The sequence below is a fragment of the Taudactylus pleione genome, unplaced genomic scaffold, assembly GCF_031769625.1.
Source record: "Taudactylus pleione unplaced genomic scaffold, aTauple2 ptg000198l, whole genome shotgun sequence".
Lineage (NCBI taxonomy): Eukaryota > Metazoa > Chordata > Amphibia > Anura > Myobatrachidae > Taudactylus > Taudactylus pleione.
The window spans coordinates 1,601,072-1,673,160 of NW_028284600.1; the positions used below are offsets into that span (position 1 = coordinate 1,601,072).

Below are 72,089 nucleotides of genomic sequence, written 5' to 3' on the forward strand. Positions count from 1 at the left end.
AATTGGCGTCCCAAGAGCAGGATTTGACATCTAGAGGAAATGTCACAAGAACAACATTCAGCGGGAGACTCGAGTCGTCAGAACCCAGTCATGGCGCAACTAAACCCCAATGCCCTACCCTATTACTTCTGGGCCCCGTGGCTCCCCACTTATACTGGAGATGACCAAGGCGCGGATAGTAATTCATTAAGAGAGTTCAAACATAAGATGAAGAGTATGTTCAGATTATACCCGCTGACAGAATGCCAACAAGTGGAGATATTAATCGGACAGCTGAAGGGCTCAGCATTGCGGGAAGTAACTTCGTGGCCCCGTGAGGAAAGACAAAGCATTGACCAAATCATACAGAGACTAGCAGATACCTTTGATCTACAAACCGTATCAGAATTGAAAATGAAATTTTATGCCCGAAAGTAGCAGGCTGGCGAGTCCCTGCGGAATTTTGCATTAGGACTTCAGGAAGCTTTACGACGCATACAGTCCATGGATAGTAATGAAGTGAGGAGCCCGGATGAAACTTTAATTAACCAATTCATTGAGGGCGCCCGAGGAGAGAGTACCAGGACCCAGCTACGTCTTCTACGATTACAAATGCCTAGGGAATCCTTCCTGGACTTCAAAGAAGCATCCATCAAAGTCGTAGGTTATACACGAGATGAAGAAATTACCTTTCCAGAAATGCCAGATTTTCAAGAGTTGAGTCGAGAGGTCTCCATGGGAGTCCCAACCAAAGCCAAAGAAAAAGCGATACAAAGTGTTCAATCATCTGCACCTAACCACCTACAAAACCTTACCAGTCAGATAGAGAAGCTGGCTTCGGGAATGACAGAAATGTGTCAGGAAATAAAAAAACTGACTCGACAACATGTGGAACCCAAAGAAACTCAGTGGCGCCTGGAGAGGAGGAGGGCGACATCGGATTGGTGGACTCCGCCACGCACCAATGGGCCCCGACCAACGGATCAATTTGACTCTTTGGGGCGGCCAATTTGCCGTCGATGTAACCGAAGTGGACACATCGAGCGCAACTGTAGTCAAGCAAATCCTTTAAACTCCAGCACCCCGAGGATGGAAGACAATCCTCGGGGAACACAAGTAGACTAGACCCTTCCCCTGAGCAGTGGTGGCCCCAATTCGTGGGGAGGTGTCCCCATCACTTTAAGTGGAGTGGAAATGTTGGCTATGCTTGACACGGTATCCCAGGTGACCACGATGCAATTTACGACATATCAAAAATATTGGGAGCATCAACAACTTCTTCTTCCACCCCCGACCTGGCTACAACTGATTGCCAGCAATGGGTTGGGAATTTCCTGCCAGGGGTACTGGGAGGTGGATGTCAAGGTCGGAAAGGTGGTGTTACCCAAACAAGGGTGTATCATCACCAATGTAGAAGACACTAATGCCATACCTGTCATTACTGGAATGAACGTTCTCCAAAATTGCCCAGAAGAGCTTATATCGGCTTTGAAAAAGGAGCTCTACCGGAAAAACTCCTCTAAAAGACAAGTGTTGCAAAACACTATAAAAATTATTCAAGGAGATCAAAAATTTGCTACGCTAAATGGAGAAATTGGAAAGGCCCGAATAGCTGACTCGCGTCCAGTGATTCTGCAGCCCAACTCAGAAATGGTGATATGGGCTAAAGCCCGTTGTGGACCACAAGGAACCAACTATGAGGCCTTCATTGAACCAAATGTGAATGCAGGTATGGAAGACATTGTTGTCGCTAGATCGTTGGTGGAAGTGATGGGTGGTCGAGTACCCATACGGATATTGAATTCCCATAACCATCACATCCGGTTATTTCGTCATCACCCCATCGCCAAATTATCCCAGGTTACCTTCCAGGATATCATCAATCCAAGTTTTGTTATGGAACAAGGTAGTGTCATTGCTGAAAGTTCACCAGAAATGAAGGATGAAGTGTGGTGGAAAACTATACAAATTGGTAATGAAGATACGTCAGAGGAGAAAAAGAATGGCGTCCTTTGACTGGTGCAGGACATTCCTCTCACCTTTAATACTAATCCATCAGATTTTGGGAAAGTCGAGTGTGCAATGCATCAAATTCCGACTGGGACTACTGCACCAATTAAAGAAAGACATCGACCCCTGGCCCCAGCTCTGTACCAGCCGGTGCGAAAAATGTTGGACGACATGAAGGCATCTGGGGTCATCCGGGAGAGCCACAGTCCGTGGGCAGCTCCCGTGGTCTTGGTAAAGAAAAAAGATGGGCAGTTACGGTTTTGCGTCGACTACCGTAAATTAAATAACATAACTCATAAGGACGCATATCCACTTCCCCGAATTGAGGAATCTTTGGCAGCCCTCAAGATTGCTAAATAATTTTCCACCCTGGACCTAACGAGTGGTTATTGGCAGCTACAAGTAGCTCCGGAGGATAGGGAAAAAACTGCCTTTACCACACCTGTGGGGCTGTTTGAGTTCCTGAGAATGCCATTCAGGCTCTGCAATGCCCCGGGAACATTCCAGCGGTTGATGGAGCATTGTTTGGGCCACCAAAATTTTGAGATGGTCTTACTGTACTTAGACGATGTGATCATTTTCTCCCGTACCTATGAAGATCATCTTAAACATCTCCGAGAAGTCTTTGAACAACTCATCAAATATGGCCTAAAAATAAAGCCCTCCAAATGCCATCTCCTTAAACCAAAGGTGTCATACCTGGGACATGTAGTAAGTGCCGATGGAATTTCTCCAGACCCTGATAAAATTTGCGCGGTTCAAGAGTGGCCTGTTCCCCGCACCATCCGCGACGTGCGACAGTTTCTGGGTTTTGTAGGATATTACAGGCGCTTTATCGAACACTTTGCAAGCATTGCCGCTCCTATTCACAAATTATTAAGAGGAATCCCAAACTCAGGTCACACCCAAAATGTCACGGTCAGGTGGACCCAACAGTGTCAAGAAGCTTTCGATCAACTCAAGGTCATTCTGACGGAAGCGCCATTACTGGCTTACCCCGATTATGGCCATCCATTCCTGTTATACACCGATGCCAGTAATCAAGGGCTAGGGGCCGTCCTCTCACAGAAACAGGGAGGAAGGGAACGAGTAATTGCCTACACCAGTAGAAGCCTAAAACGGACTGAGAGAAATGACGCTAACTATAGCACCTTCAAATTAGAATTGTTGGCATTGGTCTGGGTGGTTACAGAAAAATTCAAGAACTACCTGGTGGCCACTCCCTTCATTGCCTATACCGATTGTAATCCCCTGGCTCACTTATCAACAGCTCAATTGGGAGCCCTCGAACAACGCTGGGTTTCCCGGTTAGCCAATTTCCAGATCAACATTCAGTATAGGAGTGGAAAATCAAACGTCAATGCAGATGCTTTATCCCGAATCCCTAATCAAACAGAGCAGCCGGAAACGGAGGACCTTCAGGAGTCAGTAGAGATGCCCTTATTTCCACCAAGACCAAGTCCAGCTCAACAGAATGTTATCCTACCAAAGGACCTAAATAGTCATGGAAGCGACACGGGAGTACCCTGGCTGGAATGGCAAGAAAATGACCCCAGTATTCGTCAACTGAAAGGGCTAATACAAAGTCGCAGTCAACTGACTGCAGAGGAGAGACAAGTGGCCCCAATGGAAGTTTTGAAGTTGTGGAGCAACGAGGAAGATTAGTCATGCGGAGTCACCTCTTGGTCCAATACAATATTGACCCTAAGACCCACTATAAACTCACGCAAATTGTAATACCCAGAAAGGCTGCTACTCATATCCTAAAGGCCTATCATGATGACTCTGGTCACTTTGGCTATAAAAAAACTGAGAATAACATCCGCAAGCGGTTTTACTGGATCAGTATGCGTAAAGATATTGAACTGTGGTGTGCTCAATGCATTCCGTGTACACTAAAGAAAGCCCCATCAGGCTCAGAGAAAGCTCCTTTGAATCCTATTCTAACGTGTCGTCCACTAGAAATCGTTACCCTGGACCATGTTAAATTGGAAAAGAGCCGGACCGGCTATCAATATGCCCTCACTATGGTAGATCACTATACCAAGTATGCTGTTATTTTACCAGTTCGGGACATCACTGCAAAGACTACTGCCGAAATATTCTGGAGAGCCTTCGCTCGTCCATAAGGCTATCCTGAGAAAATCCTGAGGACCAAGGGTTTGCTTTTGAGTCGCATCTGTTCCAAGAATTATGTAAATTATATGGTTGCAAAAAACTAAGAACCACTGCTTACCACCCCCAAGGGAATGGTGTCTGCGAAAGGATGAATCAGACTCTCATCAACCTCCTTAGAGCCATCCCTTTGCCACAAAGGTCTGACTGGCCTGTCTTACTAGCGGAACTGGTTTACATATACAATAATACCATTCACCAATCCACTGGATTTACTCCTTATTACCTCCTATTTGGTAGACAGGGTCAATTACCAGCTGATGTCCAGCTCGGCCTATCTTTGGAAGAAGGACTTGAATCTCGTACCCAGAATGAATGGATTACCGAGCATCAGCAGAGGTTGAAAGTAGCTCAGAAACTTGTCCAAAAGCAGTCCCAGATAACACGACAACAACAAGAGCAAGACTACAACCGTCAGGCCCATGCTGAACCCATCAATATTGGGAGCCGAGTCTGGAAAAGGAAAAATCAGCGTGTGAGCAAGCTGGATCACCAATGGGAAAGGACACCCTATGTCGTCATTGAGCGATTTGAAGAAAATCCGGCCTTGTACCGTATCCGACCAGAGAGTAGTGACACCCATCGTATAGTTCATCGGGATCAGCTAAAAAAATGCCATGTTCCTACTATTGCTTGTAGAGACCTACCTGAAAACTTACCTGATCCAAAGGTTGAGCCTTCCATAGCCTGGGAAGTAAAGAGACTTGACTATCCTATGAACTTGCTGATGAGCATGTATTGGCCCATTTGTTGGGGTAGTCCTGAGTCCCAGCTTGGGCCAGCTCGGGAAGCCCAAAATGATCCTGAGATTGTAACCTCCATTTCCTCCGAAGGGAATCAGACCCCCGTGTTCTTGGTTGACCCAATTCCTTATGAACCCAGACGGTCAACCCGCAGTACGAGAGGAAATTTGCCAGTACGTTACCTACAGTAATAGTCGAGTTAGTATCTAAACTAGTAAAAAACTTCTGTAATGTTCATTATGTACAACTGTTTGCAAATGTTTAATGTACCACGCGTGAGGACACGCATGTTTTAGTAGGGGGGGGTTGTGGTACCCCCAGTAGCCCGGATACCCCTGCTGGGTACCTATAATATAAAAGTGCTCTTTGTTTATATAAGAATATCTGTTATTATATACGTATGTAGGGTTGGTATGCTTAGGCTATACGTGATGCACTGCTTGTACTGTGAATGGGCATCCATATGCCTCATTCCCTATCAGTTTACACTGCCCAATTACCCCTTCTGGGACTATGGACTGTTCCCGACCTTAGTCTATTGGTAATGGAGAAGCGCGAGGCCCGGATTCCCCCATTGGACCTAAGAGGGGAGCCTGGTTGCTGATATTGTGCTGTCTCGGGGACTCCAATAATTACCCTGCTGCACGCGCGTCTGGCGGGAGCAAAGCCGGCGCGTGAAGAGGACCCGGATGAGAAAAATATAAGAAACTGCCGGGGGAACCGTTGGGAAGTCCTGAGGTGAGGGGCAGACAAGTCTGGACCTGCGCACGGACCTGTAAGCCCACCGGAGGTTGGGAGCGAGAGCCGCGGCCGGAAAGGGCCTGGACACTGGTCTGGAGACTCTCCTGTGTGACGGCAGGAAGTCCGGTGACTGCTGAGGAAGGAGGCGAGTCCGCAGGAGATGGAGGCGGGCAGTGGCAGGCGGCCAAGAGTCGGAGACTGGTCCGGAGGCGGGAGGAGGGTGCCGGAGGCGGTGACTCCCCAGGGGTGACATCCCATTGCAAGCCCAGCTGTTGGAGAGGTCTGTAGTAAAATACAAAGACACCACCCTGCATTATAGTACCATTGCCTCCTTGCCAGGACACAATTGAACAGTTAGCCTAAAGAGGGACAGTACTTGTGTCTGTTAACCCCAGCGCCGCAAACTCTAATAAGTACTTAACCCAGGCAGTTAGAGACTAAAGTAGAAAAGCAGGAGCTGTGACATTAACCCCTTACTTTCTGCTGACGGCTGAGGGAAGTGGTACTCAGTATCACCCCTGTTAAGACTATTTATCCCTCCCCGCAGTGCATAAAACAGGAGCCTTGAGGAGGATTATAAAGTGGACACTTCCTAATAGAAAGCCACTAATGTTTCTATGAGGGACTAACTACAAGTAGCAGGATTAAATTATCACTCTACACTGTAACCAGTCGACAGGCTCCGCATTCTTCCCCTTCTGCTAGCTAAAGCTAATCCCATGGTGGAGCATTAGGGACAGCAGGAAAGCACAGGACTGAGATTACCACAAGTCTTGCAAGCATTTAGACTTATGTTGCCCTAGGCTTACTATCATACCAGCACTAGTAATTCAAGTTGGCATCCGGAAAGGGCTTATCGTTCTGTTGGTAGCCATAAGTAGGGTGAAAACTAGGAGCTGCGTTACACCCACTAAATAAACTAGTTCTTGTCCCCAAAAGAACAGGACTGCAACTAATAAGGATCAGGAACAGGGCAGCAGGGAACTAACAATTCCCTATCACCTATTCAGTTTGTGTAATTCAGGACTGTCAGCAAAGCAACCCTTTAATAAGACATCTAAAGTGCACCACCGTACAGATATAAATGGCTAGCCCTTAATAGACTGAACCTAGGCATTAGGCCGGTAGTAGAAGCAGCTGCTTAGGAAAAGTTATCCGTTATAGAATATATAGAGTGGATTGCTGTATGTTTGTGCCATATCTTGCTTTAATCATTCCTTTACAGTGGAACAGTATTGAAGTCAGGCGGTTCCAGCATAATAAAATTCCCATTGGGAGGCGGGTGTTTTCTTGTGTGAACATTGTTACAAAATGTACTACATGTATTAACAAATCTAAATGTTTCCTTGTAACATTAACCTCTGAGTTACCGAGTGAATAAATATCAATTCCCTTTTACCCAAGTGGTTGAATGTGGTAAGAGTTTATCCAACAGTATTGTGAAGAAATACCTGGAAGGGTCGTAGAAGAATAAGTTCCCTCTATACTCAACAGTAATCAGTTACGTAACGTCCTCCCGATCCCGGGGTATCACACATTGTATTGCCCAGTTCACATTATACCACATTGAAGTGCCCCCAGTTCATCATTGTACTGCCCCCAGTTCATGTTATGCCACATTGCTCAGTACAGCCCCAGCTCACTCTACAAAGGCAGTAATCAAGGAGAAGCCTATAATCTAACAATGTTGAGCTCACTGATTAGCTCAGCTGTACCTGTGAGGGTAAAATGAGAGCATGAGAGATGGATCATATCAATGTGAAGCTTTACTGAGAGGGAGAGACAGCGATCACCACCTATATGAGCTCTGATGAGTTCCTATTATCAGGCTGGGAAATAGGTCAATTGCTTAGAGGGCAATCCCAGGAACTTGGTTAACAACTATATGACTTGTGTCAAGAGTCACCTAAGACTCTGGGCCTCATAACAATGGCACCCCTGTACTCACTATAGCTACACCCATGGGTGCCTATAAAGGAAGAGCTGGAGAGAAAATCTTTACCAATAGAAGAAAGAAAGAGAGTTAGGAATCATGTTATCCAACAATATTGCTCCTCTAAGTACAAATGATGTAGAAATGCTAGTGATAGATGCGCTATCTCTGCCACCCTGCCTGCCCAGTGAAGGTGGTTTTACTGAATGCCTTGGGGGTTCCTCTTACCATAACAAACCTGCTATTATGGACCACTCCTACTGGTGTTTAGTGGGCAGTTGACACTCACTGACACTCTCAGTAATGCAGCATATAATAGGCATTGTGCAGGATTTTCCGGAACTTTTATAACTTAATAGTAATACTCAAAAGAGTTATTCATTAGTGAAAAAATAACACACGCACACTTCCTCACATCTTTGTTCTCACTTGTTCCATAGAAGTATCTGGTGACCCCCAATCAGATTCCCATCCTGACCATAGAAATTGACAGGACTAATGGATACCCGCTCTTTTCCATCCTCTCCAGGGGCGGGATGTACTAACCTTGCGAAGTTCATCCCGCCATGCCTCGCATTCCTACTGATCGCATATGTACTAATATATGCGATCAGTAGCGCAAAGGACGGCTCTTCAGATAAGAGCTGTCCTTTGCGATCTGCTCTGTGCCGTGGACTTCCGGGTTTATGCCCCGGAAGTCCATCTGCGCATGTGCAGTGTGATGCGGCGGCCGCGGTAGAAGCCCATAGGCTCCTATAGGGTAACTCTCCGCATCGGAGACCCGGTGGCCAGCTGATAATACATATGAAAAATGCGGAAACCCCGGAAACTGGGTTTTTACCGCGCTTTCCGTTTAGTACATCCCGCCCCAGGAACATTAGAAACCAGCTTTTACTTAAGCTAAATGAAATATAAACACACTGTTGCCAAACTAACATGTTGTGAGTTTTAAACTATTAGGACTACAGGAGAAACAAGCACCGTCTGTTTCCTAATGTCTCCCTCAGCTATTTCCCCTTCAGTTTTGATAGCGGCAAGATCCTCATTGACCTCTCTTCTTACCTTTCCAACAGCCACTTCTCTGTTTCTACCCACGCACCTCTACCCCTCTACCTATTGGTGTCTCCAAAGGGTCCCTTCACAGCCCCCTTCTCCTCTGCCTGAACACTTCTTCCCTTGGTGACCTCATCAGCTCTTTTGGCTTCCAATCCCACTTTCACGCTGATGACATCTCTCTCCTCCCCTTCTCCAGTTGTCCTTCTGTAATCTTCTCTTGGATGTCACAGAGCTTTCTGTAACATACTATAGGGCCCGATTCCGAGTTGTAAGCTATGCCGGTGTTTACGCAGTTGGGCGATTATCGAGTTTCACTGCGCATGCATCAAGGTATATCACTGTAATTGCTCACAGCGAGTATCTATTCACAGTGTGATTGACAGTCAGGGAGTGTTTGGGGAGGTAACAGGAGGTGCTGGTTAAAAACGCAGGCATGTTGCGACTGTTTCGGGACCGTTTTTTCACCCTGCGCGGGGGTAAACATGGCTCCAGAGTCTCAGATCCTGCGGCCATTCTGCATGACCTTAGACTTACTCAAGACTGCTAATATGGAGTGGCCTGGGACCGACGTTGCGCTTTGTACCAGGCTTGCCTACCCTCCCGATTTGGCCGGGAGCCTCCCGAATTTCGGGTGCCGCTCCCGGCCCCCCGGAAAGGCAGGCAAGCCTCCCGGAAGCTTGCGAACCTCCCGACCTCCCCCCTGAAAAAAATGGAAACCCCCGCAGCGGGGGGCCCGGTGATGCGATTCACGCAGAATCGCGTCACCGTGGCCCCGCTCCCTGCTTCACAATGCTGAAAATAACAGCATTGTGAAGAGGGTGCGGAGTCACGATGACGCGGTCGTGCGGCCCCGCTCCCGTCCCCGCCCCCAGTGTGCCACCAAATGGCTGCCCCCGCCCCCGGCTCCACCCCCAATGGCCAGCCCGGCCCCCTGCTATTAGCCGACAATCAGCTCCCTCCCGGAAGGCTGGAGCTCATTGTCGGCAAGTATGCTTTGTACACAGATTCTTGGATTTGCAAAAACACTGTTAGGCGCCTCCATACTCAATACTGGTGGCTGCGGCATTTGCATATTGTTCACGCTGCAGCTGTACATGGAATTGCAGCTTCGGGGGGCATTCACATAAAACTCTTGCAGGCCTTCACTGGTAGCCTCAGCTCCCTTCTGTTTTCTGGTTATACCTTATAATACTTGTTAAAAAGTCCTGCTGATATTTCAGTACATATAGGTGTATCTTTCATTGATTTAACATATTTATTTAACTTATTAATAAGATTAAGGGTAATGTGTGTCCCTTTGAAGATTACAAGGCCGCCCATTGCAGCCTCTGAAGTGTATCGGTTGCCTACCGCTGCTATAGATGGTTTGTTAAATATCCCCATATGTCTGTAGCTGTTGTCCAGTCACTGCCAGTGGAAGTCAGAGGACAGTAACACTCAGGGGTCTATTTATCAAGCAGTGAAAAGTGTGGAGAAGTGAAGCAGTGAACAAGTTGCCCATAGCAACCAATCAGCTCCTACCTATTATTTTATAGACTGTACTTGATAAATGCTACTTGAAAGCTGATTTGTTGCTATGGGCAACTTCTCCACACTTTTCACTGCTTGATAAATAGACCCCTCAGACTTTTGTTGTATGAAACATAAAGGAGGTATCCCCGATCAGTCCTCAGCCCCAAAGATATGAAGGAAAAAAAGAAAGTTTTAAAATGTATATGCTAACACATTCTGATCTCTGGACCTCATTCAGAGCCGGACGCTATTTGCGCTCGCTCGTTCAGTAAAAAGGGGTGGCTATTCAAATGAACCGTTCGCTCTTTGCGGTCTATTCACGCCTCTAGGTCTGAACGAGCGAACAAAACTTGCGGTCGTTTTTTGGAAAACTACGCCCCCTGGCCGCTCGCATCCTACGTCATGTCCGCTATTTATTAGATTAATCGAGTACATCGACCAGCGTATGAACTGCTCGCTATTCTTGTGGTTGGTTTTTCCTACCGCAAACTTGCGAGCAGTTCTGACTATAAAATAACCCAGTGACGTGGTCAATGACGCTGCTGTTTTAATTATGCACACCCATAAAATGCCCGTTTTGACCTTTAAGCACGCCTGCGTTCTGATCTCCACTCCCCGTTTTCAAGCACCTTCCCCTGTTACCACCCACATACGCCTCCTCCTGTCACTCAAAATAGCAGGCATTCGCTATTTAGCGAACAAACGATTTTCGGCCGCACTGACTGGTTCGCGCATGCGTATTACAATCCGTACGCATGCGCCGTTGGGCAAACATCGCTCGGAAAGAACGAGCGGCCGCTTACGAGCGGCTCTGAATCAGGCCCTCTGTGTCCACCAGCGAAAGTAGTGTGAGTGACATAGTGGTTAGTATTGCTGCTGCACTCATGAGTTCTGTTCCAACCAGGACATCATGTGTGTAGAGTTTATATGTTCTCCACATGTCTGTGTGGGATTCCACCACTGGGAGCATGAAAAGAAAAAGAACATACAGGGGAAACATACAGACTACACACATACAGGGCACTGGTTGGGAACTAAACTCATAACCCCAGCACTGGGTGACAACAAATCTAACCACTGTGCAACCATGCTGCCCCTAGATAAATCTTTTGGAACTGGAACGGAAAAATTGATTATGCATTAGAAAAAGTTACAATGTTCCCCTCTCTCCCATAAGCTTGAATACTGCACTGCCCACTGGTCTTAATATTCAGTCATTTGTTAAATTGGGGCTTAAATGCTTCTGAACCAGGTAACGATGGTTTCCAGGGGGTGCAGAAGAGAGAACCAGTACTGTAACAGTCAGAAACTCATTATCCTTTCTATGAAGTGTCCTTGTACAGTAGGAATTTTCTCATCCAGAGTTGGGAAACCTGTTCCTTTTATTAGTTGCTAAGCTCTTTATACTTTTACCATATTGCAGAGGGTTAGAAGTAGAAGCTTTATTGTCTTATGTTATTGAAAACTCAGATTCCCTCTGCCTTTTCCCTCAGGTCAAGATTTGTCTAAGAATACATTCTTATTTCTCAATGTACAAAGTCTGTCTGGAGAGAGGTGAAGGGGAAAAAAAAAAGATTATGTCTGTAATATACTTAAATCCAATTTATTTGCCTGACTAGAAACTTCGACAGTTCTCAATTGCTTCCTGGAGTTTATATTTAATTCCTCAATGACAGTCGTAGTCATCATCATAAGTCAGATAATCTAAGCCACAGCAGCCCTAAGAATTGAACCAGATAAGTTTATTATGATAATTCAATAAGTTTACCAGTCAGAGGGGACAGAGACTTGGCGTGAAACTAAACAAGTTTATGGATGGTGACCTCAAATCGCTAACACTTGGCTGGTTTCACAAAGAAATGGACACAATATAAAAATATTACTTAAATTTAAAAAAAAAAGAGATGCTTTGCAGCCATCTTGCAATATAAAAGGAAGGCACTCCCAAAATTTACTGGGGGGACATTTACAAACACAAAAGAATACAGAAGCACAGTGCACATTTGTATGTGACATGGCACCTGTAAGCCACTTTTTCAGGTTTCCAGGATTGCGCCAATGCTTGTGGCATTTCTTGGGCTCGTGTCCTGTGACTGAAGTGTAGATGACTGCAAAAGTCTGTGGCACCAATAACAGTAACACTTCTGACACAAGGGATACATTTGTAGGTTGCTCAGGAAATCAGGTGTAAAATAAAAATATAGGCAATCATTTTATAGATTGTACTAAAGCAGAGGTTCCCGAACTCTGTCACTACAGTCCAAGTATTAAGGCTATCCATGCTTGATCCCAGGTGACAAGTGGTAGCTCCATCAATTTGATTCAACCATCTGGACTCAAGAATGGATATCCTTAAAAGTAAAACCTGGACTGTAATGGTGGAGTTTGGGAACCTCTGTACTAAAGGATAGCTAGGGGTATATTTACTAAAGTGCAGGTTTATAGAAGTGGAGATGATGCCCACAGCAACCAATCGGATTCTAGCTATTATCTTCTAGGTGCTAGATAAATAAGTAGAATCTGATTGGTTGCTATGGGCAACACCTCCACTTTTTAAAGATTTGATTAATTGCTCCTAAGTACCTAAGTAAAAACTTTTAGTATGGTGTCTTTCCTTCTACCCAGAGCCATATGGTCTGTTTCATGGAGCTCCACCTCTTATACCCGACCCAAAATGTGAGATGTTTATGAAAATGGGAGGACCAATCGCACCACGTCAACATCTTAAAGTGGCAAATAAAATAGAAGAGCCAATTCTGTATCAGCCGAAGCCTGGGTCTGCTGCATGCAGCCATTTTCCTGGGGCTCATGCAGGGATGTAGTCGGCATCCCGACAGTCAGGATGCTGGCGGTCAGAATCCCGGTGCCGGAATCCCAACAGTAGTTTGAAACCTTGTCTCTAGAATCCCGACCGCTGACATCCTGGCTGTATTATGGAGGGCTATGCACTAGGGCAGGGGTGGGGAACCTTTTTTCTGCTGAGGGTCATTTTGATATATATAACATTGTTCGCGGGCCCGGTGCAGGCCACGCTCCCTCCATGTGACATCACACGGGGGCGGGATCACAATCACTGGTGATTACAGCAATGCCTGAAGCATCCTGAGGATGTTCTGGGGAGCTGTAAGGGCAGCGGTGTGACTTTCTGAATTGTCCTAAGGATGCTTCTGGCGGCACTGCTGCATAGATTCTGGCTGCAGGGTACCATTCTAAGGCTAGCAGAGAAAAGCTCAGAGGGCCAGACCAAATGATTCCAAGGGCTTTATACAGCCCTCGGGCCGGAGGTTCCGCATCCCTCCACTAGGGGGAGGGTTAGGCTGGGGGGGGTGGATAGGGTTACTTACCAAATTCTGTCGGGATTCTGACTGTCGGCATCAAAACCCCTCCTGCACTGCGGGGAGTAAGGGGATTTTGAAAACTGTCTTATCTAAGTAGCAGAGGCGTAACTAGGTATTTAAAGGCCCCGAGCCCCTATGTACCACCCAATGGTGAACAATGTATAGAACACATGTAACTTTGACAAAAATGATGGGCCCCCCAGCAGTTGCACCCCTTGCACCTATGGCAGTTACACCCATGCTAAGTAGTAGTGCAGCATTAATTATAATACTGCAGGGCGCATAATATTATACTGTAAGGTAATAACCTTAAAAGGTTTATTTATAAACAAATAATTATTCTGTCATAACACTGGAATATTGTTTTTTTTTATTTTGGTTGTTAACCCACGAGGCAATTTCTTTGGCACAGAGTAAAAATCCAGTTGTTCGGTGGTTGAGTGAGCTGTCTGCATTACTGCGACCTGAAAATCTACAGCAAGCTCTCTATTTACAGTTATGTGCAGTCCAGTAAAATCCAGTAAGGACCCTTATCAAAGGACTGGCTCTTTCACATTTGTATTTTGTTGGGCACTGGAGATGGAGATCTATTTAGCATTAATGCAATTAATATGTGAGGTATAGGTCTTACCCTCCTGAGGATTCTATTCATAATTTAGCAGAACCATGCTCCTGTTCTTTGCCTAAACTTTGAACAATTTTCCTAGTAATTTGCAAAGTATTAGGGCTTATTACCCTGGAGTCATTATTTTAAGGTGTTTGAAGCTGGAGCGAATATGATATAAATTGTTGAAGTAAAGAATCTCAAACATCTGCTATTAGCTATGAAAGCGAAACCATAAAAGACAAAGTCACATTTGTGATCATTCTCAATAGTCTTTTTATGCAAGGTAATTACCAAAATAATCTACAGACACGGCTCTAATTATTAATGGAAAGCATAGCTTACAGACCTCTGTGCGCTTCGCTTGTACCAGCCAGATAGGGAGCAGTATAATGTAATGAACAGCCCAGGGCTTACAAAATGGTTGAATTCACAATTTCAAATCTGTTGTCACAGCTGATGCGCTGTAAAGGGAACTCGCCCCTTGTACAAATTTACTTAGTTTTAGGAACGTAAAGTCATTTGCAAATTCCTTTTTTTTTTTAATATTGAAAAGCACTCCAGAAAGGAGACTCTGCGGGACTAAATATTCATTTGTAGATTCGCTGGGAATTATAATTACAATTGTTGCTTTTATCGGAAGGGAAATGATTGCACCCTTGGATTTTATATTCTCTGTAAGAAACAGGATTCTTTGCCTTACACATAAGGGTTCGGTTATTTTTGTTTCTGACGCGCACTTTTTATTAGGATTAGTTTAACAACCCCATTCCACACTTTTGTCAGTTTAAGTGCTATTAAAGAGGAATTAAATAGATAAAACAAATATTCATGATGGCATGATAATACAGGGGGGGGGGGGGGGGGGCTCATGTCAAGTTGGACGTAAGCTGATTTTGCAGGGCTTTTTCCCAGCAAAATGCGCTATTTTGTACTGCGCATGCACAGTAGAATATAGTACATATCAGTCTGTACAGACTGGGACATACTGTATCTCCCCATTGAGGCTCTTGAATGCAGATTTGTATGCAGTTGAGCGATTATTGGTGGCCTGCGCCTGAGTCACACTGCGCATGCATCAATTTCCATTACCGTCGTCGCTTGCAGTGATTATATTTTCAAAGAGACTGTCAAAGCTGGATAATTGGCTGAGACAAGATCAGCTTAAAATTAGATCGAAACGACGCCATCTTGCGAATGGCCGCAAGACACCATCTTGAAAATGAGATCTGCGAGACGCCATTTTGCGAATGGCCGCTCAGTGCCATTTTAGCTAAACTCACACTTAAGTACATATGGCGATGCTGTTATTAGCATCCTGCGATCGCATATTTTACCATACCCCATACACACATTAATACACACAGTTGCGCTGTTAACATGTTGCACATTAGCGAATGCATAATATCCTGCATGCGAACGCTGTTTATTAGCTTCGTGCGCACGCATCTGCCCCAAGTTAACTAGCGTCTTTTCCCAAACCCCTAATACTTACACACTGAACATTCACGTAAAAGGTTCCATAGCTTCAAAGTATAAGATTCAAGTTTTATCCATTTATTACTAATACTGTGAAATAAAGGCTATTTGGTATCTAAGGTTTAACACATGATATGATAAGTAAACCGTGTTTGGTGTTGTATTGATCTGCACTTTCTCAACAGCTTTCCGGTATCATCGGTGTGAAGATCGCAACATGCATTCTCAACTTATGGACTGTAGAGAGTTAAAACACCAAAATGTACTTTGTAAAATTAACAGCTTAGGTTTGCATGAGGCGGGAAAACGGAGACAAAAGGCTGTCGGAGGCTGGTCTGTGTCTATTTGAATCGACCTGTTAAATATCCTGTAACAGAAGTACCGTGATGGAGAACCAATGGGATCGCAACAAACCTCTCTATTGTATAGTCTATTTCTGTAAGGGTATATATATATGTGTGTTCTGACCTCAGTCTTCCTGCTGATGCTGTTGATGGAGGTTTCTTGTTGATGCCGGAATCTGGTCCCAGAGCGCGTGCGTATGTATAACTGTACCTTGGGTCCGTATAATTTCTTTGTGCTAAATTGTATTTAGATCACAGAGTGTAACTATCTGTACTTTGCTTGAATAATGTACCTTGTGCGTTGGAAACACATTTTCTCAAAGGCTGAAGGCATTTATTTACTGTATGACTGCGTACGCAAATAGTGTCAGTTTTAGAAGGTATAGGCAGGTTTTAGAAGGTATAGGCAGGAGTGTGTATAGAGGTTTAAATTCAGTATCCTTAAGATTGACAAGCAGGGACCGTTTGTGGGCGGCAACTGGTGGGAGTGCACTCAAACGCAGGTGTGCCGCAACAGTTTTCCAGGCGTATCTCAGATTGCGATCCCATACGCAGTGAAAATGGTTTCAGCAGCTCTGTCCCGTAGGACATTATGCGCGACCCTAGGGCTAGTCCGATAATTGACTGATCTGTGACCGATGCTGCGTCTTTGTACCCAGCCGCTTGGATTCGCTAAGCCGCTGTGGGACTCTCAATACAGATCCCGGCAGCTGCGACATTTGCATATTATTGCACTAACCCTGATTCAGAGCTGTACAGTCATGAGCGAATTTGTAAGCAGCTGCGGGGTCGGCCCTTAGACAGACAGAACAGCCACCCCTAAATATGCTATCAGCACTAATGCTGCTCCTATCATTTATCCTAACCCTTTGGCTGTAGACAACACTAACAGTTATACCCCTTTTACACCAGAGCTAAAACCCAGGTTATTGCAGGGTTAACACCCGGGTAGCTCCTTGGTGTAGTAGGGGAGAGGGTTGGAACGCCGGGTCAAGTGACCCGGCCATCCAACCCAGGTAACTTGCAGGGTTTAACACGGGAGTAACCCGTGAAACCCTTGCAGTGTGAACGGCGCGCTCCGGGTCACGATGACCTGGAGCGCGCCGCATGCCGACCAATTGGCCCGGCTTCAGTGGCGCTTGGAGATGACGTAATCTCCAAGCGTCCACTTCAACGCCAGAAAAGCCGGGTCTATGCAGACCCGGCTCCGGTGTGAACAGCGCCGACTCGGGAATATCCTGGGTCGGCGCCGGCTAAATTCCAGGTCTGATCCGGTTTGGAACCCTGTTCCAACTCCAGGTCAGACCCGGAATTTAGGTTTAAAAGTAGTATTAGTAATCACACCAAAAATGCACTGTATACCGTACATGGAATAAGTGCCAAAAGAGGGAAGGAACCCCTATACAAGGAGGACATACAAACTCCATGCGGATATCAACCTGGGTCAGAATCCAACAAAGGCCCCAGCATTGTAGAACTTCACTGCGACCTTCTTGACTGAAGGAGGCAAATACAGAGGTTCGCAGGATCATGAAAGAGAAGGGAAAAAAGTAAATAAGAGAATAGCTTGTCTGTGTGAGGAAGCCCAAGTGTTCCTGCCAATGTAAGGATTTCCACTGCATTGTACATATCCGGAGGCATTAACCACTGCCTTTTGCCAGTATATGAACACTAGTCTGGGCCACAACCTATTAAACAACCTGCAGTTACAAGAGGACCGACTCACTAGCCTAAAGGTACCATCCTAGTACAAACAGTGAGGATGCCGGCAGGGCCGTAGCTAGGGTAGTGCGGCCGGTGCCATCGCACAGGTCACCACAAGTCAGGGGGCACTGTTGGGCCTGTCAAATTTCTGTTTATTATCATTCTTGCTTGTAGCTTCCTCTTATTTCATCCCCAGCATCTCCTGGCCTCCCCTATATCTTCCCTGGCCCTTCCCCATGAAGCCATGGCCCTTTTTTGGGTGCATTATGTCCCTTTGAAAAATGAGGGGGGCGCCAATGCTCTTTCTGGCACAGGGCACCAAAAAGTCTAGTTATGGCTCTGGATGACTGTCTACTAGTGTGGTAAGTGCTAGGCAGTACCTCTGTCCCATATAGACAGACGTGAGCAAATAGTTCCGGCAGTGGCGCAGTGCACGGTCAGGAAGGTTACTCACACATACAGTGGAAACAGACCAGTGTCTGGATACCAGAAGAATACACGAATTATAGACTGGAATGTCCTCCGGTGACCCTGTTCACTATATGGCTACATAAAAGGGAGCAACAGCAGTATCAGAAGCCGACGCCTGGAAAACCAGCAAATAAAACAGGACAGACAGCAGGGAAATGGAATACTACTGGATTTTCTGAGGGGTATTTGGACTTTCTATCGCTTTGCTGGAATCCTGCTTTGTGTTCCCTGAGATATGCTGCTCTCTGCTCCTGAAGAAGGCCTGGATTCCCTCTGACTCTTCTGCAGCTTGTACAGGATCCCTGGCACACAATTATTTGGTTATTGCAAACCACCACTCTTTGGTATTTGGCTTGCAGTCCGCACTTGCTGCATTGTTTAGCAGACAGGCTTCCTCACTAGTCTTGTAACTCTGGGCCTCAGTTATGAACAGGTTTCATCATTCACGAGTGATAAAACTCCTGGCGTATGATAATGGTGCTCCAGCCAATCATCTCTCAAATGTCATCTGTTTGAAAAATGACAGTTGAGAGCTGATTTGCTGGAGCCGCATTTATCATACACAAAGAGTTTTATCACCCGTTGTGAATGATAAAACTCGTTGATAAATAAGACCCCGGGTACACACTGACAGATATATCGGCCGATCAATTGACCGGCCAATATATATGATGCCCGTCAGCCAGTGTGTACCAGCGATATGTCTGAACGACATCGTTCACAGACATATCGCGTCGGCTGTGCTGTACAGCAGATGGGCAGATATGTCTGCAGACATAATTGTCCATCAGCAAGTGTGCCGACCGCCCGTACACATGCAGCGGGAATCGCATGGAGGGAGGTGCGGCCCCTGCCCTGCCACCTGCGGCTGCCTGGAAGATGACGGTCATTGGGTGTATATGAACGACCATCATCTACAAATATATCTGCTAGATGTGTACCCAGCATTAGTGTAGCAACTGGCAGTTTGCATTATGAGACTAAGGGCCTCATTTGTCAACAAGTTTGATCACGAGTGCTAACTCACTGCATATGCTAAATGGTGCTCCAGCCGAACAGCTCCAAACTGAGACTACGGACATGTAAGTATAAGACTATATGAGCGCAGGGTGTGCAGCCCCTTGGACCCGTGTGCACCCATACCCTGCACCCATTATAGATACGCCCCTGATGACCTACTGTATCACTGGACAATATAGGGCAATAAAACTGACAAACTAGGTTGGACATGGACTAGAATGAGTGTTGGGTACTCACTATTTCTTGACAGGCAAGTGAAGGGGAGTCATTTAAAGAGGAAGTTATATCAGCACTCAATGATCCTGTACTCATCAAAGGGCAAGCACAGAGACAGAGTTGCTGAAAGGAACAAGTAGCACTGGAAGCACGGATAGCACTGGGGACAAACATGAGGGACGAGGGCCTTGCTCGTGAGAGCTTACATGCTAAGCAGCTCTGCGCACTAGTAGATAGCCTCCCCCCAGTAGCCCTTCTGGCCACCTTATGACTACTTTTCCCTCTCTTGCTTTGAATTTGACTCCAAAACACAGATCTTTGGCAGGAATAGATGTCACTTCCTGTCCTCTCAGTGCTGGAAGTTGCTGAGAATTGTAGTTTTCAGCATTCATTGGCGTTTTACACTCCCAACACACTCACACAGAACTTTGACCACAGTGTCTATCAACATATTGGACCCACCTCTTCCTCACTGTAAGCACTGGGTCCTGGGGGTTACATATAGATCTGTGTTAGATCTATTTCTTCCATCAAACACCTTTATATGGATGCCACCAAGTAATCTACTACATTATTTCTCAAAAGAGAAGGAAATTACAGTGTTCAAACAACTTGTTAGGGTAACTCCATCGGGAGTGCTGCACTTCATTGCCCATTCTCAATAGCAGTTCCAGCAGATGTAACCAATTTCAAATTGGTCACCTTATTGGGGAATACCGATCTGCAACAGGAAAAATAATAAGAAGGTATGGTGTCTATGATCAGGAATGGTTTGCACCTAGGGGTTTTCAGAAATATTACCCCCCCATTGCTTTATGCCCCATACCTAAAATATACTAATTTACACCTTTCAGAAAGTTATTTAGCAACTCTCCTCATAGTGGGCCTTACTCTGGGTCAGACACAAACCCAAATGCTTATGAATATCTGCAAACTGCGCATGCAACGCAGAAAGCAATCGCAGTCTGCACGTGCCCTACCGTACATAGACACACAAAGATTGAAAATAATGATGAATTGATTGTTCCTCAAAGGACCTCTCTTTGGGTGAATGGCCGTTTCTATGCAGTTCCCGTGCAGACCCATGGAATGGAATAAATAAAAAATTATTTTTTATATATATATATATATATATATATATATATATATAACCAGCTGGGGTACCCAGCGTTGCCCGGGTTGGAGACTGGTCTCTGAAGTACACCTGCAGCTTTCGCTTTTTTACATAGTCCTCGTCTATTACTTGACCAACTATGCAAATTAGGAGTAAATGACAGTGCGGGCAGCGTATTCTCATACAGTTTGTAATGGGGGGGTATCAGGAGCAGACTGGCTTATAGAACAGAAATCAGTATAGCTTCCAAAATGAATTGCGTTTCAGAAATCTCTGCAGCACAGAGGGTGTGATTCAGCTGTGGACAGATATGCTATTGCAGCTGCAGTAGCTGTAATATAAGGCAGGAGGCATTACGCTTCCTGCATGCATTACTGATCCAAGCTGCATCAAAGGATGCAGCATCAGATTATCTGCAATCCCTTTGGCCTGGCTGAGTGACCATGCGGCTGCTGTAAGATGAGACAGTTAGTGAAATGCTACTAATGCTCACTTTTCAATGTCAAAGTTTATCATGCAAACACAGAGCTGACTGACTGACTCAGGGCTGACTGACTCCATATTGGAAGAGAAGAGAGTGTGACAGTGTGTGTAGGAAGCCAGCCCCTCTGCCCTAGAACCTGTGTAATTTAAGTGTCCCGGTTTTATGGGATTGTGTGACAGTGTGCAGCCCTGACAAAGTTCAAACCTAGGCAAAAACCGAATACTGGTCAAACTACACCACCATGCCAAATTTGGTGGAGCTAGGTCCAAAACTCTGGCCATGCATAAAAGGATACAGACACACACTCTCTTGTTTATTATATAGATTATGCTGCCACCTCAGAGTATTGCGATCCCAAACAAGCAAAAACCAGGCTGATTTGGCATTTGGAGAATGCAGACAGACAAAGGATGTCTTTTTCAGACGGATCTTTGGCATCCAGCATGGGTGCAAGTCCTGTTACTAATGATGACAGCTGCAGACGGAAAAATAGTTGGCGGTGATCATTTCGCAATGTAATAAAACAATTATGCACGTTTTTATGCAACTATAGCGCAAGACTACATTTGCACACTAACCACAGCTCAGTTCAGGTTGTCATGTGGTCAACGTGTTGGGAAGGTCACAGGACACACGTGGTCATTCTAACTGAATCAATCCCTGTCAATATTTCTCAATTGCCGGGAAACCACCTTCCTCGTCTCTGTACTACCTCTCGGCTCTGTATGGCACGTGAATGCAGGTGCCAGACTGCTTATAAATCTCTATGCAGGGGTATGGGCTTTCGAGCAGCAATTCATTTTAATTATGTTTGACATAAAAAAAAAAAAAAAAAGACCACCTACAGATGAGACAATACAGTTGTAAGATTCACAGGGTTTCTGCTGGGAATACTTCATAACTGAAGTATGTTCTCCCAAAGGAGTTTTACTACCATTTGATTTAATTTTTAATTTTTACATTTTAATCAAAAATAGATCAAACGGAAGACGCGTCTCTGGGGAGACATACATTCTGATTTAAAGCAGTGTATATTTCTTTTAAATGCAAGGAGCTGCATACTATGCATAACTCAGGAATGACACCGTGCGTTGGAAACACGTATCATGTTGGTGTTACTCATAGTTTTCCCCTAATAACGTAATGAGCAGTTGTCAAACAGACTACAGCATCCTTCCACAAATTATGTTCATTACCTTTAAACTCACTTCTTCCAATACGGAAGCCAGATAAAAACGGTTTTTGTTTTCTTCGTATAAGTACATTACATCGCATCATCTGCATAACAAATTATATATATATATATATAAATATCTGTACTGATATGTACCACTTTGCATTACATTACAAGGTCATAGGTGGATAGTTCTCAGCCAGATATTTTTGCAGTATATTACGCTGGCCTATCAGGAGCAATGGAACGGATATAAACTAAGGCTTGGATAGAGGTAAAGTGGATGTAGATACCAACCTATCAGCACCTATCATTTTTCAAACACAGGGCCTAATTCACTACCGATTGCAACTGCGATTACGCACGCAAACAGCCGATTGTTGTGTTTTGCACATGTATCGCAGCGCGCAAACCGGCCACTGCAGTGACTACACAGACCCATCGCAGTAATTGACAGGCGGGTGGTGACGGTGGTCGGCAAAACGCAGACGTGCCAGTGCATTTGAACGCCGTTGCAGGGGCTTGCATAAATTATCCACTGCGATGCCGTACGCAGCCCGAGCACTGATAGCGTGCGATGAGGTTAGCAATTCCTGAGTAAGGTCAGAGCTTGTGCAAGTGTGCGTGAGGCTGCCATGGTACCAATGGTTTTGCAGTCTTGATTACAGATGTGAGTAAAGTGAGCGGTCATTATATTATGCTGCAACAGCATAGCGATTGCAATGGATTAACATACTATCTCAGTGAGACTACGTGCTTAATCGCTATTGCAAATCGGTAGTGAATCAGGCCCCCAGCAAGTAAAGTGACAGTTAAGTACTTTATCTCTGTCCACTTTCTCTCTCTGAGGGTTAGTACATAGGCCCTTATGTTCCACGTTATTGAAGGAGTCACCATACGTCCCCCTCATTTCCTCTGCCGCAGAGTGTGCAGTTAGTATCTTCTCATTTCAGATCCTGCCTCTGATCACCCAACATTACTGAAAATCTCTAGGCAGAGATGTAGCAAACTTTCTAAAGAGGACAAGAGGGGAGATTCCCATAGCAACCAATCAGCTTGCTATAATTTACAAAGTACATTCTATAAAAGGATAGTTAGAAGCGGATTGGTTGCTATGGTCACCTTCTCCACTTATCCTCTTCATAAGGTTTGATAAAATACCCTCCAGAAGAAACGTTCTCACCTCACAACTGGTGAGGATTTTACTGGTGAACATCGCAACTGGTGAGGATTTTACCGGTGAAGCCTTTGTGGGTCGACTTGGCATGTTCTTGGCAGGTGCCACAAAATCGTGAGAGAAGGTCAAAAGACCGGTTCAGGGTGCTTCATTAAATACTTTAAAGGGAGAAGCAGGGCAGCTGTGCCTCTCCAGATGTTGTGGAGCTAGAAGTTCTAAACTGCCTGGAAACCCGCTCCCTTCAATCTGGAGTGCCAGGTTCCTTGTGTGCATTAAAGGGTTTTATTTACAGTAAGGAACAAATGAGGCTATTGGGGGAAAAAAATTTGGAAATGGAAACAAACATGGAGTGTTGCTAGGGAAAAGGTAAAATATACAACCTGGATTAGAGCGGTGAGAGGGGAACGGCAACAGGACATGTTTCGAGGATTCATGTCTGTGGAAACAAGTTGGATAATTGCTGACCAAAATAAACTAACTCACCTGTGCATGATTAAAGAAATCCACAAAACATAACCTGTTGGTGGTACTTGAGGACTGGAGTTAACAACCACTAGTTTAGTCCATTTCTAAAATGCACTCTAAAAACTTAGCATTTTATCCCTTTGCCACGCAACGCTGTTACTCGAATGCTAATTCTGCACATGGGCAAACTTTGCACTTAGCCCTAAATCACACACCAAATGCCATTGGCAGACTTCCGCTTGGATTTGGTTGATCGTATGAGATTAATTCAATATTAAAAGGCATTAAGTCTTCCCTTGATAACAACTGAGATAAAGAAAAAGAAAAAAAAAGAAAACTGGTCTTTGGTACAGCAAGAAATGGGACACAACTGTCTATTTGTAGCTTAAGAGGAACGTAAAGCTGGGCCTTCGGTCTTCCATACTGCAGTCAATATTTGACATTCTGCCCAATATATGTGGTCTAACCATCCCCCCCCCCCCCACACACACACACACACACACACACAGAGAGTGAGCAGGAAGACCGTGATACCATTTAAATAGATTTGATCATTATCTGTGTGTGGTCAACTTCCAACCGCACTAAAGCTGGCCACACATCTAAAGATTATCTGTCCAACCAGCCAACTTGTTGATTGGTTGGAATGAAAATCTGGTAAGGTATGAAAGCAAATGACAATCAGCAATTTGCTCCCAAACGCTGGAAAATGGACCAAAACTGTTGTTTGAACAAATTGTTTAGATCACACATTTAATAAACTTGTCTGACTGACCATTTTCATCTGTTTTCTGGCATTTAAGAGCAAATTGCTGATCATCAGTTACTCCCATACATTACCAGATTTTCATTCCAACCAATCAACAAGTTGGCTGGTTGGATGTAAGTTGGTCTAGTGTGTGGCCAGTTTAACAGTCCACAGTAAATGAGGCTCAGCCCATACCAAGTTCTCATCCAATTTGGTCATCACCTTTCAAATTGTAACAAAGTGCAGTAAGACATTCAGGTAATGAATGTTCATTAATTTAGCCCATGCTAGACTGGGAAAGCAAATGTATGCTATAGGTTACATGTTAATAAAAGGGGTGGAAGGGAGCAAAACAAAAAGCGAGTAAGCAAAGAAATAAAGAACCCTGTTCCCCAAATTATTGGATTAAAAAAAAAAAAATAAGAAAAAAAAAAACAGTAAAAAAATAAGTTTTTTTAAGCATAGTTGTTTTAATATACTATTTGGACGACATTCATGTGTATGAGGAAATACAAATATTTTTAGGTACTAATTAAACATTTTATAAAACAATTCATATAAAAATAGCATGTCATATATATTTTATTTATTTTTTTCTTCCAACAGAACCTACCATGTTACATAGAAGTTTATGTAGCTGGTATTTCAGTATCTTAAGGGAGAAATTTAGTGGTGGTTTCATGTGCAGTTTGCAAACAGCCACACATCACATTTGGTTATATAAGAGCCAAACCGCTGGATTTACTAAACAGCTTATCAGAGGGTGCTAACTCAGAACACATGTAATTTTTGCAAATTGGTTAAAAAAAAATCAAAAAATTAAGGTTGATTTTTATTATTACATGGTTCTGACGGGCTAGACAGCATGCATGTTGATTTGTCTAGTCCAGTGATTCCCAACCTCGGTCCTCAAGGAACACTAACAGTCCTGGTTTTGGTGATATCCATGCTAAAGCACAGATGGTTTCATCAAAATAACTGAGGTACTAATTAAGTTGCCTGTGCTCAAGTATGGCTGTCCTTAAAAGCTGGACTGTTAGTGTGCCTTGAGGACCGTGGTTGGGAACCCCTGGTCTAGTCAGTCCAGAAGAGAGAGGAAAAAAAAATTTTTTTTATTGAGAATACAACATTGACGTAGTAATTATGGGGTGCAACAATTTATTAAGTAGCCAATATTAATTTATTATCTTAGTATGCTGTCAATATGTAATATTTTATCCTTATGGGGGCAATATAAATTTATTTTATAAATTGGCAATATAAAATGTATTATTTAATAATGGAGACAGGGCCAACGATTATTTCATGATAGGGGTCACCATTTATGGTATATGTTTAGGATGCCTGAGGTCGCAATACCAACCGTCGGTTTCCCGACTCCTCAATCCCGGCTAGGGTTAAATGACAGGCGTCTAAAATGTAGACGCCTGTCATTAGCCCTACGCCGAGAGACCGGCACCCCGATCGAAGGGATGCCGGGCGCCGTGAGCGGACAGCCGCGGGGGGGAGGGTTAGGTTTAGGGCTCCCGGGGGGACTTAGGGTTATGCACCCCAGGGGGGAGGTTAGGGTTAGGCACCCCCCCCCCAGGGGACTTAGGTTTAGGCAGCGGGGAAGGGGGGTTAGGGTTAGGCACCCCTAAGGGAGGGTTAGGGTGGTAGGTTAGTTAGTACTTACCTGGGGACGATCAGGATTTCCAGCGCTGTCGGGCTGCCGCTGCCGGGATCTCTTCCACTGTCGGCCTGACGCTGCCGGGATTCGAACTGCCGGCCATGCGGCCGGCGGTATTACATACCGATTCCCCATTTATAGTGTACACTTGTAGCTAATTTGCATGCTGGCATTTGTGATGCATGATTTGAACTCTTTAAAAAGAAGTGTTGGTTTGAAAGAAAGCAATGTGATGTGCGGTATTGCCTTTAGTAAAGCTCATGGATTACAAACCACACATAAAACATGCAGGTCTGCTAAATTGCACTTTAGTAAATTTCACCCTTAGATTTTTACAATTAGAGATTTTAGATATTTTTTTTTTTCTTAAAGTGTAAAAAGAGAATGTGTGAAAATAAAATTCTGACTATTGTACATTCAACTTTGTTTTTCCTACAAAAAGAGCAGCACTTCTATAAAATGTCGATATTTCCTAACAGTTGGTATTTACAAAAGTATTTTTAAAACTACAGTACAACACACCTGATCAGTGGTTCAAATAGTATGCATAGGCCTTCTAATGCTATACAAAGACTAGAATACATTAGTAGGGAAACGCCCAAAGTATACGTGGCCTGGGAATTATCCAGCCTTACTCTTCAGTGTCTAGCTACATATACCACACTGGTCGCAGCTTGAATGGATCAATAATAGACATTAGTGATGGTTATAGAAAGGGCACACTCTAAACCCACAGACCTTTATTTCAGGAGCTGGATGGATTTACGCCTGGCCAGCACATGAAACAAGTGGCATGGAGTTCAGACAGCGCGGTTCCCTGGGTCAATGATCTCTATTAACAAGTTCAAACTACAGGCAACATCATGGCCGGATTAAGGTTTGTGGGGGGCCCAGGGCAACTAACTTCTATGGCCCCCTAACAATAAAATTGTCAATATGATATGCTGGCAATGTTATTAAAAAGTGTAATGTGTAAATACTCCCAGCACCACAAATACGTTGCACACAAATCCAGCTGATTGATTGGATGGCGGCCGCCCTTATATTTCTCTGGGTTACATACCCCGCGCTTACTCTGACTGGCTACAGGCACATTCTGCACGTGGCTCCAGCTTTTAAGGAACTACACCCCACAGAATAGCAGGGCAAGCTGTGACTTGTAGTCCCTCAACAGCTGGAAAACCACAAGCAGGCTACATTTGCCTTTTAACACAAGATAAGGAAAACAAATACAATTAAAACCCAGAAATCTTGCAACTTGAAAATTGCCGGCAGATGACTAGGTCAGATTTTCTTCTACTATAATAAAGGACGGTTCCGATCCTCAGTATAACAGTGGAGTGTCCTGGGGTAATCACATTTAAAAAATCCATATAAAAAAGTCCTCTCTTCGTGTGCAGGTCTAGAGCCGCAGAATGTGGTTGATATGACCCTGAAATTACAGAATTACATTAGAATGGGAAGTATTTAGAGATTAGAGCATTTAATAAGACATACATTTGTGGTTATGATAGCTGTATAACAGGAAGGATCCAGATAGGGTATTAGGTAACATGACATTTATTCTTCTTCATTCAGGTGACAGCTTTCATTGTTGCATACACTTCCTGACTCTGGGCCTGATTCAGACCCGCTCGCGAGCACTGAGCGCTCGCAAGCGGGTCGATGGTGCCCTAGTGTGCATGCGGACGACGGAGGGAGCTCCGTCGTGAGCATGCGCGAGACCCGCATAGCGACAGCCAAGCTGTCGCTATGGGTCTCACACCAAAGGGGGCGTGCCGTCAATGGTGAGTGACAGCACGCCCCCTTTGGTGGGCGTGCCGGGGGCGTTGCTGCCCAGACGGAGGCGTTCCCATGGGAACGCCTACCGTCTGGGGCCGGCCCCACTGACATCACTAGTGACATCACTAGTGATGTCAGTGGGAGTGCTTTTGACTCTGATAGAGCCAAAAGCACTCCTGGGCTTGCGGCAGCGAGACCCTACCGCAGGGTCTCGTCGCAAGCCCGATGGTCTTGACCATCGCGACCATCTTTTTGGCCGCTTGCATAAGCTGTGGGTGATCACCCACAGCTATGCGAGCGGAGGCCGCTCCAATTTTAGGTAGGAGGGCCCTGATACAGAGCGAGCGCTCAGGTCAGAGCGTCCGGCTCTGAATCAGGCCCTCTGTCCATAGAGGAGTCACTTAGTAAATACTGCTCAGGTGCTTGTCCCCCATAAATGGTCAAAAGGAGATACCCTAAACAGTCTGCATGTTAAAAGCCAAAATAAACCACATGTTCATAAATATATTAAACACCAGCAACTTTCTAATACCAAAAGACATCTTGTAACTTCATAAATATATACCGGACACGGGGGCCCGATTCATTACGGCGTACGCAGATTGGTCGATGGTGCGTACTGCGCATGCACAGCAGGTCAGGATTGCGATAGCACTGCGATCACGTACGCAGACAGAGTGAGCGATGGGACAGCGTTTGGGGGCGGTGACGAGGGAGCGGTTGCAGAAAGGCAGGCGTGCCTGTCCATTTGGACAAAGTTTCCTGGGCGTGCATAATTTAGCCACTGCCATGGTATTCTCAGCTTGAGGACTCACTGCGTGAGACGACCATTGCAAATTCTGAGACAGGTCAGAGCTGCTGTAATTCTGCGTGAAGGTCCGATGTTACCGATGTATACGCAGGACTGCGAGGTCTTACGGATGCGAGGAAGCAGTAGTGGACATCTCTATGCAGCAGTTGCAAACATTAGCATATTTTCGCAGCAGAACTGCCTGTGTAATCGCAGCTACAATAGCGATCCGTAATGAATCAGGCCCACTGACGTCACATGAGATCTAGGATAGCCTATATGCTTAAGCGACAGGAAGTCTGATGCGTTCTAGGCAACTATATATTCTTCAGCGTCAAGCACTTCTTCAAATATTCCAGATACTTAATATAATCACATATATAAAATTATTGGTTTAGAGTTCTTTAAAGTTATTGCTGCAGTATGATGCCATTTGATAATAAGACAGGTTGGCATTTCAAATTAAAAAGGTCTATGGTTCAAAAGTGAGCTGCAACAGAAGAACCAATTGACTGTATAATCTCTGCACAGCTAAAGCAACACTGACACTAAAATTACTTTCTCATTTAGAAAACTACTTTTTTTTTGGGGGGGGGGGGGGGGGGGGGGAACGGCTTGTGCTGCCATCCTGACCTGAGGGACCACATGTATATTACAGGCGGCTGCGAAGGATCATTCGCTTATGTCTGCGTAATTTTTTTTAGGACACTTCTGTGGGCAAAATAGTCATCACCCGTTTCCTAGCCAGATGTGTTCTACAGAGCCTTTACTCACATTAAAGTCCAGTCAAACTGCACCAGTCGTTTGCAAAAATTGGCGAGCACATGTCCAGAATTTGTCAAAATGGGGTTTTTTTTTTGCTCTTTTTCACATATCCTATTTTTAGATATTATCTTGCTTTGTTCTAATGGGTTAGGATATTATTGTTCCAAATCCTGGTTCTGTGCTCATGGCAGGAGAGGAGACACCACAGTGGTCTCATCGCTTCCCCGAGTCAAGCGGTCAATCCACAATGTAAAGTTATGGTCACGGTAGCAGCAGGCGGCCAGTTATGAAAAGAAATGCTGCGTCGCCATCGTCTTTTATGAATTCACAGTATTTACCAGCCAGATGTCTCACTTGAAAATCAAACCTTTTATTCCGTGGCTCCCTGCTGGCACTCCAGCTCCTTCCTGATGGAGCATCACAAGCAACATGATGCGGACATGAGAGTGGCTTCCCGCGAGAGGAAGATATACATGGTGCAATATGCAACTAGGGTCACCTACCCTCCGCTATTTAATTGTTACATTATACTATTTTATATGGATCAAGAAAAAATAAAAACTTAAAAAAAAATTTAAAAAAATTTACACATGAGGCTCTGCAGCGGTCAGCAACAACAACTGAGAAATTTACGGTGACAAAGGGCTCAATCCAACTACTTGCAATGTACTCACGGATGAAAGTCATTGCGACAACAGGCGCGCTTGACGGCAGCCCGGATTCGCTTAAAAGTGCTCGCAGCCCCATAGGGCTCCAAGCTAAAGTATGCAAATTTGGGCTCAGAGCGGGGCGCAAGGCGCCGGTCCGTTGCAACGCGCACTCTTTGCATGTAATTGGATTGACCCCAAGGTGGGAAATTGAATTATAATCTCTCACCAGATCTATTTGCATTATTCTTTTGCTGGTACATAAACCTCTTTAAAAAACTGGCAAGTGCGCCGTTGTTTACCATAAAGTGTCATGTGAATGAGCCCTCAGTATTTTGTGTCCATGCGATATTACAAGAGAGCATATTCGGTCATCATTACTCTAAAAGAACACAGTGTCCTCCACCATAAGTAGACATACTCGCCAGCTTTTTGTCTGCCCCCTCTCGATTGCGTAATCATTGCCCCATACCTGCTATATAATGCTGCAATTACAGGCATGGCAAAGGGAGTTCACAGCTCAATTCAATTGGGCTATCAAGCTGCCTTGACCATGGAGTGGGCGGCTGCAGGAGCCCCCGGGCGACTTACTCGCTTTTCCGGGCATCTGGGATTCGGTGGAGTACAGAAGCATGTGACAAAGCGATAGTGAGTGTGCATGTATGTGTTAATAAACTTGTACTCTCACAGTGTGTGTGGTCTTTTTTTTTATATTTCCTTTGCAGTGGAACTACAGGTACCAGCGAGCCTGTAATGCCCTGCATGCTGGTATGTGTGGTTTATGCGGGGCAGGCTTGCTGGGACCGGTAGTTCTCCTGCAAAAGACAATCTTATTCAATCTTTCGTTGCACTACACTATACACCATCAACCCGGCACCACCGCTCCAGGGGTGCCGGGGATAGCCCTGGGCTATCACCCTAGGCCTGGGTTGCCCTGGAGAGGGGGATCCCTTTAATGGGGGGGTACCCACCTCCCCAGGGATCCCAGCCTGGGCTGACTAGCGGTCAGGGGTAATGCTCTGGCCGGGGGACTGCATGTGTGTATTCCAGTGAGCACACAATTCTATGAATTAGCAGCTCCACCATTTTGTGAATGACAGCAATCTCACGCTGTGAGAGCTGAATCTGTAGTTAACCACAGGGTGTGATGGCATACCATGGGGGAGATGTACTAAGTATCGCTATCACGATGTGGTACATCTACTCTGACTTTGCGTACATACCGCAGTTAATTACCGCGGTATGTACAAAGGATTTCGCAAAGGACAGCATGCGCAGAAGGCTGCGGGGGCTCATGGGAGGGATCCGATCGGATCCCTCCCAGCCAGGAGTGTCAAGCTAAGACGCCCATAGTTACCTAGCAACGCTTAGTACATACGGGGAATGCAGTAAAACCCCCGAAAACTGCATTTTTGGGGGTTTTACCGCATTTTCGCCGTTAGTACATTTCCCCCATATCTGTGTTGAGCAAGGAACAGGTCCATTAAGGAGTCAGCCTTAATGATCGGAATGTCATTGGTTTTTCAAGTTTGAGTGTCAGAAATTCAATAGGTTATGTGAAATTTCAGATCATGTCTAAGAAGCCTTTAATGGGACATGTGAAACCGTAAGGTTTTTTGTCCATGGAATAATTAATAAAAAAAAATAAATATATTTATTTATTCATATTTTTTAGGGTGCCGTTCTGGTTATAAAACCCCTAGATTTATCCATGCAGCACACCCAATTGGTGGTTATTCTAAAAAGAAAGTAGAATTACGGAAGTCTTTGAGCGACTGAAAATACTGGAAGAGATAGTTTCAGCCCAGTGACTCTCCATCGTGTGGACACACATCATACATGCCCAAATTAATTTCAACAAACAAGTGCTCCCAGAGTATGATAGAGCAGACGGCCTTGTCAGACAAGATCAGTTATCAGCTTTCTGTGAGGCTTTCCTAAGCGCTCATCATCGTGACGACTCGGGGCAATGAAAGTAATAGATGGAAGAGCATTATTGTTAGCTAAATAATGCATTTTCCAATCTTATTTATAAGATATGCAATCAATACTCATACAAAGATAAAACTCCACTTGGCCTGTCTCCCTGCACCGCGCTCATTATTTGTGTGTTCAATATTTATTTAGTCAAATCAACATAAAATGCTATTTTGTTATTTCAATGTACTCTGCTTCTTAAAATGCATTGAAAGCCGTTTCATTTGTAATTATATGTAAAGCCCGCCGCTCGCCCAAAGGAAAGTCTATCAATCTTCCTTTATTATTTACAGGCCTTATTTCTCAAGGACGTAATTGGCGTTTTTATTAACTACATTTTATAGATCTGATACTGGAGAAAAAGTAAAATTGCATATTTTTTTTATTTTTTTAAATAAAAAATAAATAATAAAACTTAAATAATAAACTTTACTCACCGACTCTCCCGCAATACATCTCTGGCAAAGTTGGGGAGATAAAGTATTTTGACGAGTTTGCTGGGGCTAAAAACAGAAGAATAAATAATGTAACATTGCGAGACTTCACCATTTCATCTCTTGTAAAAATCTATGTAAACAATATAAACATACACAATATATACATACACAATATATAAATATATGCATACACAATATATGCAGAATATAAAGTTACAACAGAACAAATTTCAACTGTATTTTTTCTTTACTTATATACCACTGTGATAATAAATATTTACAACGTAAACCCTCAGTGTACTTAAATGTCCTATTACCCATACAAATATAGGGGATGTAGTCGTTATCCCGGCGGTCAGAATACTGTTGTCGGAATCCCGGCTCCAGAATCCCGACCGCTGACATTACGATAGTAAGTATTAGGTTTAGGGTTAGGCTGTGGGAGGGGAGAGTTAGGATACTTCCCTAGTTCTGACTGTCGATGCCACTGTTGGAATTACGACCGCCGGCATCCCGACCACCAGGATTCCGTACCCAACCCAAATATAGATACATTCAAAAAATAAATAAATAAATAAATAAATACCCCCTAGTGATAAGCCAATCCTTTTGCATGTAAAAGGTTTTCCCCTTATGGAATAAGTATTAACTTTTTAACATTTACTAACCAAATTTTAATGTCCTTTTGAATGAACTTTAACAGATTGAAGTACTCCTTGAATATGAAGTACTTTCTTGGGTACACATGCAACAAACTGAGTACATAGGCTGCAAAGGATTAGGTAAAATAAAGTGAGCACTGGTACCATACAATCCTGCTGTACCCAGTCATTAGGCACAAAGCCATTCACAGGCGCTGCGGTGTCGGCTGATATCGCCATCTGCCAGCCCACCATATCACATTTATTCAGCTGCTCCAACAAGACGCCACCGCCATTTGTAAAACTTCCCAGTCCTGGGCACGTGCGCTTCTGTAAGAAATAAAAGCGAGAACAGTATGCAACTTTTTGTGCTAAATGGAACATCTATTTTATTAGGAAGCACATACAGTTTTTACATAGTGTAGTACTCAATATTCAGCAAATTGTCTGTTTTTTGGAGAGAAACTACCGGATTTGCTGGTGCCAACAACTGACCAATGCTCGAATCCAATGTTATTAAATTGCACCCCCACCCCATAGGAACCCTAGGTCCTCATATACGCTGCAGACAATGGTCAGAGTAGAGTACTGTTTATAACCCCATTCCTTTATGAAAAGGATATTTTCTTGTCTGGAGATAAATAGAGGGTTTTAAAGTGCTTTATCGACACTTTGCTTAATTAGGGTTAATCAACATAAAAAAAAAAAAAAAAGCGCAGGATTAAGTTCTCAAAACTCACAAAGACAGCAACGCACGAGGTAAGTTCCACATAACCTACCAAAATGTGCCAGGATCTACAGACCTGTAGTTATAACTACATTGCTTATTATCATCCAATGAAAGACCCACTAATACCCCTTGGTTGTTCTAAAAGACTGTAGTCATTATCATTACATTACAACCAACACCGCCGAAGTTACACTCCACTAACCAGGCTTAACTTTAACCAATTAAAAACAGAAAAAATGGTCTATGCTTCAAAAGAAGGGTTTTAAAGTGCAGGATTATTGGTGGAGCCGCATAGTAAGGGGAGGGCCCACATCAGTTAGATGAATTTTCCCCGTACAAACACCATTTGTGTCTTTTAAATCATCAGACAGAGACTTCTTTAGATGACTGTCAAAGTGAGAATCAAGGGGGGGGGGGGGAGGGGGTTGAGAGTGAAAGGGTTAATACTCTTTACAGACTTTCACTAGATAAGATTTTCTTTCCAAGTTACTAATATATAAACATTTGTGCAGCAAAAGTACAATATGAAAAGTATTTAAAAAAAAAAAAAAAAAAGGAAACTTTAGTTCATGCTAACAGCTGAACTTAAAAGCATGCCCACCACCTAAGTCAGGGATGGTGAACCTCAGGCCCAGGGGCTGTCTGTATAAGGCCCACGGAAACATTTGGTCTGGCCCTCAGAGCTTTTTTCTGCTAGCCTCATCTGGCTAGCAGGGTGCATAGAATGGCACCCTGCAGCGTCGTATGGAGTGTCTTTAGGACGCTTCAGATGGTCATACCACTGCCACTACAGCTCCCCGGAGCATTGCTGTAAATGCCGGCGATTGTGACCCCGCCCCGTGTGGCATCACACGGAGGGGGCGTGGCCTGCAGCGGGCCCGCAAATAATGTTACATATATATCTCAAAATGGCCTTCGGCAGAAAAAAACGTTCCCCACCCCTGACCTAAGTGAACGGACAAATATCAAAAACATATGCTAGAACTATTATGGGCAGCAATATTTATTCAGGAGTATTAATGAGTCTGGGAATGTATCAAACCTTGCAAAACGTGGACGAGTGGACAAATTAAGAAGTTACCCATAGCAATTAATTGGCTCCTACCTATCATTTTACAGAACGTACTTGATAAATGCTAGCTAGAAGCTGACTGATATGGACAAACTCTCCACACATCCGAAAGCTTGATACATTTCCCCCCTGTGCTTCTGAGAAACACCCTGTGACATCACACTAGACATGTTCCAGCTTACCAGGCCGTCTGGTCATTGGCCTGAATGAGAGCAGGAGAGAAGTGATGCAGGATATTCCACCCACACCCTACTGCTACATTAAATAATGCCTAAACCTTCTGTGGCGTAAGGGAAGACGCCCAGTTTTACGGATCATTTTATCAGCAATTGCATGTGTGCAGATAACTGTACATAGGCTGTTTCTATTGAGATTCATTTATTTATTAAACTGCATGACCAGTAAGCTATAAAGCTGGGTACACACTATACAACATATCGTTCCGACGCGGATTGGAATGCTAGATCGTACACATTGTATTGTGTTAGCGAAGGTAGCTCATCGCAGCATCCCACCTGCGGAGACGACACAACGAAGGACGCAGTGCAGTTACATGCAACCATTCATCTCGCAGTCGTACACCAGATTGGGCAGTGAGTCGTTGCATCGCACTGTCGGACATCGTATAGTGTGTGCCCAGCTTAAGGCTTCGGATAAATTACATATATGAAAATTTTACTCTTAACTTTTACCCTACAGTTGGCTGCAGTGCGACCCTAAACTCGCAGTCCTCGAAAGTAACTTACAAACGACATTACCAGCTCCTTTTGACAATGTTCTATACAGGCCGCCATAGGACATTGCATACTTGTAAACAAAATTATTCTGAAATGAATAGAAAAGTGGTACATTGAAAAATAGAGCCAGACACTTCGGGCTTCCAAAAATATTTAGCATTTGCTGGAGAAATTGCACTGGCTACATATTAGAGGATGCTCAGCGATCCGATCAAAAAACAAAACAAAAACCAACACATTCTGGGACGACGCCAAAGCAGATGCCTCCGAAACTGGTCACTTCACACAATTAGCCTTTCACGCTCCTATATCCTTTTAATGAGGTTGTACCAGCCGACATGCAACACAGTCAAGGTGAACAGCAGCGACTTCACGTATTTATCACGCGCAGCCAGCCAAGCAGTAGCAATGTAAAATATATTAATAAAACTGAAAAGTATTCAGGCAGGATTGTCCAAAAGGAGCAGTCTTCTTTTTGGACAGGTGACCCCTTCTGCCCGGGATTAGATGTGAATCATTTAATCCACTGGTGGCTTTGAGCTCCCACAGCAAGCACTAATGGACGATACATTTGCACTTAGCATTGGAAAATGCTTTAAGAGATACCATCGAAATTAATTCTGGTCTACTAACCGCTGTGACCATACTAGAAACTTATCCCGTCTTCAAGCTCAGCAAAACATCTTATTAAAGACGGGAAAAATAACTGTGCTTGGGTCTAGAATAAAGATTTAACTACTGGATTATATGGACAAAAAAAAAAAAAAACATTTTTAACTGCAAATTCTGAGCGTTATACACATGGACACACAGATGTTTCACGGGATAAAATCAGATTTAAAAAGGGAAAATATACTTTGATTGAAGAGGGTATTTTTTCTCTAAGTGTTTAGTAATTATAAACGCAAGCCAATACATTGAACACATGGCTCTTCATATTTATTATCTAAAAAAAACAACTCACTTTAAATCCACCAATGGTCACCAAGAATGACTAATCTTTATCCAACAATAACTTTTCAATAAATCATTTTGTATGAAGTGGTGTATTATCTTATTCATCAAGAGTAATACAATATAACTAACATCCTTACAGGATGTAGTCAGAATCCCGACGTCACAATAATGATAGCGGCGTCCCAGCGGTCACAACCCCCGCAGATTCCGACAGTACTAGGGTTAGGCACTAGGGGAAGGGTTAGGGTTAAGTTTCTGTTAAAACACTTATCAAAAATCGGGATGCCGCTGTAGGTATTCTGTCAGTCGACATCCTAATTGTCGAAATCTCCTACCCACCCTTAAGTTGCGCACACATGAGACTATCTGTTCAGCGATTGATATCGCTGAACGATCTCCCTTGAAATTCCACACACAAACAATATCACCCACGACCAATGACCATTCCCTCCTGCAGGCACTGATAGATATCGTCCAGGTTGGCCTGCATGCATGGACGATTAACGATATAGTTATCGTCCATGCGGTAACGCGCATCGTTGGTCGATTGTTGGCAGCATAAAAATGAACGTTATCGTTCATTTAAATAGTCCCGTGTATACGCAACGTTACAAATCATAATAAAAAAAGTCTACATATAGCAAAAATCACCACCCTTGATAGAATTATCATGATTACTTATTTAGAAGGCGACACAAAGGATTTAGTAGTGCAATGCAAGGGGATAAAATTGGCAAAAAGTAACAGAAGTACAGACAGTAAATATATTCACACGCAAAATTTGATAAAAAAAATATAATAATATATATATTATATGTCGCAGTTAGCATAATTGTGATTATTATCTTTATTTATATGGCACCACAAAGATTCCACAGCGCCTTACAAAGTGCATAAACAAATGAGCACACATGAAAAACAGTTATTAACAGTAAAAAAAACCAGGACATGGTTTATAAACATTGCTGTATAACACTGAACTAAAGCAGCAGGGCGTGGACGATAGTGATATCGTCCATCGCCCGTGCATGCAGGCCAACCTGGTTGATATCAACCAGGTTACTATAAGAGATATCAATCATCCAGCACACCAGAAGGGTGCAGGACGATCAGACAGCGTTAACGTTATCTGATCGCTCCGCGTGTATACACCATTAGAAAGATGGGTGGTAAACTAGAATGAAAAAAAAAAAAAAAGTTTTACAGGCTTGAACTGGTAGGCATAACTAAAATCTAATGGAGCTTGGGAGGGCTTTCCGGAATGTGAAAGTGGTAGGTTGTGACCAGGGAGGAGGAGATAGAGCAATCATTAGCCGAGCAAAGAGGGCGGGAGGGAATGTGTGAGGAAATGAGGATGGAGATATAGGAAGGAGCTGTGAGGTCGAGAGCTTTGTAGGTGAGAGAGAAGAGATTGAATTGTAAGGCAGTGCAGTGACTGGCAAAGAGGGGCTGCACAGGTGGTGGGGTGGGAAAGGAAAACGAGGTGGGCAGCAGAGCTCAGGATAAAGTGAGAGGGAGGTTGGGCGTTAGGAAGGCCAGAGTGGAGCAGATTACAGTAATCAAGCTGGGAAATGATAAGGGCATGCATGGAAGTTTTACTAGTTTCCAGAGTGAGGAAGAGCTCAATTCTGGAAATACTGCAGAAATGGCTGGTTTGCGGGAGGGACTGAAAGTGTTGGGTGAAGGAAAGGGCTAAATCAATCGCTGGCTCAGATATCGGACATGTGGAATGGACAAGAAGTTGTCAGAGAAGGCGAGGGTAGGTGTACAGGGGGCCTTGGTTAGTGAAAGACAAGTTCAGTTTTAGAAATACTGAGTTTCAGGTAGCACAGTCATCCAGGATGAGTGGCTGAAAGACAGGTGATGGGGGAGAGGGACCCGGGGAAGAGAGGTCAATTTGTCCAAATAAACTGATAAGCTTGCCAAGGACGGAACCTTGGGGAAAGGATGTTCTATTTCATTATGCCAGATTGTGGCAAAGCCATTCTAGAAGCATATCAGACATATACTGAGGATCCTAGAAGGGCACACAACGTTATGATTTAGTTAAGTGGTGGGAAAGTGACAGCCCTCAAAAGCAACAGCTTTAGACTTCTGAACCAGGAATAAATGTTCCCCTTAAAGGATTATTATACTCCCCCATATATTATGTAGGTGGGAGGTTGTCTGATGTTATTTAATATAATAGCAATATACCACTCGTCATTGGGCCACTGTAGCCACATTCAAATGACAATTGGAACATTACATCCATGTTCTCAGAACGCTCATCATGTCTAAAAGATAAAACAAAAAACCTCAAAACCCACAATCATGAGCTAATTTCCCTACAGTTTGTCATGTGGATACAAAACGCTGAGGAAACAGAGGGTAGGAGAGGGGGACACCTATTACAGTGGCTTTTTCTTGCAGACTTTAAAAGTACCAAGACACTGGCCCTGATTCAGAGCCGGACGCTCTGACCAGAGCGCTCGCTCTGAATCAGGGCCCACCTCCATTAATATGGAGCGTCCTCCTGGACGCTCGTATAGCTGTGGGTCACCACCCACAGCATATACGAGCGTGCAGGATGATGGTCGCGATGGTCTTGACCATCGCGACCATCGAAACTGCGAGCAAAAGCCTGCGGTTGGGTTTTTCAACCGCAAGGCCAGGAGTGATTTTGGCTCTATCAGAGCCAAAATCACTCCCACTGACATCACTAGTGATGTCAGTGGGGCCGGCTTCAGACGGTAGGCGTTCCCTTGGGAACGCCTACGTCTGGCAGGCACGCCCCCAGCACGCCCACCAAAGGGGGCGTGCTGTCAGTCACCATCGACAGCACGCCCCCTTTGATGAGACACTCCGAGCGAAGGAAAGTCCTTCGCTCGTCGGGTCTCGCGCATGCACGCGACGGAGCTCCCTCCGTCGTGCGCATGCGCAGTGCGGACCATCGACCCACTTGCGAGCGGACAGCCGCTCGCGAGTGGGTCTGAATGAGGGCCACTGTTCATTCAATCACAGCAACAGCTTAATACATGTTATGTGTAAAATGAGGCATTTATATTTCTGCTTGAGCTCTGCAGACCACCAGTGCACAGAGGTCATACTCTGCCCACATTAGAAAGATTGCCAGGATCCGCTTTCTCCTACCCAAAACGCTTATCCTCTCTGAGCATCACTTGCAGACTCTTGGTATTTGGCATCCCCTTCACCCATCTGAGATGCTGTAGAACATGTAATCTCTCTCCCAGCATTCCAAGTCTGCTGCACCACTATGGCTTCACGTCTCCTCCAGAAGTCAAACTATTTACTCACCATTACCTTTAAAGCCCCTCAACAACACCCCTTCATACCGGTCAAATCTCATATCAAAATACACTACCTCTAACCTTAGATTTACCTCTGAACTGCGGAACCACCTCTCCCTCCCACCTGCAAGACTTCCCCAATGCCGCTAACCAATATTGGAATTCCTTACCACACCGGTCATCCTCTCCCAACCCTGATAAAATCTATGCTGACACTAATGTACCCTCACGGGTCACTCTCCACCCTAAATGTCACTTGTTAATCTAGTTTAAACTATGCCAGCAGTGGCCAACCTGTGGCTCTTGAGCCCCATGCGGCTCTTCCAATGTTCTGATGCAGCTCCCCTGACTGACACTGACCGATGGAGTGACACATGGGGAGGCTGCTGTTGAGACACATGAGGGGTTGCTGGAGTGACACATGGGGGGTCTGGATTGTATTATGTGAATCTGTTGTGGACGTAACTTTTTCAGTGTATTATTTGTGGATCTGGCTGTGCTCCTACAAAAATCATACCAGGGATGTGGCCTAGCTGGCACAAAGCCACAACCCTTTTTGCATGTGCGCCTTCGGAGAGCGCATGATCTCGGCTCTTTGACATACCTACAGATATTTTTGGGCTCTTTGACACTGACTGGTTGGCCACCCCTGAGCTATGCCCTCTTCCAATTACAATGTACTGTAAGCCCTTTTATGAGCAGACCTCCCTATGTCTTTATTGGGTTTACCTTGCATGTTCTTTGTACAGTGTATGTCTTCTTATTCCCACTGTCCAGCGCTGCAGAGCACTTTGCATATTACAAATCTACGATGATGACAATAATAAAATAAAAAGGAGTAAGACTGACATATGATGTTTTTTACAGGACTTTGTGAGACATGACGTTTCATGTAATACCCCTCTGATGAGATGTTGTGGACAGGTCACAGGCCAGGGGTGGTTGTGTTTCGGTTCATTTTCTGGTTCCTTAAACACATGCACCAGATTTCATTGTGGACCTGTCACTTAAAGCCCAATCCTAGGACTAAAACGCTCAAAAGTAGCACAGCATTCCAGTAAACCAAGGATCGTACAGGTTTGTACACATCCTGAAGGTTGAATTTCCCACCCTTCCCACTGATATAAGGCATCATCAAGCCCCCCCCCCCCCAGTCCACTCTAGCGGTCCAGATTAGATAGAAACGTTGTGTAACTGTTTACAATCCTCTCACAAATTTGCCAGAACCCTAATTCCCACTCTAAGATTTCCCAAAATGTCCTGAGCTACTCCTGGACATGCCCTTTTATCCCACCCCATAAGTCCCAAACTCCTGCGGCGGGTCAACAGAGCCAGCGATCACAAGTGCGGGCATGCTATTGAAAACTGCACAAAAATGGGTTACATTGGGTAGGGTGTGGTATATTAATTATTAGGGCAACATGCAGCAAGCCGACATTCATTATGTCGACACTGATGAAATGTTATGATTAGACTGTCGATAAAACATCACTGGTGACTTACCTCATACAGCGGTTCCAGGAGTATCTTCTGGGTCCGGCGATTATGTCAGAAGGACTTCCACAGGATCCTGCGTTGGTTCCGGACATAAATATGACTAATCCCAACTCCACTTGGATCCCCCTAAGGGTGGGTGGCGTCCAGATAAGCAGAAGTCCATAGGCTTCTATTGGGTAATGCCACCTGACGATGGGGTTTCCCGCTGGGATTTAGTACATATGGAAAATGCGGTAAAACCCACGAAAACTGCATTTTCTGGGGTTTTACTGCATTTTGAACTTTAGTACATCCTGCCCTAAAAGCGTTGATAAATCTCCCCCATACTTCCTTGTCCCCACCCTCCCCTTTTCTGCAAATTCTTCCAAAGACTGTAAAATTCTCAAAATTTCCACCTTCTAACAGATTTATAACATACAACTGGAACAGCACTACTTTACACCAGCCTGACCCGTTACCTCTAATCCGAGACTCACTTTACGACAATCATTGACATTTTAGTGCTCTTCGCTTTGCTACTTGTAAGAGAATAAAACACAGATTGTTATGCAGAAAAGGTTTTGTATCCAAGGAAACTTGATTAGCTGAGCCTCAAATCAGCATATCAATATAACTCATTTAAATGCATCTCGTCCTCTGCAAATAGTCACACACACCCCTAACAAAGGAAAACATTCTCCACATTTTTGATTATGAGTGGAACTAAACACAATAAATACAATAAAGAGATTAAAACTCTGCATCTGAGGCCTCTATACATGTGCAAGTGATAAATGGGCATTCACTGCTAAGATCAATTCTACAAGCTCAAAACTGTAAGCTAAAGGCGCATATCCACTACACGATAAAAATGAACGATTACGACATCGTTAAATCGTTCATCAATCGTGCAGTGAATATGCCGGCAACGACAAGCGATGCGCGCTCCTGCATCTGTCATCGCCTGAACATGCAGGCCAACCCGATGAGATCGTCAGGTTGTGCATATTCGGGGATGAGGGAGGGTGTCTGCACTGAATGACATATCGTTCAGTGTGGGCACATTATCCACTACACAGGATGATAAACGATTCCGATGTTGTAATCGGACAGTCGTTCTGCCCTCGTGTAGTGGATATGCACCTTTATACAACATATGCCAAGAGCAAAGACAGACGAGTGTCCAAGGCATTTATCCAGGTCACTGTACAGTATTACACTTACAATTCAGTGCTCCTTTAGGAGATTTCCCTATCATATTGCTATTGTCAGACCTCGCGTCTGTAACCACAAAAGTTCTAACAGGATCTGAGGAAAAAAAAAAACAAGAAAACACATTTCAGTCAGTTAAGCTGCTGTGACATCACTTGTCCTGCCAATCCACAAAGCATTTCTAGCAAATGAGTCAGTTACTCACATATAACTATCAAAGAAAAAAAAATAAAACACCTTTCACGGCAAACTAATACAAAGTAGGTCCGGATTCAGAGATTGACGTAGCCGCTGTGCAAAAATATGCTAATGCTGCAGGAGGCGTCTTGTGTGAATAGACACCTCCTGCAACCTCGTGTTATCCGCTGCTGCATCCAAAAGGCGCAGCATTGGAACATCTGTGTTAACAGTTTCCTCAGGATGGCCCGGGGATTTCAAGCTGCAGAAGACGCAGACACTGGCCTCACCACTCCCACAAAACTGAGGTAACACGTCTCAGTTTTGGAAAACGCTTCCTGTCAGGGTCCCCCAAACGACCACTGCCTATTGATCAGGCTGCGGCTAATTGGGTACTGCGTCCGGCGACGCAGGACCAATTCTGCACACTACGTGTCCTGCATATGCGCAGCTCAGTTAATATAAGGGATCTACGTAAACCATCGGTCTGCATACATCTCTGAAATAGGCCTATAGTTGAGGACATATTAGACATGTGGTGCTCATTTTGATATAAACCTCAGTTATTTCAGACATATTATTGGGGGTGATGTACTGAGCCTTGAAGAGAGATAAAGTACTAACCAATCAGCTCCTGTCATGTTACAGGCTGTGTTTAAAAAATTACAGCAGCTGGAGTTAAAGTACCAACCTATCAGCTGCTAACTGTCATTTTTTAAACACAGCCTGTAACATGACAGGAACCGATTGGTTGGTACTTTAACTCCATCCACTTTAAATGTTCCCCTTAGCACAGTAACACACAAAATGATATATAAATGAAATAATGTGTTTACATTCCATTTAAGTTTGTTTTGGAACTTTACCAAGTTATTGTTCAAGCGATAGCCTATCAAGTCATTACTGAGAGAGACACACACAGGCCGACAGACAGGTAATGAGGTTTACAAGTTCTTGAAACAGTTTCTCATTATAGATATGTATTAAAACAAATCTGACTCATTTTACAGAATAGTGCTGCATCTCCATGAATGTAGGCTTCATATATATGAAAATGCCCCCCGCCCACACCAGTATGCCAATTGTACACAAAGCTTAGGCACTAATTACTTTTGGGACTATTCCATCTACGTCTTGAAAACTAAAGCAATGGTTTTCATCTACCGTATACTGTATGTTACATTAGTGACCACATTCTTCTATAGTAACTTGTTCTGACACATTGTCAAATATAGTTTAAAAGGAAGTTGGGAATCTTAATTATATTGTGACACCAGGCAAGGAAAGCACAGAAAATAATGCTAATTAGCAGCCAGGATTATGTTAGTATCTTATCACCTGGTGATGTCTTGGTACAATTAAAAAAAAAAACCATTTTAATGGCTGCAGTTCACACATAGGAAGTATACATAGCCACATACAGAAAACAAGCTGGAATATTAATTTGCAAAGAAACACATTAAAGTAGTAGAATATAAAGAGCACACACACACACGACATGAGTGTTAAAATGGAATCGGTACGATTTACCGCCGGACCCCTGGCCGGCGGTACAAATCTCGACAGCGGCAGCCCGACAAGGATGCAAATCCTGATCGTCCCCAGGTAAGTATTCACTAACCTAATTCTACCCCCTAACCCTCCCTTAGGGGTGCCTAAGCATAACATTCCCCCCAAGTGCCCAACCCTAATCCCCCCCCCCCCCCCCCAAGTGCCTAAACCTAACCCCCCCTTCCCCGCCACCTAAACCCAAGTCCCCCGGAGGGGGGGTGCCTAACCCTAAACTCCAGGGGGGGTGCCTAACCCTAAGTCCCCCCGGGAGCCCTAAACCTTACCCCCCCCGCGGCTGTTCGTGCTCGGCATCACTTCGATCGGGATGCCAGGTGCCAGTTTCCCAGCGTCAGTAAAATGACAGGCCTCTAGATTTAGACACCTGTCATTTAACCCTCGCCGGGATTAAGCAGTCGGGAAGCCGGCTGTAGGGATTAGGTCCGCCGGCTTCCCAACTGCATACCATTAAAATAGTTATGTTCACTGTGAAATGTTACTGCTGTGCACCAGGTACAATATCAGCATAAAAGGTACTTCTCTAACTGAGCAGGCATAGTGACAGCTTTGCAGACTTGATGTGTAGCAATGCTCTGCGCAGCACAGCATTTCGCAATATCTAAAACTACTGCAATCTTTGCTTTTTGACCTTTTGAACCAAACCCATTAAAAGACATGATAGAGGAGGAATGGCAGCTCCCTGCAGGGGAGTGGGGAGATCATACTTTACATGTAGCACAGTTGCAGTAGAAAGTCAGCATATAACACTGAACAATGATGTATGCTCCATAAAGGAGCACGTAATCGCTCACAGGCAGGGCCTTCCTTCCACATGTTCCTTCCCAGCACTGTCCTTGCTTCCATTGCTCCTGTCCTGGTCTACTAATACCTTGCAGTTATTCAGATGCTGTGTGCTCACCCTTCACAGGTGGCAGTCTCATGTAACTCACCATTCACTGCCTGTCAACGTACAGCGAGTTAAGCTCACTGCATTAAAATGCATAAAATGTTGATAAACTTGATGCAGAATATGTAGACTAGACATATAATACAACCAAAACAATTCATAAAGCTGGCAAAAAAAAATGAATATTGAGAAACCAATGCATATTATTAGGGGGCTAAAAATACATTCAAAGGGGCAGTGTACTGGACAACATATAATTAGCAAAGACTAACATCCAACCTCGACTATATAAAGAGACAAAATGACCAAAAGCTCCAGAACCATTTGGCCCTAAGCATAATATAGCCATCACGTTAACTCATCCATATTATATTAAAGTTGCTACATGGACAGATACCTACACAAAACATCTCTCTCATACTTTATACTAGTCCTGTGCCCCTACTAATAATCTAGCCTGTCCCTGTACCTCTGCAGCTTTTTATCACTACACCATATGTAAATATATGCAGCAAAAGCCAGGGACCAATTAAACCTGACTGGAGTTTACACTGAAGAACATACAGCTGTGGCATTACGGTAGCTACACTTCTATACAGGAACCCCATTAATGACAAGTGCTATTCTGGTGACTAACAGAACACTGTGCATGTGAGCGGGCCTGTTAGTGATCCGGCGAGGAGCATAGTTCTGCATGCACGAGTGGACTTGCTCCGGAGTGCAAAAGTTTGACGAAAAACGGCGCCATTCCCTCTCATCATCAGATCGCAAGTTCTCACCTTAAATGCAATAGATTTTCACACTAAGGAAACCGGAATTCCAGTGTGTGTAAATGTGCTAAGATATGAACTTTGAGCTTAACAAGTAATATAAATTTCTGAACGCATACACTGTAAAAGTGGCAAAAAATAAAAATCTCAAGGAGTTTAAAACAAAATTAAATAAAAAAAAAAAGGGTCTGGAACACTTAAACATTACGTTTGTCATTGCACGTACGATGTGCTCCTAGCCCATTATAAGAGGTAGCAGCAGATTAAAAAAAATAAACAATAATAATTGCTACAACACTAGTATTATAGTGCTCCCGCCAGGCCGTTTTAGCGGGACGCTGTGCCCTGCCCAATTTTATAAAGGCAAAATGAGCCCTGCCCTTTTAGCAGTGCCCCCTTGCCCTGAGCCTTCTCCACGCAGACATGCCGCAACAGTTTCCGTGCTGTGTCCCGTACACAGTGAAAATAACTCCGGAATCACTGTTCTCGCAGCCATTCTGCGCACCCGTAGGATTACTCAGAAGTCTGAGAATTGACTGGTTTGCGACCGAGCTGCGTCTTTATACACAGTCGTCGCAATACAAATCCCGGCGGCCTCTACATTTGGATATTTTTACAAAGCTGCTGCGTACAAATTGTGCAGCTGCGCCAGCATTAGCGCACATTGACTCCAGCCGAAAGGCTTGTCGTACGAGAGGGGTCATTCCACATAGAGGGTGCAGTACAAAAAAAAGTCCTGTAACTGTGAATGGGTGCAGGTAATGAGTGTGGATGAGCGACTCAGATCTTATAAAGAGCATATGGGGCAGATAGGAGATATTGTGACTAGGCGAAGGGATGTATGTTGGTGCAGTCATTGATATCCTTCTATGTTCTTTATTGAACATCTACTTATACATTAAAAAGTTGTCAGCAGTGTCCTTTACCTAAGGAAGCCCGGGTCATAATAATAATAATAATAATAATAATTAAAAAAAAAAAAAAAAAAAATATACAAAAAGTTGACTCCCCATGATTAAAGCATTTTCTAGTTTTCAAAACTATGTTTAGTTCTAGAAAACTTTTGAAACATTAGGAGGCAGATTCAAGTCTCGGAGGGTGCGCTTAACAGGAATATTTTTAACGCATTAAATGCACCCTCTGGGGCTCAATATGTGGAGTAAGCAATATATTCCGGGCACTTAACGTGGAATCTATGGCTTAATGTGCATTAGCTGTGGATCTACCGTGCGGGGAAAATGCATAAAAATGGAATAGCTCCGGCAGTTAAACCCAGAGCTTTACCCATGTGCAACTAATTGAGGTCACAAGCTACTAATATGCAGCGTCTTCATTTATATTGGTTCAACTCACAAAATGGCCTCACGGTGTAAATAAAAACTAACACCCCCCCCCCCAAAAAATAAAAAACATAAGAGAACGTACATTGTTCGGATGATCTGGAACTCCATTTATACACTGCCGTTTCCGCACGTTAACCACCTGTAGATCAACTGCTGTGTCTTCACACACCTCCATTTCACTCCTGATGGCCCTGTGTCAGGAAAAAAAATTAACATTAGAAAAACTGAGGGCTTATATTGTTACCATACTAATTAGTAAAGAAGCGATTCCCAGGTTAAATTCAGCAACATAAAAAAACTGCTGTATGCCGAAAACATGCTCTGTCCTGTGATAAAATACACTAGCTAAAAGCACAGCATGCACTTTATGCTACCATGTAACCTGCACTTCCCAGGACCTTTCCCTTTTTCCCTCAGAACACGTTTTAGGGCAGTATTCAACTTGGCTGAGAAAAGCCATTATGATGATGATGTCATTTTCGCCTATTTTAATTATCCCCGTATTCAATTTCAAAAACTTTTCGTCGGTGTAAAAACTTTGTAAAAAAAACGGGGATAACTTTTCACCAGGTCTTACATGGGGCAAAAAAGTGCAGAATTGGAGTTTAGGGGTGCAGGCTTAAAAAAATAGCCTGCACCCCTGGGAATGTCCCCTAAAAAAGATCTGTATTATAAAAAACAAACAAAAAAAAAAAAAAAATCAGGACATCCCCCAAAAAAAATTAATTGGGGGACAAACTACTGAAATTAATTCCAGAGTGGGTTCACAAGTTTGCAGCAGGTTTTTACAGAATGCGGGTAGTAGCGGCAGGTGCATTTTTGAAGAATTTTTAAAAATAACTTTAGTGACTTAAAAATATGCTTGCTCCCATTTTCATGTACCCCAAATTTGATGGAAATAGATTTTTTTTTTTTTTATAACTAAGCGCTATTCTTCACCCCTTCTTCAATGCGGCATTTATGCACCTGCCGCGGCTATTACAAACCCCGACTTCCTACAGCAGGCAAAAATGGGGGTACCCATAGTGATCCCCCATGTCTAGACATCTTTAGGGAGGTCCCAAAAATAATTCCCAAAAATTCCAGTTTTTTTGCGATACTTAACCTTTCCGCCGGCTCCCGTTCTTGCCGATTTCTAATTGAATACGGGGATAAAGTGGGCCCCGTGCCCGATACTTTATCCCTGTCAAACCTCCAATGTGGAGCGAAAAGTCCAGCACGGACTTTTCGCTCCAATTGAATACCCCCCTTAGTGTTCCTTCTAGTGTGTGGAGGGGGCAAAGCGCTTAGCAAAGCTGGGCACTGCATGCGTGCCCAAAAAGGGCTGCGGTCACTAGAAAAGGGCATGTCCTTGAGACTTGCGCTCCCTTTTCATCATTGTTGGGGCGTGGCCAGCACTGACGGATATGCTGGGCTGCCCACGCAGTGTGAATAGATGTCGTGCGTATGCTATCTTTTAACTCTCCCGACTCGTTGGCGATTGTTTCACCGGAACATCTCCCCCCACCCGCGGAGACGGCTGTTTCAGTGGCGCGCCGTCTAAAGGGCATGGTGCATTTCAGCAGTGAAAAATAATCCCAGAGAGCCAAGTGGTTAACGGGTGCCGTAACCCTGTTAACGAACTAATCTGAACTTTTCACGGATTCTGTGTGTTAACGCCCATTAACACGTCAATTCAACAGGCGTTAGAGGTATTGGGTGAAAAATGGAGCCTAATTGAACAGCCTCTGGCAAAAAAAGCCTGAGGGTACCTCCCTTTTTCACCCGTAAAATCTTATCCAGTGTACTTTAGGGCGCCGGCAGGGCGCCGTCCGGGACAAGGGGCACTTCTTCATGTGCCTCTGGCGTGAGGGCTCCCGAAAAGGGTGTGTGGCTTCATGTCACACCCCTCGTTTGTCACTAAATGCCCAGCATTTACAGAGATACTGGGCTTCCCCCAAGCTCTCTCTTCACTGTGAATAGATGCTGTATTCAATGGCCGTGATCGCTGATATGCAGCTTGACATTGCGGCCCCTTGGGGTCGTCTGAGGGCAGGCTGTTTCAGTGGGGTACCGCCATAAGGGCAGGGCACGTTTTAGTCATTTGAAAATCGGGTAGGGCGCAGCACCCTTCTGAAAAAGCCTAGCGGGAACACTTATCGGTAATTGAGTTTCCCACTAAAAACGGACCCATCAAAGTTACGGCAGGCCGGGTTTCACCATAGGATAGAAATTCTCCTTTAGCTCAATACACTAGCAGCCGCTAATAGCAATTGGCAATTTCTGGGCCAAGACTGGTACATTTTGGGCACTGCTGATACATACTATATAATATTTACCGGACACACTATTAATACCTGCTCAACCTTAACAATTTTTTGGCTCGTGCCGTTCAAAGCAGATTTGTTACAGAAATGCAAAAAAAAAAAAAAATTGGAGGAAGCACAGCGTCCCAAGTGTGTTATACAAAGCTTTTATGAACAATTTTTTTTAAAAAAACAATCGTTTCCAAATACTCCATACCCACTTGTGTTGTTACTTTACATTGCGTTTTCTCCAGTTTATTGCGCAGGACCGAATAAAGGCAATTAACATTTTTTTCAATAGCAGTTGCACGCCCACTTAGCTTCTCTTGAAGTTAACGTTAGTCTAAGTGACCTGGCGGCTTAGCAAGAAAGTAAGGACCTATACCCACTGGTTTTTGTTTTGCCCACTTAATGCAAAACAAAAACCAGTGTGTATAGGTCCTTACTTTCTTGCTAAGCCGCCAGGTCACTTAGACTAACGTTAGCTTCAAGAGACACTTTGCAAGCTCACTGCCTGCGCATTGTCTAACAAATGCTACCCAGGATATTTGTTAGCTCTGACATGTGCTGACTCGCCAGACATACCAGCACAGTCACCATTATAACCCATTTACAGAGATGGCCCATGTTCAACTTTTAACAAGACCCATTGCCAAGTCTCAGTCTTTGTGTACAGCTGTGAGAAAGGGTTTACTGGGGAGGGGGGGCTGTTTCTTCTACATCATGCTGTACAACACAGACTTCAGTGTGTGGACCGTCACTACAGTAGGAGATGAGTTATGAGTGTTCATGTGTTATCCCCTACAGGTCTCCCTGGAATGACAGTGAGGGGGGGGGTTACAGGAACATGCTCTCTGATGTCCTGGCATCAATAAGTTCATAGATATGAGCTATAAGTTACTGCAGACATCACCCTGGGTGCACTTTGATCCATTGAAAGGGCAGATGTACCTTCAGCTTTATCATCTACATTACAATATGCAACGCAGAGGTCACATCACTTTCCGAAAGGTTTATCTCAGAAAGAAGACATTTAATACTGGGTGTGTGGAGGAAGGGAAGGGGATTGTATTGTTTTCTATACTGGTTATTTAATTGCCGCCAGTCACTAATTATCAGCCATGCCTTGCCAAAAGCCCAATAAAAACAAAAAACAAAGAACTCCAATTGTCCTGCAATAGAAGGGATGAAGGATTAGCCTGCACAATAAGTCACGGGGGAAATAGTACAGAAATTATACATGTATTAACGAAGTATAAATAAGGCATAGGATGAGTGCACTTCAAGGACTGTAGCTGGCCACACATCTAAAGATTATCTGTCCAACCATCCAACTAGTTGGTTGGTTGGAATGAAAATCTGGTAATGTATGAAAGCAAATGACAATCAGCAATTTGCTCCCAAACGCCGGAAAATGGACAAAAACTGTTGCTTGAACAAATTGTTTAGGTCAAACATTTAACAAACTTGTCTGACGACCATATTCATCTGTTTTCTGGCATTTAGGAGCAAATTGCTGATCATCAGTTAAGGCCCCCATACATCAGAGATGGATTGCAGCAATCGTGCAATTTGCAATCGATTGTGTATAAAAATCTGCAATGTATGGGCTTCACAGATCGCAGATTGCAACCAAAAAGTGATTGGAATTGTTAATCAGATTGTCCCAACATGTTGGATTTCACAAATCGATTGGGGCTGTAGATTGCTAGTGTATGGACATGATCAGCAGATTTGCAGACCGTTTCTAGCAAAGTGATGGGCCTTTCAAGATTGCCAGATCTGTGTTTGCTGCAATCGATCTGCAAATCACTGAAAAAGATCTGTAGTGTATGGGCGCAGATTGCTAGATTGGGAAATCCTAAAATCGGGCAATAAATCTTCAAATTGTTCAATTGTGGTTTTCAGATTGCTGATGCATGGGGGCCTTTACTCCCATACCTTACCAGATTTTCATTCCAACCAATCAACTAGTTGGCTGGTTGCACAGATAATCTTTAGATGTGTGGCCAGCTTAAAGGGGCCTATCCGTTACCCGACTTTGTGAACAATCTGACCAAAACCAGGAGGTTTTGGTCGCATTGTTCACAAAGTCGGGTAATGGATAGCTGGCAAGGACCAGCGATGCGTGTGCACGCTGGGTCCTTGCCATCTCCGACTGTCTACTGAACATGCCCGTCAACCTGACGACGCTCGTTAGGTTCGGCATGTTCAGAGATAGGAGGTCGGGCTCCTTCACTGAATGATGTTCAGTGAACGCCGTTCAGTGCGATGCCTGCACCTCGGCGACCTGAAGTTCTGAACGCTAGACATTCAGACTTTTAGGTCGCCTAATGGATATGCACCTGAACACAAAAAAAAAAAAAAATCAAACTAAAGTTTAGCCATTTGTTTATACAGTTGTGCATGGCAGCCATAGACCAGGGAAAGGTAATGTGTGGCTAGGGATGGCCATTGACGATTCATAATCAATGGTTTATGGCCAATGTCAAATGTTTTTGCCATTGATGGGGGAGAACTAGTCAGTCAAAAAACAGGGATGAACATTGGTTAGTGAAATCGGTGGTCACCCATTGCATAGCAAGTAGCCATCGATCGCTACTTGCTATTTTGCCATTGAAGGTAACCACATCCATGGCCATCCCTAGTACTTATGGCTCTCCAGCTGCTGTGGAACTATACATCCCAGCATAACCAGCCACAGCTTTAGCATACCCTAACATCAGACCTGTGGTAGGGCATGCTGGGATATGTAGTTCCACAGCAGCTGGAGCTCCAAACGTTGTCTACCCCCTGCTGTAGACAATATACATCTGATGAGGAGGGACTTACACAAGGAAAAAACTAGAATTTATATCTGCATTATAGGGGCTTTCCTACAGGAAACTTCATCAGTTGTGAAACTACAGTCCTGCAAAGCAGAGTGCTGCGTCTGTACTCTATACTACGGCGACAGCGGCTGCAGACATTTCCCGCGAATTGTTTCAATCATTCCCAGCCCAGAAAGAACACTGCACTCAGGAGCATTTGCTCACTGTGCCAGCCCCACATTGCAATCATTCAGCAGCAGGACCCTTACCTCCTCTCCAGCCAGCCGCCGATCAGCACAGGTCACCAGGGCATAGGTGCCTCACTGTGCCCGCAGCTGGGTGCAGCACAGTCCCCACGCCCATGTACCCAGGGCCAGGACACACGCACACATCCTTGTCTAGTGTTTCATAGAATCACCCGCCCGCGGCCCGGCCGCAGCATTCTAACCAATCCCCGGGCTTACTGAGTGATGTCATTAGCTACAGACAGATACAGATAGCAACATGGAGGAGGGAGGGGGGCGGAGGAAGGATCACTTATTAACCCCTGGTGTCCTGTACAGTTACACAGTGAAACACCAGTTAATTTTATAGGATTTATTTTTACTAATTCATTGTATTTCTCTTCTGCTCCTGTATTGCTTGCATAGAGCCGCAGGAACAAAATACTCTGATTACTTTCAAAAGTTTGATACCCTTATATAGGGATCAATCAAATTGCCAGTGAAGGGTTTGAGTTGTCATTGCCATGGGGTTGAAACGCCCGCAACGGCACCGCATCTTGCACCCCTTGCGGCATGCTCCCAGCCCGTATTCGCTCATATTTGCTCACTGTCCTATGGGGTTGTGATCAGTTTTGAGCGAGTTCCGGCTGCTGTAAAGTGTAGCTGTTGCCGCACTAACCGGCACCCGTGATGCATTTGCGGGTAATTGGATTGACCCCACAGAGGCATAGATTCAGGGCCGGCTCGAGGCATGTTCGACCAATGCGGTCGAACAGGGGTGCCACCCCATAGAGGGCCATTCCTGATTTCGGCGGGACAGTCCCATTTTTCGGGCACTGCCCCGCTGTGCCACCCACGGGGAAAAGTGTCCCGCGGGTGGTTGGGCACCTCCACCGTCGCAGCCGTGCCAGAGAAGAGGAATGGATGCCGCGCACGTCATCCATTCACTGCAGGAAGAGGGCTGGGAGAAGCCCAGCTACTGCCGTAGTGCTGGGAGAAGCCCCCAGCCTGACGTTTACGGGAGGTGTGCCGTACAGGTACACCGCCAAATAACGTCATTTAGGGGGCGTGGCCTATGATAATTAGGCCACACCCCATTTTGTCACATGCGGCTTTACTGCGCATGGTCAAGGAGCACAAGGCCCCTTCCCGCACAGGGCGCGGCTAACCCTGGAGCCGCCCCAGCATAGAGCAGAAAAGCACCCTCCCTGCATATTGTGGGTGCCAGACGGTACTGCATTTTTGGTGGTGAATAAGAAAATGACATCTTTTCTTAGGGGAACAATGATGCAGGGATTATACTCACAAGGGTTTTAGATGCAAAATCTCGGGGTCGTCTAGCTCAGAGGACAGTGCTACGTGTTTATTCACCAATTACATTGTGCAACAAAGAAATACTTTTATTTGTTTCCTTTCTAAAAAATAGTCTTTACTAATTTGAGGTCAAGAAAATTTTGTATGACTACTTGCACTGGGATGGGTACGGGATGGAGGGCGCTCGGGTTCGGAATGGGTATGGTATACCGTCAGCGGCAGCCCGACAGGAGCAGAGTTTGAAGCAGCGGAAGCCCAACAGCGCTGGAAATCCCGATCGCGGATAGGTAAGTATAGACTACCCTAACCTAACAACCCTAACCCTCCTTAGGGGTGCCTAACCCTAACTTCCCCCCCAAGTGCCTAACCCTAATCCCCCCTCTAAGTGCCTAACCCTAACCACCCCCTTCCCCGCTGCCTAAACCTAAGTCCCCCCGGGGGGGTGCCTAACCCTAAGTCCCCCCCGGGGGTGCCTAACCCTCCCTCCCCCTAGCCTAACCCTCCCGGGGGCGTTCCTAACCCTAAGTCCCCCCCGGGAGCCCTAAACCTAACCCTCCCAGTCGATATCGCTGACTGATCATTCTGCACCTTCCCGGTGTGCTGGATGACCGTTATCGTTCATCCAGCACACCACCAGCGACGGGCCAGCGATCCGATCACGGGTCCCTATGTAACCTGGTCCATACCGACCAGGTTGGCCTGCATGCACGGGCGATGGGCGATATCGTTATCGTCCATTCGTGCCCACGCATCGCTGGTCATTGGGCACCAAAAAATGAACGATCTGAACGATAACGATATGGTCAATATCGTTATCGTTCATATCGTGCATTTTTATCATACCGTGTGTACGCACCATTAGTTGTGGAAATTTTCCTTTCAGGTACTTGAAAGCTTTGCCATTTTTGTTCATCCCCTTTACAAATATCTTCATAAGTCTGAGTTTGATGTGTAAAGGGGGCAGAATAATTTTGTTTCAATGAACCAGAGGACTGTGATGGACATTTTCTTTCATGGCCTACAGTGACTAAATGGCCTGCAATGACTCAGCATCCCTAGTATATGACAGAATACCCCTATATCATCATAAATGGGCTATATCTTGGAATCGAGAGCTGAGTTTTAAAAATCATATTCATTCTTCGCAGAGCCGTAACTAGACTTTTTGGTGCCCTGTGCCAGAAAGAGCATTGGCGCCCCCCTCATTTTTCAAAGGGACATAATGCACCCACAAAAGGGCCATGGCTTCATGGGGAAGGGCCAGGGAAGAGATAGGGGAGGCCAGGAGATGCTGGGGATGAAATAAGAGGAAGCTACAAGCAAGAATGATAATAAACAGAAATTTGACAGGCCCCAACAGCGCCCCTTGACCTGTGGAGCCCTGTGCGATGGCACCGGCCGCACTACCCTGGCTACGGCCCTGATTCTTCGCATGCTGAAATCAATCAGAAGTAACTATTTTCACATTGGAAATATTTTAACTATTGCGAAGTGTTATTTAGAGATGCAAGGGTCAAACATTCCGTGGACATACAGTGGTGCTTGAAAGTTTGTGAACCCTTCAGAATTTTCTATATTTCTTCTGAAATATGGCCCAAAACGACCTCAGATTTTCACACAAGTCCTAATAGTAGATAAAGAGAACCAAATCAAACAAATGAGAGAAAAAAAATTAGACATGCTCATTTGTTTTTTTGGAGGAAAATGATCCAATGTCCCATATCTGTGAGTGGCAAAAGTATGTGAACCTTTAGGCTTAGCAGATATTTTGAAGGTGAAATTAGAGTCAGGTGTTTTTAATCTATGGGATGACAATCAGGTGTGAGTGGACAACCTGTCTTTTTGGGTGGTTAGGTTTAGGCACATACAGAGGGGAGGTTAGGGTTAGGCACCCCTAAAGGAGGGTTAGGGGGGGGGGAAAGGCTTAGAAATAGTTAATGTACTTACCTTGTCAGGATCTTCACTGCCGGTCTTCCGACGTCGGGATTTGAACCGCCGGACTTAGGTAAATCATACTGATCCCCTATAAAAGGACCTGATTCAGCAAGGATCACTATTCGGCTTATACGCATGCAACGCACTTGCTAATATCAAGGGTCATATGCAAATGTTTGCATTCGCAGCCTAACATAAGGACACCCACTTCCCCTTACATCCGTATACTTTGGCAACATAGCAAAATAATCGGTAACATCGGACCCACACGCACAGTTAAGGCAGGTCAGACCTCACTCAGAAATTGCTTACTTCAGATCACGCTATGATTCCTCAGGCTGCGTATGGTATCGCAGTGGCTAATTTAAGTACGCCCCTTCAACGCCGTCCCAATGCACTGGCACGCCTGCATTTGCCCGACCACCCCCCCGTCACCACCCACAAACGGCACTTCCTGTCAATCACTCTGTGATGGTCTGTGTGGTCACTGCGATCGCAGTCCCGATCGCACACTGTGATGTGTATGCATGCGCAGTACGCAACAATCGGCCGATTGAGTGTGTATAAGCAACTGCGATCTTTGCTGAATCAGACCCAAAGTCTGATGTTCACGACATATGTTTGTGGAAGTGTATCATGCCACGAACAAAGAAGATCTCTGAAGACCTCAGAAGAAGAGTTGTTGCTGCTCATCAGAATGGAAAAGGTTACAAAACCATCTCTAAAGAGTTCGTTCTCCACCAATCAACAGTCAGACAGATTGTGTACAATTTGAGGAAATTCCAGACCATTATTACCCTCCCCAGGAGTGGTCGGCCAACAAAGATCACTCCAAGAGCAAGGCGTCTAATAGTTTACAAGGTCGTAAAGGAGCCCAAGGTAACCTCTAAGCAACTGAAGGCCTTTCTCACATTAGCTAATGTTAATGTTCATGAGTTCACCATCAGGAAGACACTGAACAGCAATGGTGTACATGTCAGGATTGCAAGGAACATTGCTGCCTGCCTGCAGTTTGCTAAAGATCACCTGAACAAGCCAGAAGACTATTGGAACAATGGCCCTCATTCAGAGGCGGTCACAAGAAGCGAGAGCTCGCTCTGAATGAGGGCGGCCGCTTGAATTTTCTAGTGGGGCCACCTGGTCACAAGCTAAGCTGTGGGTTACCACTCACAGCTTGAGCGACTGACCAGGTTGATGGTTGCGATGGTCAAGACCATCGCGACCATCGGGGCTTGCGATGAGACCTTAAGGTTGGGTCTCGGCAACCGCAAGCCCCAGGGAGCTTCCTGCTCTGATTGAGCAGGAAGCTCCCCAATGACATCACTGCTGATGTCAGTGCGGCCGCCCACAAAATGGCAGGCGTTCCTTAAGGAACGCCTCCATTTGTGAAACCACCCCCCCCACGCCTACAAAACGGGGCAAACTGTCGATCAACATCGACAGCTGCCCCTTTTGTAGTGAGCTCCGGAGTGAGAGAATTTCTCTCTAGCTCCGGGGCTTGCACACGCGCAGTGCGGCCGCTGTGCGTGCGCAGGGCCTAAACATCGACCCAGTTGCGAGCGCTCAGCGCTTGCGACTGGATTTGAATGAGGGCCAATGTTTTGTGGACAGATGAGTCCAAAATAGAGCTTTTTGGTTTAAATGAGAAGCGTTATGTTTGGAAAAAAGAGAGAACACTGCTGTCCAGCATAAAAACCTCATATCAGCTGTGAAACACGGTGGTGGTATCATGGTTTGGGCCTGTTTTGCAGCATCTGGCCCAGGTTTAACTTGCCATCATTGATGGGACAATGAATTCTGAATTATACCAGATAATTTTAAAGGAAAATATCATATCTGTCCATGAGCTGCATCTCAAGAGAATGTGGGTCACGCAGCAAGACAACGACCCAAAGCACACAAGTCATTCAACCAAATAATGGTTAAAGAAGAATAAATTTAAAGTTTTGGAATTGCCAAGTCAAAGTCCTGACCTTAATCCAATCGAAATGTTGTGGAAGGACCTGAAACGAGCATCATGGGAGGAAACCCACCAACATAAAAGAGTTGAAGCTGTTTTGTACGGACGGAGGAAAGGGGTAAAATCCTCCAAGCCGATGTTCAGGACTAATCAACAATTACCGGAAATATTTAGAAGCAGGTTTTGCTGCACAAGTGGTTTATACCAGATACTGAAAGCAAAGGTTCACATACTTTTGACACCCACAGATATGTGATGTTGGATCATTATCCTCAATAAAAAAATGAGCAGGTCTAATTTTTTTGTCTCATTTGTTTGATTTGGTTCTCTTTATATGCTTTTAGGACTTGTGTGAAAATCTGAGGTAGTTTTAGGCCAAATTTCAGCAGAAATATTGAAAATTCTGAAGGGGTCACAAACTTTCAAGCACCACTGTATCTGACCCTCACTTGTAAAGTTGGTAGGTATGTTCTATTCACTGGAGACATGTATCACACAGTGGTTCTCAACTCCAGGCCTCAAATACCCCCAACGGGTCATGTTCTCTGAATTTCTTTAATCATTCAAAGAAGAATTAATCTATTTGGCAGGGTCAATAATTATACCACCAATTTCCACAGATATTAATCCCTAAAACATGACCTATTGGGGGTACTTGAGGATGGGGTAAATTTACTAAGAATCGGGATTGACCCGATATGCAATGTGATTCATCTCGCTGTACCTCGCCTGAACTCGGGTGATTTAATCACTTTTTTCCCCAAAAATTTACCAACAGGCGATTTGATCCTTATCGATTTGTCCGATGGTGAATTAGGTCGAATTTCTCGGGTGATTTGTAACAAGCTCGAGTTAGCTATCTCCCCCGAATTGGACGTTTTGCAGGAGATTACTCACCTGAGATTGCAGAGTTTTCTCTCTCTCTCCCGAGCACGCAGCCTGCACATATCAGTGAGTTATGTGTAATCTGCTTGTGTGTTCTACCTGTTAAAAACGGTAACATTATTTTAACAAATGACGTAGGGTCCCCCCCTAAAAAGCCTAACCAGCCCCGGACTTGTCAGCCAGGCCTGGTTCCTAAAATTCCAGGGAACAAAACGAGTAGGGTTCCACCGTAATTTAGGAACCAGCACCAGGCTGCAGGGCCAGTCCTGGTTTTAATTATAGGGGGGAAACAATTGCGTCAGGGTTCCCCTAAAATTAAAACCAGCACCGGACCCAATCCGACCGGGGTGTAATGCCACCCTATTACCTGGTCTCCAGGGCCAAAGCATTCTCACCCCAAATTAGTCAGGCCAAGCCAATAAGGGGTACCACCTCTCCTAAAACCCCAGGCTTGGTCTGAAGCCCGGGGCTTTTCCCCGCACCCCTGGGCTGTGGGTACGAGGGTAATAATGTGTAAAATCAAAGAAAACTATTGTATTTTACAATAGAACAACAGGTGCCAGCCTGCCTGCCCTTTTGCACTTGTGGAACTACAAATGCCAGCGGGCGGCCGGTACCCGTACCGCCACTGTAAAATAAATAGCTAAATAAAGACATAACACACATCGTATTTAGTACAAGTTTAATACACACATACCTCAATCACACATACTTAACTGTACCAGCCAGTCAGTCCACTTGTCCCAAGTAGAAATCCGTGTGCATGGCCCTGCAAAAAAGATCCTATACTCACCTACATCCTGGCGCTGCTCTCCGTAGCATCCACTATCTTGTTAAAACAAAAAACGACTTACACGAACCAAGCCGAACATATGTAAGTATATGCTGTTACATATACTTACACCTCTTGAAATGACAGATGACCGAAATCATCTGTAATTTCTCTTGGGCCGCTAGCCAATCAGCGGCTGCTTTACATGTAGTGGCTGCTCATTGGCTGGGACCCACGTGGAACCAGCCAATGAGTGGCATTTAGTTATTTTTCTTGACTTTCTTTCTTATATATATATATATGTTTCATTGATTTTTAAGTTGGTCCCATTGTACTTGCATTTATTATTTAATGTTTTCAATATATATTTTGTAACATGTATAGATTATATTTTTTTCTTTAAGTTTTACATGTTTTGATCTGTCAAATTTAATCATGCCATGTCATTCATTGTACATAAAGAGTCTGCTGTGTGGCTCCTTAACAAAATAAGATCTAATTATTTGATGATTATGGGCCTGATTCAGAGCCGTTCGCTATTTGCGGTCGTTCGTTCAAAAACAAGGGGTGGCTATTCAAATGATCCGTTCGCAAATTGCAGTCTGTTCACACCTCTAAGTCTGAACGAGCGAGCAAAACATACGCTCGTTTATTTGTTAAAAACGCCCCCTGGCCGCTCGCACCATACGTCATGTCCGCTATTTATTAGATTAATCGAGTACATCGACCAGCGTATGAACTGCTCGCTATTCTTGTGGTTGGTTTTTGCTACCACAATTTTGCGAACAGTTCTGGCTTAAAAAAAACCCAGTGACGTGGTCAATGACGCTGCTGTTTTAAATATGCACACCCATAAAACGCCCGTTTTGACCTTTAAGCACGCCTGCGTTCTGATTTCCACTCCCCGTTTTCAAGCACCTTCCCGTTACCACCCACATACGCCTCATCCTGTCACTCAAATTATCAGGCATTCGCTATTTTGCGAGCACATGAATTTCGGCCGCACTGACTGGTTCGCGCATGCGTATAACGATCCGTACGCATGCGCAGATGTGCGAACATCGCTCGGAACGAGCGTACTGCCGCTAGCGAGTGGCTCTGAATGAGGGCCTATGTTTTATTGACCTTTATAAATGCTTTAGATTTCCTACCAAATTTGTTCAGAATTTTGGATTGTTCTGGTCAGGTTTCTGACTAAAAGATGAACAACTAAGTATCTGGAGCATTGGCTCTTCATGTTCCCCCACCTACTGTATCATTGAAACTTTGGAGCTCAAGTTTACATTCCAGTCAAGGGCTTCTTCCATTCGGTACTTGGGTGTCCAACTTATGAAGCATTATGACCAACTGTTAAAAAAAAATCCCTCCCTTTTGCCAGCTTTTAAACAGGACTTTGCCATTTGGTTCCCGTTTCACTTTCTGGTTGGGACGGATCAATGCTGTGAAAATGAATGTGTTGGCCTGGTTGCTATATCTTTTGCAGACATTACCTGTGTCTGTACCGGGGTCCTTCCTCTCCTCATTGCATGGTGCCCTGTACTAAATCTATTTGGAATTGTTAGAAGCCAAGGGTGAACTGCTTCATCTTCAGGAGGTTTGGGTTTTCCTCTTTTGATCCAATAATATCATGCTGGCTTGTCACTTTGGATCTTAAAAAATGGGTGGCTATTGAGAACTCTTTTGTTCAGAATGACATTTTGAGCTTTTTTTTCATGGCTTCCGAGAGTCTACGGGCTAGCCTCAGCCTACTACTTCCCTATGATTTGGTTCATACATGACTCATGGTAAATGGTTAGGAAGCATGACCTTACCGCTCACCCGTCTCCATTGTCTCTCTGGCACCTACTTTTCCCAATGGCATTTACTGATACTTTTGCCCAACCATGTGTCCTGGCTGGAATCACACAGTTTTGGCATGTTACCAGTGATTTTACCCTGAGCTCCTTCTCTGTATTCTTTGTGATTAGTATCACCTCTCCCCAGATCTCTAATTTCAATTCCTGCAACTGAAGAGGTTCATAGAGTCTTTTAGCCAATCTCCTAAGCCAGAGGTTCCCAAATGCGGCCATCAAGGCTCCCCAATAGTTCAGGTTTTAGAGATATCCATGGTTGAGCACAGGTGACTTAATTAGTACCTCAGTCAACTTGGTTCAACTGCGCTCAACCATGGATATCTGTAAAACCTGAACTATTGGGGAGCCTTGAGGACTTTGGGCCTGATTCAGACCCGGGTCGATGTTCTGCACTGAGCATGCGCACGACGGAGGGAGCTCCGTCGTGTGCATGCGCCAGACGCGACGAGCGAAGGACTTTCCTTCGCTCGTTGTGTCTGATCAAAGGGGGCGTGCTGTCGATGTTGATTGACAGCACGCCCCCTTGGTGGGCGTGCCGGGGGCGTGCCTCCCTGACGGGGGCGTTCCTAAGGGAGCGCCTACCGTCAGAAGCCGGCCCACTGACATCACTAGTGATGTCAGTGGGAGTGATTTTGTCTCTGATAGAGCCAAAATCACTCCGGGCCTTGCGGTTGAAAACCTCAACCGCAGGCTCCGGCTCGCAGTTTCGATGGACGCGATGGTCAAGACCATCGCGGCCATCAAACTGCACGCTCGTATAGGCTGTGGGTGGTGACCCACAGCTATACGAGCGTCCAGGAGGACGCTCCATAGTTATGGAGGACGGCCCTCATTCAGAGCGTGCGCTCTGCTCAGAGCGTACGGCTCTGAATGAGGGCCTTTGTTTGGTAACCCCTGTCCTAAGCTTAGACACCTTACTACTTTAAAAAAAAAAAAAAAACTTTTCTCCTTGGGCTGTCAAGGAACCGTATCCATCCTGCATTACTCAATTCTACTCCCTGCAGATCGACCTGTGGCAGTAGCGCACACAGGGGGGGTTTCTGAGTACCTAGAAGCCCCCCCTGCCAGGCCAATCCATCCCCGCAGCACAGTATTTGTTTTTTTAAAGTGAGACAGAGAGCTTTGTCTCTGTCTCATCAGGCCGTTCTGTGAGCTCCGACTGGGCAGCTTCCGCGTAGCTATGGAGATGGCTGAGAGCAGTACAGGGGAGCTGCTGTGGCTGCAGTTCCTCCCTGACAGCTCCCATGTGCCTTTGAGTGCCAGTGATGTCACTCACTGCACTCCTCATCTGCACTCCGGACAGCATGTACTTAGCACAGCCACAAACATCATCACAGGTACTGTACCTCCCAGCTCTGTTTACCATGGGTGTAGGGGGGAGATGGTCTGTAGTCCGAGTGTGTGTAATGTGCAGTGCAAGGTGTCTGTGTGTAATGTGCAGTGCATGGTGTCTGTGTGTAATGTGCAGTGTAAGTGTCTGTGTGTAATGTGCAGTGTATGTCTGTGTGTAATGTGCAGTGTGTCTGAGTGTAATCTGCTCTGAGTTTCTTTGTGTAATGTGCAGTGTGTCTGTGTGTAATGTGCTCTGAGTGTCTGTGTGTAATGTGCAGTGTGTCTGTGTTGAATGTGCTCTGAGTTTCTGTGTGTAATGTGCAGTGTGTCTGTGTGTAATGTGCTCTGAGTGTCTGTGTGTAATGTGCAGTGTGTGTCAGTGTGCAATGTGCAGTGTGTGTATGTGTATAATGTGCAGTGTAAGTGTCTGTGTGTAATGTGCAGTGTGTGTCAGTGTGTAATGTGCAGTGTGTGTATGTGTATAATGTGCAGTGTGTCTGTGTGTAATGTGCAGTGTAAGTGTCTGTGTGCAATGTGCAGTGTAAGTGTCTGTGTGTAATGTGCTCTGAGTGTCTGTGTGTAATGTGCAGTGTGTCTGTGTGTAATGTGCTGAGTTTCTGTGTGTAATGTGCAGTGTGTCTGTGTTTAATGTGCTCTGAGTGTCTGTGTGTAATGTGCAGTGTGTGTCAGTGTGCAATGTGCAGTGTGTGTATGTGTATAATGTGCAGTGTAAGTGTCTGTGTGTAATGTGCAGTGTGTCAGTGTGCAATGTGCAGTGTAATGTGCAGTGTGTGTATGTGTATGTGTATAATGTGCAGTGTGTCTGTGTGTAATGTGCAGTGTAAGTGTCTGTGTGTAATGTGCAGTGTGTGTATGTGTGTAGTGTGCAGTGTGTGTAATGTGCAGTGTAAGTGTCTGTGTGCAATGTGCAGTGTGTATGTATGCAATGTGCAGTGTAAATGCCTGTGTGTAATCTGCAGTGTATGTCTGTGTGTAATGTGCAGTGTAAGTGTCTGTAATCTGCTCTGAGTGTATGTGTGTGGGAGGGGAGGAGGGGGGCAGTCCAAATTGGGAATACAACTATACTTACACAATTCATTGCAAAAATGTAACTATCCATGTGTGAGAGGCATGTGGGTGGTACATATATACAGGACAGGCACTCAGAAACAGCAATAGATAACTTTGCCGGGTGCCTCCACAGTCAATAAGATACAATAGCCAGAGGTGCGGCACTCGCAGATGGACAAGCAGACAATCAGGTCAGTGGTAGTAGCATAACGTTTCAGTTTTATAACTGTCATCTTGAAGACAGTTATAAAACTGAAACGTTATGCTACTACCACTGACCTGATTGTCTGCTTGTCCGTCCGCGAGTGCCGCACCTCTGGGTATTATATATATATAAATTGTATACACATACATACATATGCAGAAACCCCCCCTTACAAATCCTGCGTTTGCCCCTGTGTGGAATTATTTGAGTTGGCCTGGGAGTGAGATTTACGTAGGTCCCTTGAAGAACAGGTACCTTATTAGACATCAGGTTGCTAAGTCCTCAAAAGATATTTCTGTGGAGGGTTAATACTTTTAAGATTTACACAAGATGGTATCTGGTTCCTTCCAAATCACATCGAATGTATGCCAGCTCCACTGACTTATGTTGGAGACAATGTGGTCATGTGGGTATTTCTTTTCATATTTGGTGGGACTGTCCGCTTGGAGTAAAAGGTCAGCCATTTAGGGGCAACTTATTGGCACTGCTACACCATCTGATCACCTGGTAAGCTGGTGCAGCATATTTGTACTGCGGATTACTCCCAAATTGCTAGCGATTGGAAGAAGCCTGACTCACCAATTTGTGAGGCCATGATTGCTCACTTCATGCATGTAGCAATAATGGCATATAACACAAGTCTGCTCCATAAGAGGGTCCACAAAGGCTCCATGCCACCTTGCTGCACCTCTGCTGGGCCCTACTAAATAGTACAAATGTCAGGAAAGCTAAAGAAGGGTAACTCGCCAAAGTACTAATATTGGGAAGGAAGGGGCTTAAGTAAATTTAAATAAAGTGGAAAGCTTTAACAAAGAAAAAATTACTGGTTGGGATATAATATTAATATCTGTGTGGAAGAGTTTATTAACACCAGATAAAACCAGCCAGGAAATCATACAACCAACAGCAGAGAGGAAATACAATGGAACACCAGCCATTAGCAGGATCTCACAACATTCTAATGCTCCTCTGGGAACATTCTAATAGTCGCTTTGCCAAGTGAATACTTCAGAGCTGTGTCTGGCAATGCTGTACAAGTAGAAGAGTGAATCTAGAACATTCTAGGGGATGTTAATGACAATGGGGGAATTGTATGAATTATAACGGAGTAGGCAATGTGGAAGCATCAGAGACCGAGTTGCATTCAACTTTGCATTAGGCCCCCCAGTGTCTGATGTGGAACACGACCCATTTTCTACAGGTTTACTATTTACATGACATCGAATCCAGTAGGACGCTAATGTCTCTTTTATTATTCAGGTTGGTCGATGGCAATGAGGTGTGCTTGTGTGGCAACCAATGGAAAGGAATAAGTAGTATTATTTATTTTATTTATTTATTAACAGTTTCTTATATAGCGTAGCATATTCCATTGCGCTTTACAATTGTAAACATTAATAGAACAAAACTGGGTAATAACAGACAGATATATAGGTAGGAGGGCCCTACTCGCAAGCTTACAATCTATAGGGAAATAGGCATTGATACACAAGGATAGGTGCTATATATTGCATTTTGGTCCAGCCAGAATGCACAGTTTCTTGGTGGGCTGCATGATCCATTCACACCGGAATGTCGGCAAAATGTCTTGAGGATGGAAGAGAAAGACGATGTGTGAGGTTGTGTGTGGACTATGAAAGGGGATGTAATTAGATATGGAAGCTATGAAGGTTATGTGGACGTTTTTGGGATCTGATAAGCTTGACTGAAGAGGTGAGTTTTCAGGGATCGCTTGAAGGATTGGTGACTAGAGGAAAGTCGTATTGTGCGTGTTAAGGCATTCCATAGAGTGAGTGCAACCCGAAGACAGTCCTGTAACCATGAGTGGGAAAAAGTAATGCGTGGGGATGAGACGCAGATCTTGTGCTGAGCGGAGAGGTCGGGTAGGGAGATATTTTGAGATGAGTGAAGAGATGTATGTTGGTGTGGTTTGGTTAATAGCCTTATGTGTAAGTAAGAGTATTTTGTATTGAATACGGTAAAAAACCGGCAACCAATGGAGGGACTGACAGAGCGGGGCAGCAGACAATGAACGTTTGGCAAGGAATATAAGTCTTGCAGCTGCATTCATAATGAATTGTAATGGCGATAGCCTGTATTTGGGAAGACCAGTAAGGAGGCTATTGCAATAGTCAATGTGGGAAATAATAAGTGCATGGATTACAGTTTTTGTAGTGTCTTGTGTGAGATATGGTCGAATTCTGGATATGTTTTTTAGATGTATGTAACATGATTTTGAGACAGATTGATAGTCTTCTCACAGTTTCATTCATTTGTGATATCTGTCACACATGTGAAGCAGGTCATGCATTCATGTGCTCCAAACCAGTCCAAGAACCAGTTAGGGAAACTCGCATAGATGGGATGACACTTGCATTAGCATAAACTAGTAAGTAGGCTCTCAGCAGGCAGTTGATGTGTTCCCTCAAGCCCTATATTATCCTATTCAATCCGAAAGGGATGTGACTGCTCAGCCTCTGCTCCAAAAAGTTGGTGCTTTCCAGTCCGCCCCACCGTACGTGCGTCCAAATTTCAAAGTGTGTGGCTACCATACCAACATAACAGAAAATAACTTGTGTCTCCAAGAAAAGGGTTTCAAATGTTAATTTATACTGATAAAATATTTATTGAAAAAGCTGAATACATCAAGATAACTAACAGTGACTTAAACAACTATTTAATTACCAATATTAACAAAAAAGGAGAAAACAAAATAAAAAACAAATCCGTAAAATTCTATGTAACCAAACCCAGCTGTCTCAAAGCTCAGTGTTCTAGAATTATACCTTCAAGTTATTTCCTGCCTGGCGTGATGACAGAGTGGCAGAAATTAGAGCCACATAAAGCGGGATGAGGATTAATATTATTTATCCCTAGATATTTTATAGACAATCTTCATTTGTATGCACTTTCCTTTGTGAAAAGGAAGATTTATATAGATATATTAGACTTGTCATAATTGACTTTAATTCCAGAGAGGCTTCTGAACCCTTCAATTTCCTGTAATAAATTAGGTAATGAGATGAGGGATTGCGAAAACATCCAAATGACACAGCCTGCTGCATAAGAAACGACCCTACTGACTGTGAGCGCCTCCTCCACCAGAGGAATGACCAGATGGTCTTCACCCACAGCATCACTGGCTTGATCAATATTCACCGCAAATCTTTTTGGTGAGATAGTTTGACTCTGTTCTGCAAACTGCTTTAAACAAGAATTAAACGTATCCATACAGAAAACATCACTGCGTTTGACTTTGATAGATCTTTTCTTTTTAAATGTTTCCACCCAACATAGCTAAACTTTGCGGTATTGACAGGATTTTACTCTCTGCAGCAATCACCCTTAAACTGTCACCAGATCCTTTGGTTTTAAATAAAAGTAATCTCCAACATTAAAATGCACTGTTGATCATCATAACTTGCTAGATAGCAAATTATTTTTCCTACCCCTACATATATGGCGACATAGTGCATGCTGTAAAAAATCTGCGAAGAATCCAGGATTGTTGATCTATCAGCTAGTATTAGCGCTACCAGACACAGGGGCGTGGAGTCTAACGCACCTGTGCTATACGCCACCTACCCCCACAAAGGGGTGCTGTCATTGCTGTACCCGTTATGCAGGTTGCGACCCCCTACACTGGTTCCCAAGGTGATAGGCTGGTAAGGAGTAATATATAGAAGTGACAACAAGCTAAGGTCTAGTGCACAGGGAGTCATGATATTGCCACTTGAGTACAGCTGAGCGGAGTCACGAACGAGTCTACGTGGTGTGGCTATTAAAAAACGAGACGGTAAAAAATAAACCAAACTCCGTGAGTTCAATGGGAGTGGGGCAGAGGCGCTTTAAGGGAGGAGGGGACCCGTGGGCGGGCTCTGATTGGGACCTTTCCTCTCCAGCGATGCAGTAGACTCTGGCATTGTACTAGAGTCTACTGAGCATGCACAGGTCTTCGGGAACATGAAACCCGCGCCTCCTTCCCGGGACAACTCTACTGCGCATGCGCGAATCACCGGGAAAGCGACGGGCCGACAGAGTAGTAAGTATAATTATATGGGTGCAGGGTGTGCGGTGTGTGGGACCCCCTGGATCCAGGGACCCGTTTGCACCGCACACCTTGCACCCATTATAGATACGCCATTGGAGTGGGGAAACATTGACCTTGGACTATCCCAAAATGGTTTTGCAAGTTTCGCCACTCTTGCACAGATAGTTTGCTGTCACACAGCGTTCAAAGAAGTTGTGTTTACCCTGTGCAGAGGTTGAGAGGCAGGGCTGCGCTGCAAGTAGTCACTTAGCAATTTGTGTCTACATTGTGGCACCACCAGAGGTTTACGGACTGCATTGTGTTGCTATCAGAGATTTGGGTGGAGGTGGTCTGCATTGCCATGTCATCAGCTATTTTGAAGTCAGCAACATATAGTACCTCTTTCAGAGTTGGTCGTAAGTGGCCGCTCAGTCGTACGCATCCGATGTTTCCAAACCACGCATGCGCATGGTTAGTTGTGCGCATGTGCATACGTGACCTTACGATCCAAAATGCTGTCGATCGTACGGCTTACGAGCAGGTTCGAGGCCTGGCTGATCATACAGCTTGAGGTTGGGTACGCAAGCCCCAGAGTACAATCGATACTATCGAATGTTACTGATGTTAGGATTGATGTTTCTATTTTGAGCCACACAATGCAAGCAGCTAGTAATCGTTTGTTGTAGCTAATAGCACTGCTACTTGGCTTGTAATTGATTCCGTTACATTTGCATTAGTGAATAATAAATATTGTCAACAAGCTAGTAACAAGCTGATCGATAGAGCATGGAAACATGACATGTGGGCATCAACACAACACAAGCGGCACAACGACTGACAACGATTGACTTGATCGCTAGGTGCTACCACTCGCTAGCTAGAGGAGGTGTATTGTTCACGTATGGGCGTCACTTTGGTTGCGACCGGCCGGCCGTGCGATTGCTTAATTTTTCAGTTTCTCGTTCGTTAGGCGTACGACTGAGCGGCCGCTTACGACCGACTCTGAATGAGGTCCATAGTCACCAGAGGAAAAGGGTCTACATTTTATAAGCTCCAGATTTGGGATTGTCTACATCAGTGATTCCCAACCTCGGTCCTCAAGGCACACTAACAGTTCTGGTTTTGGTGATATCCAGCCTTGAGCACAGATAAATCAAAATAACTGAGGTACTAAGTAAGTCACCTGTGCTCCAGTATGGCTATCCTCAAAACCTGGACTGTTAGTGTGCCTTGAGGAACCCCTGGTCTACATTGTAAAAAGCCACCATTTCATGTACAGTTGCAGGTGGGGTATTTGACTAAGGTGGTACACTTGTAAAACCATAATTTGGTGTCCTAGGTGAGCTCAAAGGGGACAGAGACCACCCCATGAAGCAAAAGGGAATGCTTTGTAAATCCAATACTGATTTTAAGGGTCTGCACTGTTAAGCCAAATCATATCTCTGTGGCCTGCATTATAAAGCCATCAGAGATTTGGTGGCCTGTATTGCTTAGTAGACTCCAGAAACACATTAGTATTGCATTACACTTTTGGACAATTTGACCCTACCTCTTGGAGATCCTAGAAAGGATTTATCGTATTAATGGCCCAGCCCACTGCTCCAGGGAAGAAGGTGCAATGTGGGAGGGTGGCCTGCTTTTCCAGCAGTGAGGGAGATCTCTCCAAAATTCAGGAGTCTCCCAGGATAAGAGGCAAGTATGCATTGTATAGTTGTCTCTAGTATGCATTGTGTTTTCTATAAATGTCAGTGTATAAAGCTCTCTGTATTATATAGTGGTCACTAAATGTAACATTGTATATTAGTTGCTAGGATGGATTGTTTATTGGTCACTAAAATAGTCTTATATTTGTTACTGGAATATCCTCTGTTTTGTATAACTGTCAATACGGTATACTATGTTGTATAAATCACTAGAATGCTCTATATAATGTATATCAATTACTAGGATGGTCTGTGTATTGTATATTACTTACTAGAAAGGTTTCTCTAATGCTCTCTAAAATGTAAAAAGGACCCTAGAATTTCATCTGTATTGTAAATCCATAACTAGAATGTTCGTTCTGTTGTATGGAGGTTACCAGAAAGTGCTCTGTTTAGTAAATCAGTCACTAGAATAGACTAGGCATTGCATATTGGTCTGTTGAGGGTGATGTATTTGATGATAGCTCATTGAAATGCAAACTGGCTTTACAGAGGCAAGATGTTGTTCCCATCATCATCCAATTCCTCACCCTCATCAGTGTGTACATCATCTTCACACAATATTAATTTGTCCGCTGGAGTCCACCATTACAGCCTCAGGTGCCTCTGTAATTTCTGGATGTAATTGGTAGTAAAAGTCCTCCTTGTGAAATTCGTAGTTCATTTTGATGAACATCATCTTGTTTTCATCAGCTGTTGGTAATAACAATTTTGATATTTAACTGGCTTTATAATACTATGCCCACATAAAATAAGCTATACCCACTTGTTGACAATGGCCATTTTCAAGTTGATGCTAAGGGGGAAATCCAATTACTCGCTGGGTTTACCCCGTAGTTAAATACCACCGCCAGCCAATTCAATCAGTGGGTTTACCCCACGCGTTAAGACCCAGAAGTGGACTTCTCCTTGAAGCTTCAGTAGCTATGAAGAAAAGTCTGCAGAAAAAGGACCCTCTGGGGTTTAACACGTGGGGAATACCCATTGATTCCACATTTTATGCGGAATAATTGGGTAAGCATGTGTTAACCCAGGGTTTACCGTGTGGGGAAAATGCTGTTTTATTGAATTGTGGCTAATTGGATTCCCTCCTAAAAGTGCCTTTGCCACTTACCTTTGCTTGACCTGAAGTTTAAAAGTTACCTACCCCCTCTCCAGGGTAGGTGTAGTAGATTTGTATGCTACATAATTCATGAATGTTAAAAAGACCTAAATTTGTCTACTCAATGCGTCTTAAAAATTTAAAATAAATTTAAAAACGTTATATTTTCTTTGTTGCGAGCTTGGGCCCTGATTCAGAGCCGCTCGCAAAAAGCGAGCGCTCACTCTGAATCAGGGCAGCCGCTTTCTTTTTTAAAACCGGCCTCCTGGCCGCTCGCTAAGCTGTGGGTGACCACCCACAGCTTTTGCGAGCGGCCAGGTGATGGTCGCGATGGTTGCGACCATCGGCTTGCGATGAGACCCTTGTGGTAGGGTCTCGTCTGCTGCAAGCCCCAATGAGCTTCCGGCTCTAATAGAGCCTGAAGCTCACTACTGACATCACTGGTGATGTCAGTAGGGCCGCCCTCAAATGGCAGGCGTTCCTTCGCCCTGTTTTGCTGCGAGCCCCGGAGCGAGTGATTTCTCGCTTGCTCCGGGGCTCGCATATGCCTAGTGCACACGCCGCGCGTGCGCACTGCCCGGCCATCGACCCGCTTGCGAGCGGGTCTCAATCAGGCCCTTGGTCTATGTCAAATTGTTAATGGGCTGGTATCATAATACCCTTGATGAAAACCCTTGCCACATCTCCAGCAAGCCTTCGGGACTGGGAGCATGCAATCACCCTGAAAAGAGTGTTGGCATAGATAAGGTAGTTGAGGGGATGGCTTCAGGCAGGGGCGGATTGAGAATTTAAAGTGGCCCCTGGGAAAAACCTGAAAGCGGCCCTAAGTGCACGTGCCGAAGGCTCGCGTCTGAAAAGGTGGGTGTGACCTTACGGAAAGGTGTGTGGCCGCGTATGAAATGCTATGCCCGGAAGCTACTCCCCTTGTTTTCATCATGCTGGGGGCATGACCACCGCTCCGGGAGCTGATGGATATTCCCCCAGACCCTCTCTCCAGTGAATAACACAGCATGTGAATAAGTATTTTCTTACCTATATGATTTCTCTGCAACAAGGAACCCATGAAGAAATTGATCCACCCTGGAGAGGCAGTATCTTGAGTCAGTATTCTCTATTCGTGTAGGAGATCACACGGTCCGGAAGCCGCCTGCCACCTAGGTCTCTCCATTACATTCCACTGTCTAGCTCCAGCTC

At 44.6% G+C, this 72,089-nt stretch overlaps 1 protein-coding gene across 1 annotated transcript; it reads right to left on the reverse strand.

The window, feature by feature from the left end:
• Nucleotides 1-24,977: 24,977 nt before the first annotated feature.
• LOC148518805 (uncharacterized) lies at nt 24,978-52,951 on the reverse strand. Its single transcript, XM_088476949.1, has 5 exons — nt 52,779-52,951; nt 47,497-47,605; nt 33,361-33,525; nt 32,555-32,620; nt 24,978-27,588 (listed from the first exon to the last, which is right to left on the reverse strand). Exons 2-5 carry the CDS (start codon nt 47,587-47,589, stop codon nt 27,559-27,561), a joined length of 354 nt encoding a protein of 117 aa, XP_088333075.1. The 5' UTR covers nt 47,590-47,605; nt 52,779-52,951; the 3' UTR covers nt 24,978-27,558.
• Between the last annotated feature and the right edge of the window lie 19,138 nt (nt 52,952-72,089).

What these genes read in the sequence shown, in the direction of transcription:
- LOC148518805 (XM_088476949.1), bottom strand. Translation starts at nt 47,589, where the DNA reads ATGGAGGTGTGTGAAGACACAGCAGTTGATCTACAGGTGGTTAACGTG. An exon ending in GGGTACAGCAGGATTGTATG is followed by an intron (nt 32,621 to 33,360) that starts GTACCAGTGCTC and finishes TTCTGTTTTTAG; the next exon opens with CCCCAGCAAACTCGTCAAAA. An exon ending in GATGTATTGCGGGAGAGTCG is followed by an intron (nt 27,589 to 32,554) that starts GTGAGTAAAGTT and finishes CTGTAATTTCAG; the next exon opens with GGTCATATCAACCACATTCT.